The 67619-nt window shown below is 54.1% G+C and overlaps 1 protein-coding gene across 1 annotated transcript; it reads left to right on the forward strand.

Moving 5' to 3' along the window:
- Positions 1 to 759: 759 nt before the first annotated feature.
- NPEPL1 (aminopeptidase like 1) lies at positions 760 to 22422 on the forward strand. The gene is made up of 12 exons (XM_058686085.1): positions 760 to 948; positions 1473 to 1658; positions 2105 to 2275; positions 6498 to 6587; positions 7044 to 7125; positions 9496 to 9638; positions 15518 to 15595; positions 18828 to 18928; positions 19881 to 20004; positions 20326 to 20502; positions 21042 to 21152; positions 21668 to 22422. The coding sequence occupies exons 1-12, from the start codon at positions 799 to 801 to the stop codon at positions 21824 to 21826; spliced, it is 1572 nt and encodes a 523-aa protein (XP_058542068.1). The 5' UTR covers positions 760 to 798; the 3' UTR covers positions 21827 to 22422.
- Positions 22423 to 67619: the final 45197 nt, after the last annotated feature.

The following is a 67619-nucleotide window of genomic DNA, read 5'->3' on the forward strand; positions in this document are numbered from 1 at the left end:
CATCCCCCGCGAGTGCAAACCTGACAGGTTGGGGGGGGGGGGGGGCGTGGGAAGGGCACGCACCCGCCAGCCTAGGGTCACCCAGGACCACCGCTGGCAGCTGGGCCTGCTTAGGGCTCATCCAGACTGTGGTCCAGTGGGAGCTGCGTGGGTGGACTTGAGGTTGGGCCTGGGTCGTTTCAGGATATGCTAGAGGTCAGGGCCACCAGGGTGTGCTGGGGCTGGAGAGGCCAGGGCCTCTCCCTGGAAAAGCTATCCGGAGAGCTCTGTTTCCCTCACTTTGAAGGCAGGACCCACTGGGGGGCCTGTGGGGCTCAGGGCCTGCCTCGGCGGCGGCGGGGCCTGCTCGGTGGCGGTGGGGGCGGGGAGGGGGTGGCCCGCCGGGCTTCGGCGCCCGCCCGGGGATCGGGGCTGCTGGGTTTTCGGGCCCGCCCCGGGGATCCGGGCCTGCCCAGGGGCCTGCAGCCTGCCGGCATCTGGGGCCTACCCCGGGCCCGGGGCCCGGCTGCCGGTCGGGCGCCTGCCAGGCCGGGCCTGCAGGTCGGGGCCCGCCCCGGGGTCAGGGCGGCCCGCTCCGCCCCGCCGGCCCGGCGCCCCCTCGCGCCCCGGGCGGGCCCTGCACGTCTCGCGAGCGGCCCCGGAGCGGCGGGGGGAGGCGGGGCCGGGCAGGGCCGGGCAGGGCCGGGGCGGCGCCGAGGCCGGGGCCGGAGCGGAGCCCGAGCGGAGCGGGGCGGCGGCCGGGCCGGGCCGGGCCGGGTCTGGGGGGGGGCGGGGTGGGGGCCCGCGGGCCGGCGGAAGATGGCGAACGTGGGGCTGCAGTTCCAGGCGAGCGCCGGGGACGCGGACCCGCAGAGCCGGCCGCTGCTGCTGCTCGGCCAGCTGCACCACCTGCACCGCGTGCCCTGGAGCCACGTCCGCGGGAAGCTGCAGCCCCGGGTCACCGAGGAGGTGAGCGGGCCGCGCGGCCGTCCCGGAGGCCCCGCCCGGCGCCCGCAGGGGCGCGAGGCCAGCCCGGCGGCGCTGGGCGCTCCCCCCCTCGCACCCCCCCTCCCCCCGCCCCGGGAGCCGCCTCCAGGGCGCCGCCGCCTTCGAGGGGCGCGCGCGGCCCCGCGGGGGAGGAGCCGGCCGCCCGCTTCCGGAAGTCCTCGCGGCGGCACCTGGCCGGGCCCACCCCGGTGCGGGCTGGCAGCTCGAAGCCAGGCGGCCCCCACGCCGGCCTTTTAAATCCCCAGCGTGTAATCCCACAAGGGTGGAATCGTGCCAGCAGACACACACGCACACGCACACACGCATGCACGCACGCTTAGCTCCAGCGAGATGCCACACATCTTAATTACGGATCGTGGGTGCCCCGGGGAAGCTGCAAAAGGGCCCTTTTGGCGACGCAAGCGCCCGCATGCAGGGCCGGGCTCCCGGCATGCGGGCTGTTTGAAGTCTGGTGTCTGTCTCTTGTCTCTCCCCTTCTGATCCAGCTCTGGCAGGCCGCGCTAAGCACGCTCAACCCCAACCCCACGGACAGCTGTCCCCTCTACCTGAACTATGCCACCGTGGCCGCCCTGCCCTCCAGGGTGAGCCGGCACAACAGCCCTTCCGCTGCCCACTTCGTCACCCGACTTGTGCGGACCTGCCTGCCACCCGGGACCCATCGGTGCATCGTGGTGAGTGCCGGAGGCCATCCGCCTACCATCGGGGAGCGTGTGTCATGCCTGCTGGGCACCCAGGCTCACGGTACCTCCCAGGTGGACATGGGGCCACAACCCAGGACACTGTAACCCCTGCTCACAGAAGGGAAGCTGAGGTCAGAGAGACTAGGCCATTTACCCCAGATCATTTTCGGTGGCAAATCTGAGACTCCTGAACCCATTCCCCTCGGCGTCCTCCTCTCCTGTCTCGGAGACGGTCCACATCTGGTGGCCGACGTGTCCCTTTCTCACGCAGTGAGGAAGTGGCTCCGGGCAGGCCCCTGCGCGGTGGCTGTGTTGGGGCCCCTCTGTCCAGATTGTACCCACAGTGGCCTCTGGCCCAGCTTCGAGGCCCCAGCACTGCCTGAGTGCAGTCCCCATGGGTTTGCCCCTCCTCACGGCTCTGCCTCTCTGTGCCGCAGATGGTGTGCGAGCGGTCGGACGCCTTCGCCTCCGCGTGCGCCCTGGCCCGGGCCTTCCCCCTCTTCACCCACCGCTCGGGGGCCTCGAGACGCACGGAGAAGAAGACAGTCACGGTGGAGTTTTTCCTGGTGGGACAAGACAACGGGCCAGTGGAGGTGTCCACTTTGCAAGTGGGTGTCTGCAGGCTCGGGCTGTGTCCCCTGGGCCTGTGCGAGCTGGGGGCCGCTGGAAGGGGAGTTGGGGAGCTCTCTCTTTGTCTCCCCCGCCTCCGGGGGGGGGGGGGGTGATGTGGCGCTGGGCTACTGCAGCAGTTTCCCAGAAGGCCCCCGAGGCCTTTCCAGAGCCAGGCAGCCGCCCCCTCTCTGGGTGGGCTTCCTTTTCAGGATTCAGTCTGTTCGACCCGTATTTACCAAGCACCTAACCAGTGCCAGGCACTTTCACATTTCATACTAAGAATCCTGTCCGCGTGTATATCACGTTACCTTCCGTGGTACACTTTTACACACGTGATTGCGTTGGATCTTCAGAAGAATACTTTTTTCTTTATAAAGTTTATTTATTCTTGAGATGGGGGAGGGGCAGAGAGAGAGGGAGAGAGAGAATCCCAAGCAGGCCCCACGCCCAGTGTGGAGCCGGAACTCCCGGCTCGATCCCACAAACCCTGAGATCATGACCCGAGCGGAAATCAGAAGTCGGATGCTTAACCGACTGAGGCACCCAGGCGCCCGCAGGATAATCCTTTTTTGAGGTGAGGCAAGGCTGGGAGAGATTCTAAGTCAGAAGTCCTTGTGTGGGGGTTGGGTTCCTTTCCCATGGCGACTGTCCCGTGGCCTCACCCTCCTCGTCCCTGGCCAGACCGGGCTGTGCTTCCCACCCCCACCCTTCACTTCTGTCCCAGGCCAGCACCCCTCACCCTCCACCTGGATTCTTTGCTCCAGGAGGAGAGGCCATGCTTCCGTCTCCACTGTCTCGTAACAGCTCCTTTCCTTTCCTTCCATTCATCTCCAGACGTTGAAAACACACGGGCTCATTGTTTTGCCTTTCTGAACTCCCTTTTCCCCCTCAGCCCACCGAGTGGAGTTTCCACCCCACTTCCTGACATTGTTTTTTTAAGGGCCCTGTCTGCCGGACTGGGACCTTTGTCATCCCGTTTGTCATCCCTCCTGGAAGGGTCTGCCCCACCCAGGAGTCGTGCCTCCTTCCCACGTCCCCTGCGGCCTACAGCCATATCTTTATCCCTTTCCCGACCGTCCGGCATTCCCATCTCTGGGTTCCCGTAGGCCTGTGAGCTCATCCCTCAGACGGGCACCGATGACCACCTTCCCCTGTAGCTGCGGGGATCCCTTTGGAGTTCGGGCCTCTCTCCACCAGACCCCGGGGCTGCGAGCCTGAGCAGCACCCTGGACCCCCCCTCCCCCACTCCCCGACTCCTCCAAGCACTTCTCCCTCCCTCCCTGCCAGCCCGGTGGGCTGACTTCCTGCTGGGCCTATGCCCTGCCAGGCTCCTACCTCCTCCTCAGCTTCCCTGTCCAGGTCCTTCCTGCTCTGGACCTGCCTGGTCTCAGTCCAGATTCTGCCCTCGTCCCTTCCCCCCGGGGCGGGGGCCTGGCCATCTGGCTGAGATGGCCTCCCTCACAGTCAGGCCCTCTGCCTGCTGAGTGCGAGCACCATCCCACCTCGTGTGATACATCTTTGCTCAGCCTCTGTGCCCCACGTTGGGATGGAAGCTTCCAGAAGCTTCCGGTCTGTAGCCCCAGCACGGCCCGACCCGTGACGAGGGCCGCTGGGCTGGTGGGTCTCCTTGACCCCCGTCCAGGGCACCTTGCTCTGCCCACTGCCACGGGGAACCCCCCCCCCGCCCCCGCACCCCGCTGCTCTCCTGGACCATTGCAGCAACCTCCTCGCTGGTCTTGCTGCCTCCAGACGCTCGTCCTTCCTCTGGCCGCGTGAGCGCAGAGTTTTCCAGGGCTTGTCAGGTAGCAGGAACTGCTCTTAGCGCACGCACACCCGTGCTTAATCCTCTCGACAGCCTGTCTTGGGGCCTGTCCTTAATCCCATTGTAGAGCTGGGTAAACTGAGGCTTTGCAACATCAGGTGACTTAAGGGGGCCCCACCAGCAAGGGGCAGAGCCAGGTCTTAACCGCGGCCACCGTCTGTCAGTCCTCTGTCCCGTCTGTCTTGGATCATGAGCGTAGGAGCTTCCGATAACCCGTGCGGCCCTTTCTATACTCTGGGGCCCCCCTCAACTCCCCTCCAGGTCCTCTTCCCGTCCGGGCTCCTGTGGCCTCTCCTCCCCTGTAGCGTTTAACCGAGTGGGGTGTTGCGATTTTCTGCTGGACCGGAGTACCGTGGACACGTTCAAATTCCCAGGGTTTAGTGTGGAGCCTGCCGCACAGCAGGAGCTCCCAGAAACGTGGGTGGAATGAAATGAATGAATGAATGAACGCTTGATCCTGCTTTTGTGATGGGGAGGCTGAGGCACGAGGAGGCGCAGGCTCTTCACGAGGCTCTGGGGTGCCGGAGGGCACCCGGAGCCTCCCCGGCCTCCCCCGCAGGTGCCGTCGGCCCTCTCGCCCGGCCGCGCCGCACCAGGAGCTCTGAGCTCACGGAGGCCTGCTGGCCGAGCGCCTGGCCTCCTTCGAGACGAGTCCTGGGGCACTGACGCGCTTCCCAGACAGCAGCCCCGGGCTGCGTCACAGATGAGCAATGGTCTCCGCGACAGCCGCGGACAGGGACCCTCGGCCTCCCAGAGGAGAGCCCGCTGTCAGGCGGCGGGGACCACACGGTCACGTCTCCTATCTGAGCTGTCCGGTCCTGCGTCTCTGCCTTTGAGGCTTTGGCGTGTAATTACCTGGGGATGGCAGGAGCTCTCTGAGCCATTCGGCAGGGCCTAGGAGGTGGCTGGGCAGGTGCCGTCGCCCCCGAGCCTGGCCTCCCCGAGGCAGCTGTGGGGCTGGGGAGGGCAATGACACGCTCCAGCTGTCTGTACCCCCGCTGCACCTGTGCCGTCGCTCTTCTGATCGTGCCCCTTCCCTGCGCGCTGATGGAGGCAGCCGGCCAGCCCAGTGTCTGAAGCATGGGGTGGTGGTGGGGGGCGCGGGGTGGGGCAGGGGGCGCCGTGGGCGGCAGCCAGGTGGAGACGAACGAGAAGGCAAAGAACTTCCAGGGTCGGTGTTAAAGCGAGAGCAGGACAGACGCTCTTGGCAGAAGTTAGAGGCAGGGCCTGGAGGGGTGGCTGGTGGCGGGGGTGGGCAGCATCCGCATCGGAGCGCAGACACCCGTCTAGAGGGCGTCCCCCGTGCCGGGCTGAGTTTGGTGGACGGTGTCGGGTCCCTGCTCCCTCCTGGGCTCTGGGCCAACGTGTGAGCCGCACGAGGCAGGGTGGGGACCCCGTGCCCAGAGTGGTGTGGCATTGGATGGCCAGGAAGACAGGGCAGGGAGTCTGTGACACATTCACCTGGGGCTCAGGTGAGAAAAATGCCACCCTGATGGCTGGAGGGCCGGAAGGAGGGCCAGCGGGTCCAGGGGCGCAGGACAAAGAATACTTTTACTCTTTTGGGAAGGTCCAGAGAAGCTTCCGGGGGACACGACCTTCAAGAGGCGCCACAAAGGATGGCCAGGGCGTTGACCAGAGGAGAGGGGAGGGTGTATTACAGCTCAGGCCACAACAGGCCATGGGTGGCGTCTTTACAGATAGGTATTCCTCACAGTTGTGGGGGCCGGATGTCTGAGGTCAGGGTGGGGTGTGGTGGAGACTTCCTGATTGGTAGGTGGTCACCTTCTCGCCACGCCCTCCCTCTTCCTACTGAGGACTCTACTCCCACGGTGGGCCCCACCCTCCTGACCTCATGGCAACCTGATCCCCTCTCAAAGACTTCCTAATAGCATCACGTTGGGGGTTAGGGCCTTGAGGTACCAGTTTGGGGGCGACGCAGACGTTCGTTCAGTCAGGAGCAAAGGACAGCACTTCTCCCCAGCAGGGGACGTGGGATTGGCAGGTGCCAGGGGCGGGGATGCCCAGCGTGTGCTCAGGGCCAGGCCCAGGGGCCGTCTGCCCCCAGGATGAGGGGGTAAGCAGCAGAGGAGTCTTGGCAAGGAAGGTGGGTCCCACTGACGGCCGGCCGGGACGCCAGGCTGCAGGGCTATTGTGTCATCTGTGTTGGAGGCGAGGTACAGAGCCGCACTGAACTTTCTGAAGGCTGCTGGATGGGTCACAGGCACTGGAGAGCAACAGCGGGCAGCGTGACCTGCCCCTCGAGGCCCTGTCAGCAGCCCCGAAACCTCCCCTCGGTGCTGCCGGTGCCTTTGGTCCCTGGGGGAACAGAGAGGGAGGGACAGCCTTTGCTGCCTGGTCCCAGGTCCCCGGTGACAGCCTCTGGTTTTCTTCCCCAGTGTTTAACAAACGCCACGGAAGGCGTGCGGCTGGCTGCCCGTATTGTGGACACTCCGTGTAATGAGATGAACACAGACACGTTCCTCGAGGTTCGTGGCCCAGGGGAGTCAGTCATGCCAAGGTGGGGCCAGGGTGGGAGAAGCATTGGTGGACCCCGAGGAAGCCAAAGGAAACCCGAGGCCGGAGGGGACGGTGTCCATAGTCACTGCACCTCGCCCAAGGAAGCGTGGGGCGGCTGTGGACGGGGTCCTGCTGTCCATCCAGCTGCGAGGGGCCAGCAGGCCTCGGCGGAGGGCGGAGGGGGGACAGAGCCTCCTCCGTGAGGCCCCTCTGCAGGACTGCAGCCGTGAACCTGCAGGAAGTTGTAGTTTGGAGGCTGGGCCTTCTGTCCTGGATTTGATCACGCCCAAAGCCGAGGGAGCTGGGGCCCTGGCTCCCCTCCGCCACGCGGGCGTCGGCTCATCCCTGGCCCAGAGCCACGGCCTCGTCCTGATTGAAGCCATTTTCACGTGTCTTTGTGTTGCTTTTTCCATGATCGTGTCCAGGAGATTAAGAAAGTTGGAAAAGACCTGGGGATCACCCCAACGATCATCCGGGATGAGGAGCTGAAGACGAGAGGATTTGGAGGTGGGTAGAGCTGGGCCTCGAAGGCCGTGGCCTCAGGCCGGTCCTGGGTGCTGGGGGGCGAGGGTGGCGGTGGGTGGCACCCTGGGTCGCTTCAAGCTTCCCCTGGAAGAGGCCAGCCTGCGTCCAACCCCAAGGCCAGACCCTGGGAAGCGGACTGTCTCTGGGGGAGAAATGAGGCACTGATTCAGGTTCTGGTTTGGATTCTGGAAGCCACGGTGTCCGAGTCGTTCCGTGGCCTGCTCCCTGTCCACAAAGGCTACTGTCCTGGCTCCCTGGGCCAGCTCAGCAGGACCTTTCTGCTCCTCGAGTGCACAGGCCCACGTTCGCATCAGTGCCTCGTCTTTTTTTTTTTTTAATTTTTTTTTTTTTTTTAATTTACATCCAAGTTAGTTAGCATCTAGTGCGACGATGGTTTCAGGAGTAGATGCCTCAGTGCCCCTCCCCCATTGGGCCCATCCCCCCTCCCACAGCCCCTCCAGCAGCCCTCAGTTTGTTCTCCATATTTGTGAGTCTCTTCTGTTTCGTCCCCCTCCCTGTTTTTATATGATTTTTGTTTCCCTTCCCTTATGTTCCTCGGTTTTGTCTCTTAAAGTCCTCATACGAGTGAAGTCATAGGATTTTTGTCTTTCTCTGACTAATTTCACTTAGCATAATACCCTCCAGTTCCATCCACGAAGTTGCCAATGGCAGGATTTCATTCTTTTTGATTGCCGAGTAATACTCCATTGTATATATAGACCACATCTTCTTTCTCCATTCATCCATCGATGGACATTTGGGCTCTTTCCATACTTTGGCTACTGTTGATCGTGCTGCTATAAACATGGGGGTGCATGTATCCCTTGGAAACGGCACCCCTGTATCCCTTGGATAAATGCCTAGTGGTGCAAGTGCTGGGTCGTAGGGTAGTTCTATTTTTAATTTTTTGAGGAACCTCCATACTGTTTCCAGAGGGGCTGCACCAGCTCGCATTCCCAGCATTAGGGCCTCATCTTTACAGCTCTCTTTCTCTGAGTACTTCCCCGAGATGCTGTCATGGCAGGGCCATCATACCCTGCACACCTCGAGTGGAAGCCACCTTCTCAGAGGGCCTTTCCTAGCGGCCAGGCCCATCCTCCCCGCCCCCCAGGCACTAGGACAAGGTCCTCTCAGTCTCGCTGGGGGAGGGGCACTGTACTCTTGATATGTGGCTGCCAAACAAATGATTCCAGAAGGAAGGGCCACGCGGTCCTGTGGGCAGGGAATCGGGCACGGTTGAGCCGGGTGCTGGGGGCAGGGTCTCTCCTGGGCAGAGACCCAACATGTTGACTGGGTCGGCCATCATCTGAAGGCTCGACCGGGGCCGATGATGTGCTCTCTGTCACCGGGCCTCGGGTCTTTGCTGGCTGTCCCTTGTCACGAGGGCCTCTCCTCAAGCAGAGCTCACAGGCGGCAGCCGTTTCCCTCAAAGCACGGCTTCTGGGCGAGGAAGCGCGAACAGGCGAGGAAGAGCCAAGGTCTCTTTTTGTAACCCAGTCTCGGAAGTGGTATCTCGTCACTTCTGCTGAGTCCAGAACAAGTGGGACCTGAGGTTCTGTCCACACGTAGCGGGAGGGGCCCCACGTGCTCAAGAACACCCAGAGGTGAGGGGCCCAGGGGGCTCTCTTGGAGGTGCCCACCACAAGACACGTAAACCATCCACACAGGTGGAGGGAGAGGCTGCTCCTCTCGGGGAAGAATCTTCACAGAGGAGAGGACGTTTGCAGCGGGTCTTACAGAATGTGTAGGAGTTTGTCCGGCAGCCATTATCAGCTGTCGTCTTGGTTTTCATGATTGTTCAGTCCGATTCCTGGGGGACTTCGAGGCATGGTCTCTGCCCACGACAGGCTTTCTTGAGAAGATAGGAAATGGCATGGCTGCAGCGAGGCTGTGGTGGGAGTGAGCTTGGAAAGGGTGGAGGGCTCGGGGTGGGAGAATGAGCGTGGGCTGGAGTGGCCTTGAAGCGTTATCCAAAAATCATTTCATTCTGCAATCGTGTTCTTTTCTTTCTGGGAATGATACAGGTTTTTTTCCCCTCAGTGGATTTTTTTTTTTTTTTTTTTTTTTTTTTTTTTTTTTTTGCCTAACGATACTTCGCATAGAATTCATTTGCAGCCCCAGAGCTTTGGAACTAATTTGCATTCCCAATCCCACGCTGGCCAGGGGGCAGGAGAGGGGGCAGGTCGCTCGGGCTAGGACTGCACATGCTCCGGGAGAAATATCCACACGCCAGCGGCTGTTTCCTGGGAGAGAGCTGGTGTTTCTGGGGGAGGGGGAGGGGGGAGTGCTGCTGGGAGGTCTCTGCTCAGTTCGACCCGAGCCCAACTGACCCTGTCCTCATGCTTTCTGTAGGAATCTACGGTGTTGGCAAAGCTGCCCTGCACCCCCCCGCACTTGCCGTCCTCAGCCACACCCCAGAAGGAGCCACCCAGACCATTGCGTGGGTGGGCAAAGGGATCGTCTACGACACCGGGGGTCTCAGCATCAAAGGGAAGGTGAGGTGCCGGGGGCCAGCGCTTGGACAGGGCCCAGGAGGAGGAGGGTTGTAGGCAGGCCCATCACCTCTCAGGGGCGCCGGAGGAAGGCAGCAAGTGAGGTTTCTGGGACCTTGGCCTTGGGGCGTGCCTCTGGGGAGCCAAGTTCGGGAAGAATCGGCCGGGCTGATTCCTCTTCTGAGGGGGAGACGGTTTCGTGTCCACACTTCAAACAAAAAAATCTGAACGGGATCCAGAGAAAAGCCGCAGAAACAATGAAAAGGCTGGAAAACTAACCCAAGGAGGCAAGGTTTAAGGAATCGGTGGTTCCATCTGAAAAGAAGGGCGTGGGGTGGTGCCCACTGTCCCCACGACCATCCAGGGTTTCCACAGAACGCTTAGTGGGGGTCTGGGCGAGCCTGTGCGGAGGATAGGCCCCCTGGAGAAGGCCGGAGGGGTTTGGATCCCCAGGCAAGCCGCCTGCAGGTGTTCTGGTGAGGCCAGGTCTCAGAAGTCTGTCCTGTGGGCGGCCTTCAGGCGTGGCCGTGTCCGGAGGCCTGGGCACCCGTCGTGGCTCCGTCTCCCTCCTCCACACCCGGCGCGTTCAGGCCTGCTGTGCACCGCGAGGCGAGGTGGCACCAGGAAGAGGAGGAGGGACACGTCTTCATCTGCTCACGTCACACACGCGCATGGAGCAACTACTGGGCACCCGGCCTGGGCTGGGCCCTCCAGCGCCAAGACCCAGAAGGCCTGGGAAGGAGCAGGCATGTGAAATCGGTGCCCCGGGAGACCTGGAAAAGGAGAGCCAACCTTCCCAGAGAGGACGCTTTAGAAGAGACGGGACAGGCCAAGCTCACGCCGAGCAGACACGGAGAGCTGGCAGCCGGCGGGGCTCGCAGATGTGTCCTGTTGGCCCAAGCGCCGGTCTATAATCTTGAGTGAGTTACCAACGTGTACAAAACAGGAAGATTCTCACAGAAGGCTGGCTATTCGACCTTTGGTAAACTCAGCGGATCTGGCGGGACGGGTCCTCTGTCTCCCCCTGGCAGCACTGGCTGGAGCCGGGAGGTGCCGCCCCGCGGATGAGGCGCGCACAGTGGGGTTCACCGCTGCTCCGGCGCTTTCTGACCTGAACCCCAGTGCTGGGCGCTATTTCGGTTAGCGGCTGTGTGCTGCCCTTCGCACCGACCGCTAGTCCGTCTAGTGCATTTGGTACCCAGAGTGGATGGCCTTTTTTTTTCTTTAACATTTGTTTTTGAGAGACGGAGACAGAGCACGAGCGGGAGAGGGGCAGAGAGAGAGCGGGAGACACAGAATCCAAAGCGGGCTCCAGGCCCTGCCCGACACGGGGCTCGAACCCAGGAGCCGTGAGATCGTGACCTGAGCCTGAGTCGGACACTTAACCGACTAAGCCCCCCAGGCGCCCCTGTTTTTGGTTTTTTGGTTTTTTGGTAACGTCCCTCCTCCTGTAAACAGCATTATTTTCAAAACTAATCAGGAAATGATCCAATAATAAAGGTTAAAAAAAACAAACACCTTCCATATGTATTATCATGCCAGTAAAAAATTGAAGTAAGTATTATAGGGCCGCTTGACGGGCTCAGTGGGTGAAGCGTGTGACTGTTGATCTCGGAGCTGTGAGGTCGAGCCCCATGCTGGGTGTAGAGATTACTTGAAAATAAACAAAGTGTAGGGGCACCTGGGTGGCTCAGTCGGTTGAGCGACTGACTTCAGTTCGGGTCATGATCTCACAGTTTGTGAGTTCGAGCCCCGCGTCGGGCTCTGTGCTGACAGCTCAGAGCCCGGAGCCTGCTTCGGATTCTGTGTCTCCCCCTCTCCCTGCCCCTCCCCCACTCGTGCTCTGTCTCTCTGTGTCTCAGAAATAAATAAACATTAAAAAGGGGTTTTTTTGATAAATAAAGGGATAAATATTACGGTACACGTAAAGAAGACAGTAATACATCGACACTTTTAAATAACACTAACATGATGTTTTAGACAGAAAATAGCATATGTCTCCCTTGTGGTCTGTCGTGGTAACAGATGTTAGCATGACGGTGTCTGTTTTCAGGCCTTCGCTTCTGCAGATTTGTCTGGGATTTTATCCAAAGTGATCTTTTCCACATCTTTATGTCCGTTGCCTGGACAGAGGTACCAGATTTGTGAGACTGTCTTCACTCGTGCTTGGTCCAAATCGGTCCAAAACCACGATTAATTTTAATTTTGAAGAGTTTCTCTTGCATGAAGCGGTCAATACACAGATACCCCATTTCCCACGAAACCCCAGAAATTGTGATATTGTCCATGTTTTCAGCCCTTCGAGATGGATTCTAGCGGCCTTCAAAGATCTGTGGAGTGAAAACGTTTTAAACAAGTCCAGTGGTTCCCATAGACGGCGGGAGGCTGAAAGTCCCAGGCTCCCTGCACTCTTGGGTTCGCTTGGAGCCCACGGTTGCGGGCAGGACGCGTGGCACCGTGGGTGCCGACCCCACCTCCGTTCTCTGGTGGAAGGCACGTCGCGGAGTCTGTGCTGGTCAGGCCAGCTGTGCACCTGGCAGTTATTAGCATCCATGTAGAATGAGGTTTCTAAAAGGACATGTAATTACCATGGGTGGGTTCACACCTTTTATTTGATACGATTAAAACTCACTTCAAGCCACGGATTTTTCGGGAGAAATATTTTACCACTGATGACAACAGGCAAACCGACTTTTAGTCTGTAAATTATTATTTTCAGACTCCAAAGACCGTGTCTCTCAGCCGTGACACTGGCTCTTGCCCTGGAGGCAGCTCAGTGCCAGCGGGGAGAATTGCAAGCTCCTTTCTCCTGGGATCAGATGCTTATTTGGGATGCTGGTTTGGTGGAGGGCCAGAGTGAGAAGCAGGGGCTGCTGAAGAATGAGGCATACGTTGCTGGGGGCACTGTCTCCAAAGACTTCAAAGGTAAATCAGGATCAGTGTGAATTTAGGTCTCAGATGTGTTAGTCTCAGAACCCCTTCCCCTCTCAAACAGTATTGATCCTAAGGAGATTCTTTTAGAAGAGTGATGTCGGTTGATACTTACCCTGCTAGAAATTAAAACTGGGGAGAGATCGTTGTTTATTTTATTTTATTTTATTTTAACTTTTTTTTAATGTTTATTTTATTTTTGAGACAGAGAGAGACAGAGCATGAGTGGGGGCGGGTCAGAGAGAGAGGGAGACACAGAATCCGAAACAAGCTCCAGGCTCCGAGCTGTCAGCACAGAGCCCGACGCGGGGAGAAATATTTTAGTGCCCGTTACAAACACCCAAGGGCATTTTTCTTTGCTATTATTACACCAAAACTCGTCGAGGGAGAGCGTCTGTAAGCTTAGTGCTCGTGCGGGATCAGAAACCGTGGCAGTGTCTCTGTGCACTCTGTTATTACGGTCTGCCTCGAACTCTGCATGATCTTGTGGCATCATGCATGGGCATTCAGAAGACACTGTCCCCGGAGTTATGCAGAACCTCCGAATTTTGACACAACATATACTATTTTAAAAAGTCACACTTGGTTCCACCACCCATGTCGTTGTATTTCTAAAAAATTTTAGAGAAATGTTTATTCATTGATTTGAGAGAGAGAGAGATGGAGAGTGAGCCGGGGAGGGGTACAGAGAGACAGAGTGAGAGAATCCCGAGCGGGCTCCACACTGTCAGCACAGAACCCGATGCGGGGCTCAAACCCACAAACGGTGAGACCATGACCTGAGCCAAAACCAAGAGTCAGACGTTCAGCCAACTGAACCACCCAGGTGCCCCAACATACGATATTTTTAAAAGCCACACTTGGTCCCACCATCCATCTCATTTTTAAAAATCGCTATTAAGAAGCTGTCACAGAGACAGATACAAGTTTTTCAAAATCATTATTTTTGCTTGAAAGCTCAGATTATACCACCGGCAGCGACTACTGTAGGCTCTTCTGGAAGTGAGAGTTTCACTTTGTTCTTTTTTAAGAAAACATCTGCCATGGGGCGCCTGGGTGGCTCAGTCGGTGGAGCGTCCGACTTCAGCTCAGGTCGTGATCTCGCGGTTTGTGGGTTCGAGCCCCGCGTCGGGCTCTGTGCCGACAGCTCGGAGCCCGGAGCCCGCTTCGGATTCTGTGTCTCCCCCTCTCTCTGCCCCACCCCCGCTCGCACCCTGTCTCTCTCAATAATAAATAAAAATTAAAAAGAAGAAAAAAAAAGAAAACATCTGCCAGACACCTAAGTCTGAATAAACCGGCACATGTCAGTGGTTCCTTGAGTCAAGCTCGGTGTTCAGGAGCGCAGTTCTCTAGCTGAGCAGAGAACTCGGCGACCGTCCCCAGCCCCGGCCCTGACTGCCCGGCGAGCGTCTGGCGAGAACAGGACCGCTCCGCACGCACCTTCCATTCCATCACCTGGAACATGGAAAACAGCTACACTCGGCGGTGGAGACTTGGAAAAGTTAAGCGTGTATCTGCGTCGGCGAGGTGACAAGGGAGCTGGCCCCGCCATGTTTCTCTGCAGGACGGAGGCGAGTCCCGCGGCCGTCCGTGTCGTGGCCGCGGCCCGATGTTGCTTTGCCGCATCGTGTGACAGCCCCATGAGTGTCCCGGGCGGATGACATCTTCCTGCTACTCTGGGAAGCGTCTCTTTTCTAAAACCAGGAAGAACGCGGTGGGGGACGGTCTGCAAAGCTCACGCAGTCAACTGAGGTGCATTTGCCGCCTGGTGCTCCTTGTCTGTGGTCGGGAGGCCGCCCTGGTGACAGGGAGACACAATTTCAGAGACCATCTGGAGCTATCCTGTGCGGGCCGTTTTGCGAGTGGTTTGATTCCAGATCTGAGGCCCGGGTTTTTCCGTTTCAACAATCCTGTGCTTTCTCGCCGATTAGGTCAAAGAGACAGCTTATTTTCAATAGTGCTAGCCGGGTCATCTTCACTCAACTTAATTGTAAAAGCAGCTCAGTTTATGTCTAAAAATGCTTTCCATTAAAACCCGAGGCTTGTGTAATCCGATAAGGGTTCAAAAAAATCACCCGGTACGTTTCCGACCCAGATCCTGCATCTGATGGCCTGTTGCGAATTTAAAGTATGAACTTGTCAATTAGAGCTGGGAGGCCATCAAATGGAAAAACGTGTAACCGCTCTCAGCCGGTTTGTAGAGAAATCACAGTTTCTCACAGTTACTTCTGCAGCATGAGGGCACCTGTGCCTGGCACACACCCCCCCCCCCCCCCCCCCCCCCCGTTAGATGTCGACAGAGCGGGCGGTGGGGTTGGGGACTGGTGACAGTGACCTTGGGGAAGAGTTCGCGTTAACCTGAGCGCATTGTTGGAGACATTGATGTCAGGGATCAGAGGGAGCTGGGGCCAGGTGGTGACAGGTGCGGGGAAGCCTGCCCCACAGCCCAGGAGCCCTGCCCGGACACCTCAAGCAAGCCTCCGAGGCCCCAGACCTCAGCTTCTTCCTCAAAAATTGGGCAGAGACACGGACAGAGAGAGCTGTTGCAGACAGACCCCAGGGGAACTTGGCAGCCTGGGGGTGGGTGGCCGGGTCGTAGGAGCCAGGCCACGGCCCACGTGGCGGGTCTGGGCAGCTCCCCGGCTCCCCTCCCTCCCACCTCTGGTTCATCAGGTGACCCCCAAAGCTCCGCTCCGGCAAAAAGGTCCCATCCCCTTTGGCCATTATGTCCCATCGCTTGTGGGGAACAGCTGCGTGACCGGCGGGGGGCGGGGGGGGGGGCGGCGTTTCTTGGATTCTGTGTGAGCTCAGGGGACCTGGCACCAGGTCCTACAGGTCTGAGGGAGCCGCTCTGGGGTCCTAGTGTGCCAGGCAGGGGTGGGGCACTGCTGATGGCAGGCCAGCACCCACTCGTGCTCACTGCTGTCCTGGCCCCTTTGTGCCCCCTCCAGACCACCATGCCGGGGATGAAGAGGGACTGTGGGGGTGCTGCGGCTGTGCTGGGGGCCTTCAGAGCTGCCATCAAGCAGGTGAGTGTGGCCCCATCGTCTGCAGTCCTCGAGGAGGGGGACTCCCTGGGGGCGGGCTTGCTTTCCTCCCCCACCCCCCCACCCCTGAGACCCCACAGCTCGACACCTCTCTCCCTGCTCTGCGGGGGCTTCCTGCCTGCTGCTGGGGCCCCTCTGCCTGAGTGTCACCTGTCCTGAGTGCCACCTGTCCTGAGAGTGTCACTTCTGCCTGAGTGTCACCTCTCCATAGTGTCACCTCTGCCTAAGTGTCACCTCTCCTGAGAGTGTCATTTGTCCTGAGAGTGTCACCTCTGAGTGTCACCCGTCCTGAGTGCCACCTCTCCATAGAGTGTCACCTGTCCTGAGTGTCACCTCTGCCTGAGTGTCACCTCTCCTGAGAGTGTCATTTGTCCTGAGAGTGTCACTTCTGCCTGAGTGTCACCTGTCCTGAGTGCCACCTCCCCATAGAGTGTCACCTCTGCCTGAGGGGCATGTCTGCCTGGGCACATTGCCTTTTCCTGAGTGTGTCCACCCATGCCCACCACTCAGGGTCTGGCTTGTGTCAGGTGCCCCATGAGCGTGTGTTCGGTGAAGAAGCCCGACCTAAAACCACATGGCACGGACAGGGCCCTGTGCCGAGCTCATGAGCACCGGCCTTCCTGGGTGCCCCTCCTGCCACAACCCATCTGTGGGTCACATCATGAGAGTGCTGTCTGAGCCGGTGGGGACCCGGGGCCACTCTCTCCACAGAGAGACGGGCCATCTGGGTCCCTCACGGCCAGGAGGAGGACTGCCCTCTGGGATGGGGAGGGCCGCTCTGGGGCCGCCCCACCCGGCCTGCCTGCCCGCTCTCAGGGCCTGGGGTCAGGGTAGGGGTCTGTGGGGGGTACCCAGCTGGCATTGGTGAGCCATGACCAGGTAGAATGGGACTGGATCTGCCTCGGGAATAGCCTGGGTGACCGCTTTGAGCAGAGACATCCGGGGGAGCAGAGGGGCCCCCAGCGCCCCCCCCCACCCCATACAACTGAGGTCTCTGAGCCCAGCTCACCCGCCAAGTGGGAGATCTTCCCGTCCGGGACACGTGCAGCCTCACGGAGCCCAACCATTGGAACCAGATTCCTGAGCAAGGGACCAGCCGGCTGTGGCTGTTCCTCCTGCGTCTGCCCCGAGGACGTGGCAGGCACCCACCTGTTGAAGGCCGTTCAGGAGGCCACCCCCGAGAGCACAGGCCCCTCAGGTGTTCCCGGGCATCGAGGCCTCGTCCCCAGGCACATAGGCAGCCACTCTTTTGGGTGCATCACCTCATCCTGGCTGGTCTGCACCCATCAGAGGCCAGAGGCTCTAAAATGAGAGGAAGGACGGACTCCAGGGAGGCCTCAGGTGATGTCCTTCGGAGCCTAAAGTCCCCACGCCATAAAAAGTGTTTGTTCAACAGAGGCATGGGGTGCCCCGACCGCCATGGCGGCTCACCTCCTTCAGGCTCCTTCTATGGGGCCCGGCCTTCACCTCACCACATACCAGACTTTCTTTCTCCTTCAAATGAAAACAAAAACAAAAAGGTCTTGGCAGACAGTTTCCAATTCCGGCTGGTCAGGAGTCCAGCCCGTTGCCCGAGACGAGCAGACATCCCCTTGGCAGTGGGTGAGGGTGGGGCGGGGGGTTCTCTGGGGGAAACAGTGCTCCCCTCCCCGGGTTACTTATTCATTCAACACTTTGTTCCCACTTATGGATGTGCAGATTCTTAGTTCACCCTGTGGGTTATAAGCCAGCATCACCATTACGTATTTTGTGGCTCACATCGAGGCCCACAAAAACTGGGGTTGAGGGTGGAGCCTCTAGGCCGTGGCCCGCGGCCTGAGAACCTCAAACCTCGGCCGCCTGCGGGTTTTCAGTCCCCCCGGCCCCTGGGGATCCCAAGACCCATGTGTCTCACCCCGCTCCCCAGTGCCCGGTAATACGAGCCCAAGGCCCTCAGCACCTCTAAGCTGGCCTTCCCCGTGGCGACCCCACACCAGAAGCAGCAGCACACCAGACCTTCTGAACGCAAAACTGGGTGGGAGGGCACCCGACAGGGTCAAGTTGGGGGCCGTGGTCTCTCCGCACCGCCCTGCTGTCCTGCTGTGCAGACTCCTCTCCGGGCCCAGACCCGACATGGCTCCCTCCGGGAAGACTTCAGGGCCCCCCCTCCCTCCGCGGCGGGATCCATTTCTCTAGCTTCGGAGCCCCTGGGGCCACCCTGTTGTCTCGAGGCCGCATGTTGTCACACTTGACTTGATCCCAGCCCCTCACTCCCACGGGGACGAGGACAGCTGGAGACGGGGGCACAGCCAGGCCGCAGGCCCCGTGTGCTGGGCGGACGTCCGTGGTTAGGGGTCTTAGGGAGCTCTGAGTGGGCGGGGCGGGGGGGGGGGGGCGGGGACCGAGACTCTGGAAGCCGCGAACACTCATCCTCACACAGCCTGGCCGTGAGTGTGGTCCCAGCTGCTTCGGGGTCTTCGAGCCGACAGGCTGCCCCACGGTTTCGGCCCCAGGACGTGAGTGGGGTGCTCTCCCCAGGCACCGTGTTTTGGGTTCAGGCTCCACGCTGTCCCGGCCCGGTGCCATGGCCCCTGCCTGCCACAGGCCCGCGTTTACCTTTGATGGGGGTTCGGCACCTGTAGCGTGACACCTGCTCCGGAGAGCCCCAGCTGCCCCCCAGGCGAGGGGTTTTCTGGGGCAGGCTCAGGGCCCGTGTGGGGCAGAAACTGACTCAGCCTGTTCTGTGCACGTTTCTCCGCGTGCACACGTCATGTTTTGGCATCAGAAAACTAACCGCACACCGAAACTTGGGTGAGGCAAGCTCTCCCCAACCCCCCACGCGCGCATCTGTGTGTAGCTTGCTCTTGTACACCGATGCAGAGCTCAGAGGGTTTGTGCAGTGGGAGACATTGATCGCTGACCATGCGTTGTGGACGGGAGGCAGGGGCTGAGCCACCTGCCCGGCTCGTGCCCTGGGTGAGTGGGAGAGCCAGGAGGAAAGCCAGCAGCCCCGCTCCCGGGCTCATTCTCGAATTGCGTGGGCTCTGACAGGGGTGGCGAGACTCTCCCAGATGGGGTGCAGCCAGGACTGCCTGGGAGTGACGGGACAGTGCTCTCTGCTCCCCGGGGCTCCGTCTGTCTGCTGTCCACAGGGGTCAGAAAACTCTGGCCAGTTCTGTCTGTTCCACGCACTGCTAGCCGGTGTGACTGGAGCCTCTGCCCATGTTCCCTGCAGGGTTTCAAAGACAACCTCCACGCTGTGTTCTGCTTGGCCGAGAACTCAGTGGGTCCCAACGCTACGAGGCCAGACGATATCCACCTGCTGTACTCAGGAAAGTAAGGCTGGTTCCTTCACCCCCTGGCTGCCCTCTGGGCATGTGGGCCCTGCTGGACCTCGTGGGGGGCGGGGAGGGGCTCTCTTGCTGGACCTCGTGGTGGTGGTGGGGGCGGGGGGCTCTCCTTGCCAGGGCCAGGCTGGTCAGCCCTGACCCACGGCCGTCCTGGAGGCAGATTTCACCCTGCTTCTCCAGCCAGAGGCACATCCCGTGGGGAGGACGCCCTGTCACAGGAGCCCCTGGCCAGCAGGCTGCTTGCTCCCAGGGGTCCGGGGGCGGGTGGCAGGTCACATCACTAGATGAGGTGTTGGGCTCCCTCAGGGTGCCTGGCTCAGGATCCACCCTGCCTTAGGGGGATGCGCCCTTCCCAACCTTTAGGCTTAAAGTTCTTTGTGCGCCCGGAGCCCTGTCCCAACCCCACCCCCCACTCCACCTCCAGACCTCCTCCTTGAGGGCTCTCCCTGCACTTTCCCCTTGGGATCGGCCCTTGAACTGCTTCCCAGTTGCAAAGGACACACTGAGAAGTCAGTGGGCAGCAGCTGAAGGAGCAGGTGGTCTAGATTCGCAATAGGAGAGTCTGCTCACCGCCCCGTACACGGGCGCCTGTCTGTAGGGCGATCCCCGGAGGGGCTCCGCCTTTTGTGTTTACCTCGTGCCGGGCTGTGTGGGCCCAGGGCTGGCCCAGTGCACGTCAGGCTACCCGCACAACCCTGTTCTCCCATCTTACGGACGAAGAAACCAAGGCACAGGGGGCTGCGTGGGGTTCCCTGGCTCACAGCTGGAGAGCAGTGGGGTGGGACTGACCCTGGCGTTACATCGCTGTAGGGGTGGGAGCGGCCCTGCCTTCCGGGGAGGGAAGCGGGCTCTCATGGGGTCCCCCCAGTTCCAAAGGGACTCTGTCCCAGTGCCCCAGGGAGCACCGTCCCTGAGCAGGGGTCTCTGCGGCATCCCAGGACTGTGGAAATCAACAACACTGACGCTGAGGGCAGGCTGGTCCTGGCGGATGGGGTGTCCTACGCCTGCAAGGACCTGGGTGCGGACATCATCCTGGACATAGCCACGCTGACCGGAGCGCAGGTGGGCCACCTCGACTCCTGGTGCTGTCCCCTCCCCCCCCACCCCCACCCCCCCCCCGCCCCGTCCTCACAGCCCAGGGGGAGGTTGGGAGCTCGTCCCTGGCACCCAGTGGGAGGCAGGTGGCAAGGCCCATGGGCTGGGTCCCGGCGTCAGGACGGCTTAGGAACCGTCCTCCCTGGCGGCTCACGTGGCTCCCGGTTCTTTCTTTCTTTGCTCCTCGCTGCCCCTCTTGGCTTCTGTGTGCGCCCCGGGCCCCTGCTCTCCCGCGCGTGGCCGCTCCCCTGCGCTCCGCCCCTCCCTCTGCCCCGGCCACCCTCCCAGGGCATTGCCACGGGCAAGTACCACGCTGCGGTGCTCACCAACAGCGCGGAGTGGGAGGCGGCCTGCGTGAAGGCTGGGACGAGGTGCGGAGACCTGGTGCACCCACTGGTCTACTGCCCCGAGCTGCACTTCAGCGAGTTCACCTCGGCCGTAGCTGACATGAAGAACTCCGTGGCGGTAAGTGCGCGGTCCCCCCCCCCCCCCCGCCCGGCCAGGTGGGGTGGGGCAGACCGAGCCCCAGGTGACCCCAGGACCCAGCAGCAGTGTGGACAAGGGCCCCCCAGGTGGGCCCCAGATCCGTGCTCAGGGTGGCAGCATCTGGAACGCGGCATGCACCTCTCCCTGGTTGCCCTGCCTCGGGTCCGTGCCAGAAGTTCCCTCCCCGCTCTGGGGTCTGCCTCCTCCATCAGCTCTTTCACTGGCTCCGCAGCTCCCTGGGGTGAAGGCAGAACCCTTAATCCACACACGTGCAAAGCCCTTGGGGTCCCTCTCTGCAGTCCCCCACGCCGGGCACCCCTGCACCCCAAGCCCCCTCGTGCAGACACCAGGGGAGGCAGTGGCTGAGGAAGATGTGGTCCAGGGGGCATGGTGGGGCGGGGGGGGGGGGCATCCTCAGCGGGTCCGAGTGAACCCTGAACGCGCTTTGGTGGAGCCCCTCCCCCACACCCCCGCTGCTGGCAGCAGAAAGGTCACCGTTTATCCTTCTGTCCCCCTAGGACCGGGACAACAGCCCCAGCTCCTGTGCTGGCCTTTTCATCGCCTCACACATTGGCTTTGACTGGCCTGGGGTTTGGGTCCACCTGGACATCGCTGCACCCGTGCACGCCGTGAGTCCAGGCTCCCCCGGGGTGTCCTCTCCCCGCCTGCCCCCCACGCCCCCACCTGCACATACCGCACGCCGGCCTGGCCACTCCCACCCTCTCGTGCACCCAGAACCCCTCTCTGTCTCTGGGCCGAGCTCATCAGCAGCATTTCTGTGTGGAGGGTCACACTGCCTGTGGCCCGACCTCGGCCAGCCGTGCCCCTGGTCTCTGGTCTCCTCATCCCCGGAAATAGAGTGGCTGCTGCGCACGGCCCTTCTCCTCTGCTGGAGACCCCGGGCCTTCGGCTCACCCTCTATCCCACCCAAGAAGACCCCCGGGGGTCGGGGCCAGAGGGCAAAGAGCCATCCCACCGCCTGACTCGGCTCTGAGTGTGGCAGGGTGGCAGGAGGGGGGCCACGGGCCGAGCGGGGGGTGGACGCCCTCGCCCTGGCCCGGGAACCCCTTCCTGCACGGGTGGGCTTGCCGAGGGGGTCTGGCTCAGCCTGGCGGAGGGCTTCCAGCCTGCCCTTTGCCCACAGGGGGAGCGTGCCACGGGCTTCGGCGTGGCTCTCCTGCTGGCACTCTTCGGCCGGGCCTCTGAGGACCCTCTGCTGAACCTGGTGTCCCCACTTGGCTGTGAAGCGGATGCCCCGGAGGCCGACGCGGAGAGGGACTCCAAGAGGCGCAGGCTCGTGTGAGGCCGGCCGCTCCCCGGCCCCCTTGTGACACAAGGCTCTTTACCTCACTTTGCACTGATTAATTTTAAGCAATTGGAAGATTATACCTTAAGATAGGCTTCGGTTTGTTTTTATCTTTAGTTGTCACAGTGATAGAAACAGCTCCTTCGTTAAGACAGCTCAGGGTCTGGGGGATGGCCCGGGGGGGGGGGGTGGCGCTGGGGCTTGCGGCTGTTTGAGTTACCTGCCAAGCCTCCTGCCGGCTTCTGCACACGCTCCTCCCTGCAGGGGCCTCCGCACGCACGACCTTGAGGCTCCGGGATGCACAGATGACCCTACTGCCTTGGCCAGGTGGCCTTTGGGCCTCCTGTCCCTGCTCAGTGCCCGCAGGGGGTGCCCGTGGCCTTATCCTTGGCCCCCAGCCCCCTCACATGGCATCCACGTCATGGAGAGCCCAGGCCATGCTCCAGCCAGGGCAGCCGCTCCCTCCAGGCAGCCCACCCCTTTGAAAGGACGGAAGTAACTTGTTTCAGGGACCCAATTTTACGGAAGCAAGAGGAGCCTCTGGGCCCTTAGGAGTCCCTGGAGGGTGAAGTAAATATGGCCGCATCACATTACACCTGTGTCTCTGCCTCGTCTTTCTCTCACCCTGGTTGGGAAACCCACCCTGAGGCCTGCCCATGGCTCCGAGGCTCCCAGGCCTCCCACCTTCTCAAAAACTGGTATCCAGCATCAAGATGCAGTGCGGCAACCTCGCTCTGGCCGACGAGAGCCCCGGGGTGTGGGAAGAGGACGGGGGTGGGGCCAGAGTCCTGGGTCGGTGCCTGCACAGCCCAGGCTGGTTGGTTTTCTGAGGTTTCACGGTGTGGACTCCCAACGGGAGGCCCCTGGGGCTTTCTGGGACTCTCCCATGGTCCTGTGGTCTGCAGGGAGGGCTGTGCTCGCCCTACGTACATCACGAGGCGAGTACCATACTGAGTCGATCATAGGTGCTGAAGGACAGGCTGTCAGGAGACTCCCTCCCCCCACCAGCACCCTGTGTGGCAGGTGAGGCAGGACCTTTGTCCCCTTTTATGCTCTACCCCGGCGGGCTGCCTGAGCCCAGAGGAAGGCATCGGGGACTCTGGCACCACCTGGCATGGAGGAAGGGGCCACATTTCCTCGGGTGGGGACAGAGGGGGAGAATGTGGCTGTGGGACACAAGTCACCAGGCTGTGCCCCGGCCCCCTGACCACCTCATCCCTGCCCAAGGGTCCCTAGGCTCCCAAGTCCCTTCCCCAGCTCTGGATACCAAGGTGACTCTCTCTGGGCCTAATCCCAAGCTAATATTTATTAACAGCCTGCTGTGTGCACAGTCCCAGCCAGGCCCGGAAAAGGCCGGGAGCAGCTCTGAGGCCCCAGCCCTGTCTGGGAAAGCCCTCACCCGACACGTGAACTCACAAATAGCATTCACAAGGTGGTAGGTGGGCTCCGTGAGGGGAGGGGAGGCGTGGTGGGTGGCCAGAGGGGCCGGGAGCCTTCACGGTTCATTAGCCTGCTTAATGGCCTCGAAATAGGGCAGCTCTCTCCAGCTTCCCTGAGATGCCCTGGAGGAGGCAGGGGTCACCGAGGTGGCCTCGCTCCTTCTCCGGGCAGCTGGCACTGTCCACTCCCCCCACCAGGGGGCTGCAGGATGCAGGGTCAAGGAGCAGGGGACGAACTGAGTCTCCCTTGTGCAAGCACAAAGGCAGCCTCAGGGCCAGGGACCCAGCTGGGGACCAGCTGCATGCCCGGCGTCAGGGGGACCGTGGGGGTGAGCCGACGGCTTCGCCTTCCCAAGAGCCAAAGGGGCTTAGGACACGACGGCCGCTTCCCCTGGCCGCACCAGAGCCTCAGCAGCAGGGTCTGGGGGTGGCCAGTGGCCGGGGGCAGGCGGGCCCTGACGGAGCCACCCGATCGCGGTCTCCAGCAAACGGCACAAGAAGACGGAGCCTGGCAAAGGCCTGCTGTCCCAGCGTCCAGCTGACCCAGCGCACGCACCGGAAGATGGGGGTGCAGAGTCTGGGCGCCCCGGCCACACCAAGCGGCTCGAAGCACCTGCGTGCCCGAGAGGTGCTCTGTCACCGCCCACCCTGAGAGCCTGCCAAATGGGGGGGAGGCCTGCAGGTGTCAGCACCCCCGTCCCAAGAGAGGAGGCCGCAGCCCTGCTCCGTGGGGTGGGACAGAGGAGTAGGAGGCATCCTGCGGGTGGGTCTGGGAGGGGCTGCCTGGCCTGGAGCAGAGCACAGGTCACCTAGCAGGCAGGAATGAAGGAGGAGAGGCAGGAAATGTCTCTTTTGGTGGAGAGAATTCCCAGCTTCCTGCTGGGAACCAGCCAGCTTCTCCAGGGCTTGGCAAGCAGGTTTGGGGACAGCAAGACCCCACTCTGCTCTGTATCAGAGGACCTGGCCCCAGATTCGGTCGTGAGTGCCTTGTGTAACGATAAAGCACAGGGCACACAGGCCTCTTGCCCTCCACCTCCCAGGGCGGTTCTGGGGAGCAGGGCGAGCAGGGGCCTGAGAGTGCTGAAAAACCCAGGGCTCGGGCAGGCTCTCAGGGCTGGGGGAGGCTGATGGGGCCCCCCCCAGGAAGCCTCGGCGAGAGAGGATTTCTCAGCCCCGCTGCCTCTGCACTGGGCTCCCGGAAGCGGGGCTGCAGCCGGGAGGAACCGCAGGCTGACGTCGCGTCCTTGGGCACGCACAGACCGTGGGCCTGGGGCCGGGAGGGCCGGGAGGGCCCCCCCACCCCCTTGGCCCAGGTTGGAGGCGGCTGGTGCAGCGACCGCCCCTCCTGTCCGGCCTGGGTCACGAGAACCCGCCTGACCCCCAGACACCCACACGCGTTTGCATCCGTCACTTCCCATTCCCGTGCCACCAAAAATAGGGGGAGCGGACCTAATTCAGAGAAGCAGTTGAAACAGAATGATATCATTGCCATTCAGGGAATGCTGATCGTTCAGTCATTCCAGAAAATCCCACCCCACCTCACTGCCCCACTTTAATTACCCACCCTCTGGCCAGGGCTGGCAGTGCTCCCAGGAGACCTTTCGTGCTCCCCCCACAGGCAGCGCAGCCTCCGCTCGGGCACAGCATGGCAGGATGCCCCAGTGCAACCCGTCTTCTTGCTCTGTGTGGGGACTCCCTCCCCAGACCCCCTTCCTCTGGCACCTCCCGAGGACCCTGTGTTTGCAGTCGGCCTGGAAGGGTCAACCTTGTCCCCTGGGGCACACTGGCGTGCCCCCTAAAACTCTCGGGCAGCCCCTGACGAGCACATCTGTGGCCCCAGCAGCCCCCTCCCCCGGTACATGCTTATGGAGTTTGAATTTGCTACGTGATTCTCTGCCCAGAGCCCCTGTTCAGGCTGTGTTCCCTGGTGAACCGATGTTCCGCATTTTTGTTTATTTGTTTGTTCTTTAACAAAAGGTTGTTTTGGTTTGAAATTCAGCAAAAACACACGCTGTATTCGGCTTCCTCTCCATTCAGAATTCAGTAAATTAGTTGTTTTCCAGTCTGCTTCGAGTCCTTGCCTCAAATGAGCCTCCAACAAGATAATGCATTTAAAAGCCCTTGGAAAAGTACCAGGCCCCACGCACATGTGACACATTGTCATCATGGGAGCGGTTCGCTCAGCCCTGCGCCCCTCACCCCCCAGAGCTCAGCTCTGGAGAACGCTGGCCAGGCGGGGGTCCCTGCACCCACCCCGTGGATAGGGCTCCGGAGGGGACGCCCCCGGGGCCCGGGCCTGCTCTCCCTCCTGACGGCCCCTGGTTCTCTCTTCCCATCTGGGGGGCAGGGGGACAGGACGTGAGGGCAGGAGCATCCGGGAAGCCAGTGCTCCCTCAAGACGTGGAACAGGTCCTTACAGACTTCCCACTGGGGGGCTGTTTTTGCTTGAGTTCCCACTGGGGTCCTGAGGGCTTTGGGGATGAGTCCAGGGAGGGAGCATTCTTCAGTCAGGAAAACAAAATGAAAAGTAAAACCCCCAGGTTGGAAAGCTCTGAGGCCTGATTTACATTCACCATGAGCACAGTGAGAACACTCACTGTGGGGGAGCCTCCGCCGCCTCGCCCTGCCCCCACCGGGCCGGGGGTGTAGGAGGCCTCCGCTCAGTCACAACTACAGGCCTCTTCTTAATGCGACGCTCTCCCTTTCTTCCGGCGGGGTTTCAGTGGATTTCCGCGGATTTTCTTCCAATGGATTTCTGCGGTGTCCCCCAGCGTGCTTGGTGCAGGGTGGTGAGGGACAGCTTCCTCATCCAGGGGTATCTATGCAGTGCCACCTGTATACAACCCCTGAAAAGCTCACCCCTCTCGTGGGAACCCTGCTCTGGGCCACGGTGGTTCCTAGCGGCCTCAAAGGGGGAGCCAGCCCTGAGGGAGGCTGGACGCAGACCACGCCCCCAGCACCCAGGGGGTTGGGGCTGAGTGAGGCAGGGTGCTGGAAGGATCCCGCAGGCCTACCTCAAATGCTCACTTTCTTGTACCAACCAGGGGGGCGTTCCTAGCAACGCCTGGAAGGGTTTCGTAAGCAGTGTGCCCAGCACACAGCAGGTTATCCTACGTCCACCCAGGGTGTGGGGTGTGGAAGCTAGTACCTGCTGGGAGGGGCTGGGGACCCTCCACCCAGGCGGCCCCTGCCCTGCACCTGATCGCTGCCTGCGGCCACACCTGTGTCTCCTTAGCGGCAGGCGAGAGGGCAGCTGGGGGCAGGCTCCCAGCTGCCGGAAGGAAGGCCGGTGGGCCGAGCTCAGCACGGGGAGGGGGCGGGCGCCCGAGGACGCACGGTGCCCACACGGGGCGGTGGGAGCCCGCCTTGTCACCACCCCACGCTTGTCACCAGTTGCCCTGGAAAGTGTGCTGGCAAGGTTCTGAGTGCAGGCAGGCCACAGAGAGCTTTTGTTTGGGGGTTTTTTGTTTTGTTTTGGTTTGGTTTTTTTGTTTTGGAGCTTTTCAGGGACCTGTTAAACTCGGTTCACATGTAATGGGCCTCAGGTCAGAAGGACCTGGTGAACACAGTCCTGGCAGCCTCCTGGGCCCCCGAGGAAGGGCCATTTCCTCCTGTGGATGCAAGACAGCGCAGTCCCATTTCCTCCCCAGCTCTGGTAAGAAAACTCACTATAAATAAACAGCCCACAGGCGGCAGTTGAACAGAGGGGACTATCCAGCAAGGGAGAGGGCTTGGGGAGAGGGCCAGCTGGGAAAACCTTTCTCAGAGAAATGAGATCTGAACTGAGATTGTAAGGATGAATGAGTTTTAAATGATGCGGAACATGGAAGAATAAAATCAGGCAGAGGGAGCTGCGTGCGTGCAAAGGCCCTGGGGTGGGAGCGGCCGTGGCAAGCTAGAGGCACAGAATCGAAGCCAGGTGGCTGGAAAGGAGAAACGGGTGCAGGGAGAGGCCGGGGTGGGTGGTGAGGTGGGGATGATGAGCAGAGCTGGGGTGCACACCATCACACCATCTTGCAGGACAATGGCGGGAGTGGTTTTTATTCCAAGAGCCGTGGGAGCCATTGAGGAGTTTGGAGCTGACAAGGGACAGGTTGAATCCATACCTTTCAGAGACCCTCTGTCTGGAGCTCAGCAGGGGCCTGCCCCCCAACACACACCCAACGGGGGACCTTCCTCCACACTCCGTTGTAGCTGGGGTAAATTCAAGCTGCAGTGAAGGAAGGCCCGAGCCTCTAAGGAGGGCCCGTGAGAGCAAACGCGGGAGGGGCTGCAGTTCCTAGGTCTCTGACCCCAAAGCCAAATCCACCTCTCGGTGGGTGCCTCCACATCCCCACCTCCCACAGTGCAGGGGAAGCCGTGGCCCTCTGCTGCTCCCTGCACCTGCTCTGGTCAGGTGACCGAATCGCCCTGGGCGTCAGCTGCATCGTCATCGGGGAAAGGAGAGCGCGGTACCCACATCCACCCCGCAGGGGGCTGTAGAGGAAAAACAGTGTTGGCGGTCACGGAAAGGCCCATGGAGAGCGAGTGTAAACTCTTGACGAGACTAAAACACGACTGTTGGGGAGGCACCGATGAGCGGCCAGCAGTAATGTAAGGGGTCAGGCCTTGAAAGAAGGGGCGCACGTGGGAGAGACGCATGCTTCGGCGACTCCCTCCCCGAGGATGCCCCAGCCCTGCACTCAGGGTGGCTGGAAGTCCCGCAGGGAGAGGGCCGGAGGGGGCGGGGGGGGAGCTCCGGGCTGCCGGGCAGAGGAACATCCTGGTGATGGGGGCCAGGGGGTGTCCTGCAGGGAAAGAAGCAAGGTCTGTGCTTAACATCCCCTTAAAGCTTGGCGTGATCGTTTCCAGCCACGATAGCGTAGAGGCCCTGGATTTGCCCTTCCGCCCTAAACAGGAAAAGCAGACATACGCAGAAAGCAGTGGGTTTTCAGACGCCAGGAAGCGGGCAGCACAAGAGCGTTCTCTCCAGGAGAACGGACGAGAATGCGGGGAGCCCTCCAGCTGCCCCAGCAGACGGCCCACAGGGACTTGCGGGCGGTCCAGGGAGCAGGAGTCCACTCCGAGCCCAGTGGTCCTCCTGGGTTGGAGGGAGAGAGTCAGACATGCAGGAAGGACCGGGTGCCAGAGCACTGGATGCTGGAAGGCAGGTCGCCACCCAGAGAGAAAGCCATCGGGAGCTCTGCAGGGGCTCCCGACTCTCCACTGAGTCCTGCCCTACCCACAGCCGGGGCAGAGGGTGCCACGAGGGCTCCCGTAAGAGGGGCCTCCCCCCAGCAGTCCCACCCTGGCCTCCGAGCCGGCGGGATGTGCACTGGGCGCTTGTGGACAGCTCGCCAGGGCCCGGGAGGCCGAACGGACAGAGGAAGCACGGCCGCAGAAGGCAAGAAGGAGGTGGCACCCTGGACCTAGCTGGGTACACCGCCTGCTAACACAGAAGGGCGGGAGGGGAGGCGAGGGAGAAAAGCAACATCCTCCAGGGCATCTTTGACGGGATCCAGTCTCCCCACGTAACAAAAACAAACAAAATGTCCAGGATGACAATCAGGATTACTCAGCATAGCAAGAACCAGGAAAATCTGACCAAGTCTCCAGGGAAAAGGCAATCAAGAGATGACATCCCTAAGGTGACCCAGATGTTGGAATTATTGGACAAAGACTCAGCAGCAGCTGCTCTAATTAGCCTTCACGAGGTAAAGCGGAACAGTCTTGAAATGAAGGGGAAAACCGGACATTCTGGCACAGAAAGACAAGCTCTAACAAAGAATCGCCAAATGTGATGTGGCCTCCTGGGCCGAACCTTGGGACGAAGAAAAGGACGTTCGTGTAAAAACTGGCGGAAGCCAAATAAAGTCTGGGGTGTAGTTAGCAGGAATGTACCAAAGTTGGCGGCTTACTTTTGGCAAACAGGCCACAGTACCTGGCAACGTAAGACACCAGCATTAGGGAAAACTGGGGGGAGGGGTATTTGGACACACTCGGTGTTTTTGAAGCCTTTCTGTAGATGTAAATATTGTTGAAAGAAAAGTTAATTTAAAACGAATCCGGGGGCGCCTGGGTGGCTCAGTTGGTTGAGTGTCTGACTTCGGCCCAGGTCGTGATTTCAGGGTTCACAATCACGGGTTTGAAATTCAGGGTTCACAGGTTCGAGCCCCGCGTTGGGTTCGGTGCTGACAGCTCGGAGCCTGGAGTCCGCTTCAGATTCTGTGTCTCCCTCTCTCTCTGCCCCTCCCCACTGCTCGTGCTCTTTCTGTCTCAAAAATAAACATTAAAAAAAAAAAAATGAATCCAATCAAAATTTTAGAGCAGGGAAACAAAGTATCTGATATAAAAAATTTCACAGGGGATGGCCTAATAGAATAAGAATGACAGGAAGTTTGGAAACAAGATTCACAGATCTTGTCTCATCCGAAGAACTGAGAGAAAAAAACAAAACCTGAGCGTCTTGGGGACTAATTGACACTCTCACTGTTGAAATCCCTGAAAGGGAAGAGATTGGTGCAGAAAAAAAAAATTGAACTACTTTGTTGAGGTATGATTGACACAGAAAAAGCTATAGATATTTAATGCATTGAATTATAGATGTATAATCTATAAATTACAAAAGATTATATTTTAAGTTATAAACTATAGATAATTGGTGTGTTTGGAGCGGAGAATACACCTGTGACGTCACTGTCACTATCAATGACGTCCTCCCCCTGCCACCTGTAAGTTTCCCCCGCTTTCTCTGTCCTCTCTTGTGGTGAGAGCACCTGATAAGATCCACCCTTTTAGCAAGTTTTTAAAAGTATACAATGTGGTATTTTCTAAACTTTTTTTTTTTAAGTTTATTTACTTTGAGAGAGAGAGAGAGGGAGGAGCAGAGAGAAAGGGAGAGAGAGAATCCCAAGCAGGCTCCGTGCTGTCAGCGCAGAGCCCGACTCAGGGCTCGATCCCACAAACCGTGAGATCATGACCTGAGCTGAAATCAGGAGTCAGACCCTTAACCGACTGAGCCACCCCGGCGCCTCTATGGTATTCTTCATCGTAGGCCCTATATATTATTGGGCATCTCCACAATGTCTTTATTTTGAATGGCCCCCAAATTTGTAGCTTCTACTGAAATCCAAAAAAAAATTTTTTGAAAGAATAATGGCCAAACTTTCCCAAATAGATCAAAAAACCTAAATTTCCAGGTTCAAGAGGCTTACAGAATTCCAAACAGGATACACTCAAAGAACCCCCCTACCACCCGCCCCCCCCCCACACACACACACATCAGAATGAAGTCACTGAAAACCAAAGATACAGAAAAATATTGAAGGTGGCCAGAGAAGAGGCATACGTTACATGGAGGGAAATAATGACTGAAGATTTCTCATCAGAAACAGTGGGGAAACAAAACAATATCTTTAAAAATAGGTGACTAAAGACCTGGCAACTGAGAATTGAAATCCAGCGAAGGCATTTTTCAAGAATGGAGGCAAAATAAAGACACACCCAGAAGAAAAACAACTTCGGAATTCATTCGCGGGGAGACCAGCTCTAAGAGAAATGCGGGAGAACGTTCCCCAGACAAGAAGAAAATGATACAGTGTAAGACTCACAGCATCAGCAATGAAGGAAGGGCAGCATTAGCAAAGGTGAATATTTGGGCAAATTGACTATTTTTTCTTTTTCCTCCGAAGCACTTTAAACTACATATGACATTAAAAAGCCACCGTGATGTTGGGAGAGTCAATGTCTGTAGATACAACGCACAGGACAGCTATGACAGAGAAGGCGAGGGGAGATAGCCTGGAGAAGGTAGAGGTTAATCTGTGAGTACATCTTACATGCAGTGGTGAAACATCAACTCTAAACAGACTGTGAAAAGTGAGGTATGTATACCCAAAGCAACAACTAAAAAGTAACAGAAAGAGAGCTAGCCAAAAGCCTAGACAAAAAATAAATGAAACAAAGTTTCATTTATTTTGTTGAAAACAAGTTTTCGAATATTTCAAAAGGCAGAAAAGGCAACATGGGGGGAAAATGAGAAAGGTAGGAAAATCATAAAATGTTAAGATCTGACTTCAACTACAGCAATATTTGCATTAAATGTGAATGATCTAAACACAGGGATTAAAAACAGACATGACCAGATTGGATCCAAAAAAAAAAAAAAGAGAGAGACCCAGTTAGATGCGGTCTATAAGAAATACACCTTAAATATAATTGTATAGGGACCGGCAAACTGGCCCATAGGCCACATGCAACCTATGCCCTGTTTTAAAGAATGGTTTTCACAAGTTTTAAGGGTTACAAAGGAGAGGAGGAGGAGGAAGAAACAGAAACCATAGCTCCCTCTCTCTCTGCCCCTCCCCGTTCATGCTCTGTCTCTCTCTGTCTCAAAAATAAATAAACGTTTAAAAAAAAATTAAAAAAAAAAAAGAAACCATAGGTGACCACAAAACCAAAAATATGTATTTACTGGCTCTTTATGGTAAAGGTTTGCGGGCTCATATTGATGGATTAAACATAAAGGAATGGAAAACAATATACCAAATTAATCCTAATCAAAATAAAGCAGAAGTGGCTACATTCATGTCAGAAAGAGAGGACTTCAAAGAAAACTACCAGGTCAAAATAAGGCTACTACGTGATGATAGAAGACTCCGTTTCCAAAGACCCAACAATCCCAAATATGGACGTCCCCAATGGCAGAGCCCCAAACCACGTGGGACAAAATCGGACTGAACTGAAAGAAGAAATAGACAACTCCACAATTATATTTGTGGACTTAATCGCTTCATTCTCAGTAATCAATGGCATAAGACAGAACATCAGCAAAAATATGAAAGATCTGGGTAACATATCGGTTTGGTCCAGTTGATAGTTCTAGACCGCTGCAGCCAAGAGTAACAGAATACTTATTCCGTCCAAGTGCAAATGGGGCATTTATTAAAATAAGTCATATTCTGGGTCATGAAAAAACTAACCTTAACTTAGTTTTAGGAATCCAAATGAAAAGGAATTAAAATATTCTCTGACCATAACGGACGTAAACTGGAAATCAATCAAAGATACCTGGAAAATCCACAAACGTTGGGAAATTGAACAACATACATCTAAATAACCCATGGATCACATAGGAAGTATCAAGGAAATAATCTAGGATCCCACTGTAGAAACTGGAAAAAGAGCAAATTAAACCCAAGGAAAGAAGGAAAGAAATAATATATGGGAGCAGAAACCCATATAATTAAAAATAGAAAAATAGAGGAAGTAAGTGAACCCAAAAGTTATTTGAAAAGATCAGTACACTTGATGACTTTCTAGACAATCTGACCAAAATAAAGATATAAATTGTAAATATCAAAAAAAAAAAAAAAAAGAAAGATGGCCTATCCCTGCAGGTACTACAGATATTAAAAAGATAATAAGGCGATCTCTCTATGCCATAAATTCAATTTAGAAGATGTGGACGAGTTAATTGAAAGACACAAAACACCAAAACTCATTCAAGAAGAAAGAGATAACCTGGATATGCCTATATCTATTAAAGAAATTGAATTTTTAGTGTAAAATCTTCCAACAGCAAAAACTCCGGGCCCAGCTTATTTCCAAGGCAAGTCCTCCTCATCGTTTCATGAAGTAATAATATCAGTTCTGCTGAAGCTCTTCCAGAGACTAGAAGAGGGGAGAACACTTTCCAGCTCATTTTATGAGGCCGGCATTACCTTGATGTACCTTGATGTACCTTGATGTTACAACCAAAGATATTAGAAGGAAACCAAAGATCGACACACCTCATGAACGTGTACACAGAAAGCATCAACAAAATATTGGTGAACCAAAAAAATACTGGTGAATCAAATCCAGCAACATACAAAATGGCAACGTGCGTCATTACCAAATGGGGTTTACTTGGTACGACACGGTACTTGACAAAGTTGAACATCCACTTACGATAAAGATTCTCTAAACGAGGAACAAAAGGGTCCTTCCTTAACCTGGTGAAGGGCACCTACAAAACAAAACGGCAGCTAATATTGCACTCGATGGTGAAAGACAGAGTTTCTGTCTTAGCGGATGAAGAGGGTCCTGAAGGTGGATGGCAATACCACTGAAAGTATGCACTTAAAAACGATTGCATGGTAAATTTTTTATTTGTGTGTTTTACCACAAATTTTTTTTTAAATGGGGGGAAAAAGTGCATTGTATAATCCCTGGTATGAACATTAAAAACAAAGCGTAGGGGTGCCTGGGTGGCTCAGTCGGTTGAGCGTCCGACTTCGGCTCAGGTCACGATCTCACAGTTTGCGAGTTTGAGCCCCGCGTCAGGCTGTGTGCTGACAGCTCGGAGCCTGGAGCCTGGAGCCTGCTTTAGATCCTGTGTCTCCTTCTCTCTCTCTCTCTCTCTCTCAATAAATAAATAAATAAATAAATAAATAAATAAATAAATGTAAAAAAAACACAAAGTGTAAAAGTGCATATTTTAAACAATAGCAAGGAACTGAAATGGACTATGAGAAATTAAAAAAAAAAATTTGTCAACCCAAGAGAAGGCAAAAAGCAGAGAAGGAAAAAAAAAAAAGACACATTAAAAACACAGAGCAAAGGGTAGGCTTAAACCGACCTTAGCAATCATTCTATTAAAATGCAGATGGGCTAAACAACTCCAATTAAAGGGCAAATCTTGTCCAATTAGATTTAAAAATGCAAGCTCCAAGTATGTGTAATCTATAAGAAATAATTAAAACATAAAGACATAGTGGGTTAAAAGTAAAAGGATGCCAATTAAGTTGGTCTGGTTACACTAATATCACACAAAAAGTAGACCGTAAGAAGTATTACCAGAGATAAAACGCAATGTTTCATGATGGTAATGAAACCATTTTGCAGTCCATCAGGAAAGCATCACAATCACACATGTATACGTACTTAGTACCAAAATTTCAAAATACACGAAGTAAAACTTCGGTCGAGCCAAAGGGATAGAGAAATTCACAGTCATAAATGGATTTTTAACACGTCCTATCTGAAACCAATAGTAACGCTAGACCCAAAAAATCAGCCTATAGAAGATTCTAGCGACGTTGTCAAGCACCTCTCCTTAGGGACCTTTGTGGAACACCAGACCCAGTAACTGTAGCATATCCCTTCTTTCATGTAAACGTGGAAAGACCTACGTGGCAAGGTCTGTGCATCAGGATAGACCGTATGCTGGGCCACAGAATGTCTCAGTACATTTCAAACGATTGAAAACTTGCAGAGGTGTTTTATCTTTCTATGAACACAGCGGAATTAAATTAGAAATCAATAAAAGAGATATACAGAAAAGCTCCCAAATACTTGGAAATTACACAACACGTGTTTAAATAACACATGGATCAAAGAGGAAATCACAAAGGAAATCTTAAACACTAAACCGAATCATCGCGAAAGTTCAACGTGCCAAAACTCATCAGATGCCGTTGAAGCAGTGGTGGAGGTCGACCTGTTGTTTTCGTTTGTAGTGGAAAAGAGAGAAAGGTTTCGAACTCAGTGATACAATTTGCCTTTCAGCAAATTAGCAAATTACGAGAGTGAAGAAAATAATAACGATAAAAGCAGAAACCCGTAAGGTAAAAACAAGCCACAGATAAGGCGGGGGTGCCTGGGTGCCATACTCGATGCCTCACGCGTTGCGACATCTTTGCACTGCGGGTCTCGAGAGTCCAGACGGTTGCCGGCCCAGCGTGAGCTCCAGGCAATGGTCTCCCTGTTGGCTTCTCGAGGTGTTTTCCCGCTACCTCGATAGATTCCTTGGCCACATGTGGTGATCACCACTCAGGTAGCCTCAAGGGGAACCCTCTGCCAGTTGTCTAGTGTCTTCTCTGCGTTCGGCTTTCTCTCCTTTCCCTGACTCACAGGTCCTCACCGCTTGGCTTCCCCGAACCCCAAACTCCGCTCAGTTCATGGAGACCAGGACTCTGTTTGCATTCCCAGTCCCTGCGCTGTGGCCTTGAGACTCTCCAGCCACAAGGAAAAAAGAAAAAAAGAGGAAACGGAAAACAGATGGGAGATAGGAAAGCATGCGACAAGATCACTTAAACTCAACCGTATCCCTTCTCGCATTAGCCGCAAATAGTCTAGACGCACCAGTTAAAAGGAAGAGATTGCGGCCCTGGATGTAAAAAATAATACCCAACTCTGTGCTGTCCACCAGACACTCACTACAAGATTTATGAGGAGGAGTGAAAAGGTAGAGCGAGATATAATTCGAATGCTTCCAGAAAGAAGGCTGGAGCCTCTCGGCTGAATGCGACAAAGTGGGTTTACGGGTGAAGAATATTACAGGGCTAAAGAGGACCATTTCATAGTGCTAAAGGGGACTGTTTATCAAGAGAACCTGATCGTCCTGAATATGCACACACCAAGTAATAGGGCTTCAAAAGCTGACAGATTTCAAAGGAGAAATAGGCAAGTCCAGAGTTAATTGCGGTTTTCGGCAGCCTTCTCTTGATAATTGGTAAAATAGACAGAAAGTCAGGGAAGATATAGAACACTGTACCGTGAATGACCACAGTAGGAGACACGTTCTCTTCAAGGGCACCGAAAACATTCGTCACAATAGATCATACTGTGGACCGTAAAACAACGTGCAATAAATTCAGAAAGATTGAAATTATGCACATAATATTCTCTGAATGCAGCGGACTTAAATTAGAAATCCATATCAAAATATCTGGAAAATTGCAAGCATGTAAAACCAAAGTGTATACTTCTAAATAATCCATCAGTTAAAGAAGAAATCACAATAGAAAGGATGAAATATTTGAACTGACGAAGAATTGAAACACGGCTTCCAGTTTGTGGGTTCAGAAGGAAACTTCAGACAGTAAAATACATACGTTAGAAACGTAGGAAAAAACTTGAGTGACCTAAACTTCCACCTTAAAAAACAACAAGGAAAGGAGAGCGAACCCCAAATACAGGCGAAAGGTGAAAAACAATGCAGAAAACTCAGTAAAATCAAAAGCTTATTTTTTGAGAATGTCAGTAAAATTGGTAAATTTCTGTTCAGATTGATCAAGGAGAAAAAAGAAGATAGATATAAACTGCCAATAACAGAATTAGAGACCATCATTGAAGACCCAGTAGGATGAAAAGGGTATTAAGTGAATATTATGAACAAGGTCTGGTCGGTAAATTCAGTAACTGAGATCAAATGCACAAATTCCTTAAAAGACACAGGCTACCGAACTCACTCAAGATGAAATGTATAACCTGAACAGTCCTATAACTGTTAAAAGGAATTGAATTTGAACTTTAAAACCTTTTCGCAAAGACAACTCCAAGCCCAAATAGCTTTGCTAGTGAATTCTCCTGAACATTTAAGGAAGAAATAATACCAATTCCATGCAAACTCATCCAGAAAATAGAAGTGAAGAGTACCCTTCAAAACTCATTTACAAAAGCCAGCACTGCTCTGAGATCAGAACCAGACAAACACGTTATAATAGTAGAAAGCGACAGAACAGTACCCCTCATGCACACAGATGCAAACCACCTCCAGAAGATCCTTGCGAATTGAATCCATTCGTATATGCGTGTAATATCTCATAACGAGGTGAGATTTATCCCGGGAACTCAGACCGGCTTAATATTAGAAGATAAATCAACGTAATTCCTATCTACGGACCAGAGACGAAAACCAGATGATCATCTCAACAGGTACAAAATTCAATATCCATCCACAGTAAAAACTCTCAGCGAGCTAGGAGTAGAAGGGATATTAACCCAATGATGAGCAACTACAGAAATCTTTAGCTAACGTCATAATTTACAATAAAGGATGGGATACTTTCTTAAGATTAACGTAATGCTGGGAGTTGAAGCTACCGTAATAAGGCAAGGCAAGGAAATAAAAGGCACACAGAGACTGCCAAGTATGGATAAAGCTGTCTCTATCTGCACGTGACTTGATGGTCTACACGTATAACATTCGCATCAACTCCAAACCCCACCCCCCACCCCTGCCGCCCAAACCTCCTACCAGTAATAAATGTTCAGCAAGGTTGCAAAACAGAAGATCTACGCGCAAACATCAATTGCATTTGTATCTGCTGACAAAGATCGCGTGGAAACCAACATTTCAAACAGAACGCTGGGCTCCTGGTTTCCAGTCTGGCACAGAAGAAGCTAGAAGTTGCCGCTCTGTCCTGAAAGCAAGCACAAGCATGAACAGACTGAAAAAAATCGACAGGCTGTCTCAGGCCTGTCAGAGTGAGGTCACAGGGCAAACAGCAACCTGAAGAGACCAACAGGGAAAAACAGTGCATCACAACTCGCCGGGGCGGAAACCCACCCCCACGGACCTCTGGGGAGCCAGCGACCAGGTAGGGAAAACCAAACTCTTAAATTGACAAACTGTGGGAGGCTTGGCGTGGACAAGTCGGAGAGACTCCAAGGGGACCCAGTCACTGGGAGGCCCCATACGTTTGTCTATTTTACCTCTACAAGGTCGGCCAGACCCTCCCAGTGAGTATCAGAGAAAGATTCCCTCGTCCTCCTGGCAGGGGCAGGAACCATTTTGAAATAAGACCGAGCAGTGTGTTCTTGATAAGGTGTGACCTCTGAGAAACGGTTTAACCAGAGACTAACTTGCTAGGGTTTCATCTACACCTTACTGACCAGGAGGAGGGAAATGCCAAACTCCAGCCCATAATAGCCATCCTGCCCCACCTAAGGAGTTGGGGGGAAATGAGAAGCATGTCTAAAGTTCACGGAAGGATGATCCATGAAAAGAAAAGTGACAGGCTATATTTCATCAAAATTAAAAATTTCTGCACTGTGAAAGACACTGTCAAAAAAAAAAAAAAAAAAGAAAAGAAAAGATAAGCCAAAGGCTGGGAGAAAATATATGAAAGGCATGTCTGATAAAGGAACTGTGCTCCCAAATATATAAGACTCTTGTTTCTAAATTTTTTAAATGTTTATTCATTTTTGGGAGACAGAGTGAGTGGGGGAGGGTCAGAGAGAGAGACAGAGGGAGAGAGAGAGGGAGACACAGAATCGGAAGCAGGCTCCAGGCTCCGTGCTGTCAGCACAGAGCCTGCCGTGGGGCTCGAACTCACAGGCCGCGAGATCATGACCTGAGCCGAAGTCGGACGCTTGACCTACTGAGCCACCCAGGCGTCCCTGTAAGAGACTCTTAAAGCTCAACAACAAGAAAACAAACAGCTTGATTTCAAAATGGGCCAAAGACCGTAAGCAAAGACACCTAGTGCGTGATATAAATATGGCAACTCAGCATATGAAGACCTGCCCCACGTCACGTCATCCAGGAAATGCAAACTGAAACAGGGAAATACCAGTACTCACCTCTTAGACCAAAACCCAGAGTACCAAAAACGCCGAATACGGGCGCGGGTGTGGAGGAGCAGGAACCCTCATTCATTGCCGGTGGGAACGCAAAATGGCGCGGCTACTTGGGGAGACTTGTTGGCAGTTCCTTCGGAAACTAAATGTGGTCCTACTAGGCCGACCCAGCAGTCGTGCTCCTTGGTTTTTACCCGAAGGAGTTGAAAATCCATGTTCACACAAAACTTGCACACGGATATTTGTAGCAGCTTTGTTGATAGTTACCAAAACTTGGAAACAACCAAGATGTCCTTCAGCAGGTGAATGGATAAACGACCTGTAGTACGTCCAAACAACAGAACATTATTCAGGGCCAAGAGGATATGAGCTCTCAAGCTACGAAGAAGAAATTTAAACGCATATTACTAAATGAAAAGAGCCGATCTGAAAAGGCTACATCCAATTAGACGACGTTCTGGAGAAGGCAAAACTATGGAGACCGTAGAAAGAGCAGTGGTTGTGGGGCTAGGGGGGTAGGGAGGGGTGAGCAGGGGGAGCACAGAGGATTTTTAGGGCAGTGAAACCACCCTGGATGATACTATAATGGTGGATACATATCATTGTGCATTTGCCTGAACGCCGCACCAAGAGTGAACCCTTCTGTAAACTATAGATTCTGGGTGATAAGGCTCACTCGGTGTAGGTCATCAATTGTATCAAGTGACCCCCTCTTGGGGGGAGATACTGATAATGAAGGAGGATGTGCCCGCGGCCAGGGGGCATGTGGGAACTCTGTACGCCTTCTGCTCCGTTTGGCTGTGCCCCAAAATCTGCTCCCCCAAAAGAGTATTTTCAATGCAGCAGCATTTACAATTGCTCCAAGGAAAACAACGTACTTAGTGGCAACTTAAAGGACAAACAAACAAACAAGAAACCTGTGCAGAATCTAAATGCTGAAAATGATAAAATACTGAAGAACTGGAGATCTAACCAAATGGAGAAACGTGCCATTATTTATGGATTAGAAGATTCAATAGAAGAAAGATGTCGATTCACCCCAGACTGGTCTATGCGTTTAATGCAATTCCAATCCAAGTCCGAGTGTTGTTATGGACATGGGAAAGGATATTCTAAAACGTACAGGGGCACTGGCCCTAAGACAGCTAAAACACGAAGAGCCAAGTAGGAAGAATGGCTTTACCTGACGTTAAGGCTTATTCTGGAGCTGCAGGACTCCAGACAAGTGTGGGATTGGTGGAGGAGGACGAAGAACCCGGACACGGACCCACACGCACAGGCCTGACTGACTTCTGACAAAGGTGTGAGAGCTATTTCACAGAGGAAGGACGGCCTTTCCACTAGCGGTGCTGGAGGAGGAATTCGATCTCCGTGGCAAAATAACGAACCTTGAGCCAAATACTACACATCAAACATTTGGAAGAATACAAAAGGGAAAACCTTCAGAGTGTAGCACCAGGCAAAGAATTCTTCCGCTCGTTCTCCAAAGCATGATCCGTGGAAGGAAACACTGATAAAGTGAGTCCCATCACGTGTTGAAAACTCTCCTCTGCCGAAGACTCTGTTAAGAAGATAAAAGGGCGGGGCGCCTGGGTGGCTTGGTCGGTTAAGCAACCGACTTCGGCTCAGGTCATGATCTCACAGTTCGAGCCCCGCGTCGGGCTCTGTGCTGACAGCTCAGAGCCTGGAGCCTGTTTCAGATTCTGTGTCTCCCTCTCTCTCTGCCCCTCCCCTGTTCATGCTCTGTCTCTCTCTGTCTCAAAAAGAAATAAACGTTAAAAAAAATTAAAAAAAAAAAAAAGATAAAAGGGCTACGAACTGTAAACAAAATACCTGCAAACCACATATCCAACAAACGACTTACGTCTAGAAGGCATAAGGAATCCTTGGAACTCTGAAAAATCCTAATACGGGCAAAAGACATGAATAGACATCTCACTGAAGGGGGTGTTGTAGAGAGCAAATAAACACACGCAGAGTTGTTCATCATCCTTAGTTAGGGAAATGCAGATGAAAACCCTAACGAGCCATCACGGTATGTCTATCAGAATGGCTTAAAAAATAATGATAATATCAAATGCTGGCAAGGATGTAGAGAAACAGTTTATTTTTATTTATTTTGTTTTAATTTAATGTTGTATTTATTTTTGAGAGAGAGAGACAGAGTATGAGCAGGGAAGGGCGGGGAGAGAGGAAGACACAGAATCCGAAGCAGGCTCCAGGCTTCAAGCTGTCAGCACAGAGCTGACGCGGGGCTCGAACCCATGAACCGTGAGATCGTGACCTGAGCCAAAGTCAGACGCTCAACCAACTGAGCTACCCAGGCGCCCTGAGAAAGTTTATTGAACCGTGCACCCAGCGACGCTCATCCGTATTGGTTCTTTTTTGTCTGTTATTTAGACAGAATGGCTTAAAAAATGGTGATAATATCCAATGCCGGCAAGGATGTAAAGAAACCGCTTCACGTGTGCACTGATGGTGGGAGCGTGAAATGGCACAGCCAGTCTGGAAAACAATGTGGCAGCTTCTTATGAACCACAATTGCAACATGACCTAACAATTGCACACGTGGGCATTCATCCAGAGAAATGGAAACCTAACGCTTATACGGAAACCTGTACAAAAGGTTCACGGCGTCTTTATTCATAAGAGACAAAAAGGATGGGGCCCCTGGGTGGCTCAGTCGGTTGAGCATCCGACTTCGGCTCAGGTCACGATCTCACAGTTTGTGAGTTCGAGCCCCGCGTCAGGCTCGTTGCTGTCAGCGCAGAGCCTTCTTGGGATCGTCTGTCCACCCCCTCTCTCCACATACCCCCTCTGCTTGCACTCTCTCTCAAAAATAAAAAACATTAAGGGGCGCCTGGGTGGCGCAGTCGGTTAAGCGTCCGACTTCAGCCAGGTCACGATCTCGCGGTCCGTGAGTTCGAGCCCCGCGTCAGGCTCTGGGCTGATGGCTCGGAGCCTGGAGCCTGTTTCCAATTCTGTGTCTCCCTCTCTCTCTGCCCCTCCCCCGTTCATGCTCTGTCTCTCTCTGTCCCAAAAATAAATAAATAAAAACGTTGAAAAAAAAAAAATAAAAAAAAAAAAAAAAAATAAAAAACATTAAAAAAATATTTTAAAAATAATAGACAAAAAAACAATACAGATGAGCGTCACTGGGTGCATGGTTCAATAAACTATGGTATATCCATACCATGAAATGCTACTCAGCAGCGAAAAGGAACTAACTGTTGACATATACCACAACTTGAATCGTGAGAGAATTATGTTGGGTGGGCCTCATCACAATGTAAAAAAAAATTTTTTTAATTTTTTAAAATAAAAAAAATTGTTTTTCAATGTTTTCCCAAAGGCACCGTTAAGAAAAGATGAAGGCAAGCCATGACCTGGGAGAGAAATATTTGCAAAACAGATAATTGACAAAAAGGCTTTTGTCCACAATATATAAAGACTTCTTTCAATGCTTCAAAGAGAAGTCAAAAAAAATTTTTCTAATGGCCTTAAGATTTGAACACATGTTTCACCAAAGAAGATACACAGATCGCAAATAAACACATGAAAAGATGTTCAATATCATCTGTCAGTCGGTAGCTGCACATTGAAACTATAATATAAAATTTAAACTACAATAGAAAAACTATTATAGGATAAGGGTCCGTTAGAATGTCTACGTTTTTAAAAATTAGCCACGGAATGTTGGAGAAGGTAGAGAGCAACTGAAATTCTCATGCAGTGCTGATAAGAATATAAAATTATATGATTGCTTTGGAAAACAGTTGAATAATTTCTTAAAAAGTTTAGGAAAACCTTACTATACAGTCCCATTCTAGGGAGAGACATGAAATCATATAACCGTGCAAGCGTTTATACATAAATGGGGAGAGTAGTTTCATTGATTATGGGCAAAAACTGGAAACCACTTCAATGTTTATCACCAGGTGAACGAAGAAATACATTCTGGCATTTCTTTTTTTCTTTTTTAATTTTTTATTTATTTTTGAGAGAGACAGAGACGGAGCTTGAGCGGGGAAGGGGCAGAGAGAGAAGGAGGCACAGAATCGGAAGCAGGCTCCAGGCTCCGAGCTGTCAGCACAGAGCCCGACGCGGGGCTCGAACCCACAAGCTGTGAGATCATGACCTGAGCCGAGGTCAGACGCTCAGCTGACTGAGCCACCCAGGCGCCATTTTGGCATTTCTTTAGAACATTATACTATTTAGCCGTAAAGAAGAACGAACTTGTGATGCGTGCAATAGTATGAATAAATCTCAAAGTCATGCCGAGTGAATTTGTCTATATATACTTCTGGAAAATGCAAACGAATTGATAGCTACAAAGTGCAGATCAGTGTTTGTATGGAAACGAGGGTAGAGACGGGAAAAGAGCTACTGTGGTGAGGCATGAGCAAACTTTAATGGGTGATGGCAATATTCGTTATCTCGATTGTGGCGAAGGTTTTACAGAGGTATGCGTGTGTCAGCACTCGTCAAATTGTAAACTTTAAGCATGTGCAGTTTATTATATGTCGATCCTAGTTCAATAAATCTCTTAAAATCCCTAGCAGAACTGATCTAGAAATAAGGGGGGAAACTCACAAACTACCAGTATCTGAAATGAAACCTAAAACAAAAGAAACATAGGGGCGCCTGCGCGGCTCAGTCAGTCAGGCAGGCTGCCTTTGGCTCAGGACATGATCTCACGATTTGTGAGTTCGAGCCCCGTATTGGGCTCTCTGCTGACAGTGCAGGGCCCGCTTCAGATCCTCTGTTCCCCTTTCTCTCTGCCCGTCCCTCGCTGGCATACACACACACTCTCCCTCTCTCTCAAAAGTAAACGAAAGATTTTTTAAAATGAAAATCAATTTAAAAATATACCCCAAAAAGCCAAAACAAACGTAAAAGACATAAAGTGTAGGGTGGGTATTATGAGAAACTCTATGACGATACATTCAACGACTTATATGAAGTGGATAAATCCCTTGAAAAACATTACTTACCCAAACTGATACAACCTGAAATAGACATTCTCAATTGTGCGATGCCTATTAACGAATTTGGATTTACTATTGGTTTCTTTTCACAAGGAAATTCGAGGCCCATAGTGTTTTACTGGCGAGTACTATTCAATACACAAAGAAAAAATAATAATGCAACTTTTACACAAACTCTTAGAAAACCGAGAAGGAAGTATTTGTCAAATCATCTTACGAAGTCAGCATAATCCTGACACCAGAAGCTGACAGAGGCATTATTAGAAAACTATAGACCAATGTTCTTCATGAAACAGACTCAAAAATCCCTAACATAACATTAGCAAAATGAATTCAATGGTAGGAAAAATGATGCTGCATCGTAATTAAGGAGAGTTTTTTCAAGGAATGTAAAGGTCATGTAACATTTAAAATCAACCAATTCTAACTCACCATATTAATAAAATAAACGGGCAAAACCATATGGTCATTTCAAAGGTACAGAAAAGGTATCTGACAAAATTCAGTGCTTATTCATGACCAAAGCTGTCAGCAAACTTGGACAGAAGAGAACTTTTTCAATCTGATAAGGGATGTACGTATATGAAAATCCTAGTTCACAGTATGGCCACAGACCACCCCATAACACAACAGAAACGAGCCAATCAAAAAGGAATGACTAGGCATATAGAGCTACCTAGCCAATAAGGGTAGAACCTGAGAAGAAACAAGGGAGAAGAAAGTGGGGGGCAGGGGCGACACAAACCTTATAAAACAAAGACCCTAACCTATGTCACAGGCATTCACTTTTGAATGCCTCCTCTCTGTAAAGAGAGCTTTCATACTATTCTTCCTTTCTGACCTTGTACTCTAATAAACTTTTGCCTTGAAAGAAAGAAAGAAAGAAAGAAAGAAAGAAAGAAAGAAAGAAAGAAAGAGGAAAAGAAGGAAGAAAGGGAAAGAAAGAAAAGAAAAAAGAAAAGAGAGAAAGAAAAGGAAAAGGATAGAAAAGAGAAGGAAGGAAAGAAAAGAAAAGAAAAGGAAAAGAAGGAAAGAAGAGAGAAGAGAAGGAAGGAAAGAAAAGGAAAAGAAAAGAAAAGGAAAGGAAAAGAAGGAAAGAAAAGAGAAGGAAGGAAAGAAAAGAAGGAAAAGAAAAGAAAAAAGAAAAGGAAAGAAAAGAGAAGAGAAGGAAGGAAAGAAAAGAAGGAAAAGCAAAGAAAAGAAAAAAGAAAATAAATCCTAGTTGACATCTTATTTGTTTCCGAAACACCGAAGGCTTTTCCCCTAAAATTGGGAACAAGAAAAGAAAGTCCACCCTCACCACTATAATAAAGCAATAAAAATAAAAGTTGTATAGATTAGAAAGAAAACACGAGCCTCACCATGCAGATAGATGCTCTAACTCAAGGAAAATCTTAAAGAATATAGAAAAATAACCACTGCGACCAATAAGTACTGTTAATAAGGTCATTGGATAAAACATAGAAATCAATTCTATTTTTTATTCTAGCAGCAACTAGTTGGAAATGAAATTTTGAAACGGTTCCCTTGATAATAGCACCAAAAAACATGAAACACTTAAGAATAATTTTAAAGGTGTGCACGAACTGCATATTAAAAAGTAAGAAACAGGGGCACCTGGGGGGCTCAGTCAGTTGAACGTCTGACTTCGGCTCAGGTCATGATCTCGCGGTCCGTGAGTTCGAGCCCCATGTCAGGCTCACTGCCATCAATCAGCCTGTCAGCGCAGAGGCTACTTCAGAGCCTCTGCCCCCGTCTCTCTGCCCCTCCTCCACTTTCACTCTCCCAAAAATAAAATAAATATTTTAAAAAATAAAAAGAAATAAAAAGTAGGAAACGATGCTAAGAGAAATGAAGGGTCTAAATGGATAAGTCATGGGGGTGGCCTGGAGCCTCAGTGTTGCTAAGGTGCGATTTCTTCCAAACCAAACTATGGATGTTTATCCTTTCAACACAATTCCAATCCGAATATCAGTGAGACATTTGTGGAACTGACAAATTGTCTCTCCAATTTAAAGGGAGATGCGAAGGACCTAGAATAGCCAAAACGGTCATGAAAATAAACAACCAAGATGGAGGACACACCCTTTCTGCTTTCGAAACCCATCGAAAGCTACTGTAATCAAGCTGGTGTGGTATTGACAGAATCACAGAAATAGATCAATGGATCGTAATGAAGAATCCAGAGATAGATTTATATGTGTTCAGTCAATTGATTTTTCACAAAGGTGTCAAGGCAATGGCACCTTCAGTGAGAAAGAAATGTTTTTGCAGCAAATGGACTGGGAAAAGGAGGAAAACGTATGGGAAAAAATGAGCCTTGACCTCCACTTCACATCACACACAAAATTTAATTTGAGGTAGATCAGAGACCTAAATACACAAGCTAGAACTATGAGGTTTCTAGCAGAATACATATAGGAGTGCCTTCATAAACTTGAGGCAGGCAGATTTCTTAGGTGCCAGAAAACACTAGCCACAGAAAAGAAATATTGACAAATCGGACTTCTTCAAAATTAAAAATACCCCTGCTCATCAAAAGTCAACATTGAGTACATGAAAAGGCAGGTCACAGATAAGAAGAAAATATTTGCCGTACATGTATCTGATAAAGAACTTCTGTATCCAGAATATGGAAGGAATCCCGAAAATTCAATAAGAAACAAACACAGAGCAAGACTTGAGTCGACCCTTCGCGAGGAAGACGCACACATGGACGACAAGCCCATGTAAAGTTGCTTAGTGTCATCAGTCGCCACGGAAACACACAAGCACAGTGAGATACCACTCACATCCATCAGAACGGTCAACATTCAAGAGATGAGTCCTGTCTTTTGCTGGCAAGGTTGTAGGGCGACTAGAACTCTCGGCGATGAAAGACGACACAGCCACTTTGGAGACTGCATCGAAGCTTCATAAACAGCTAAACACCCAACCTTCCTCCCACGAAACCATTTTGTTCACTCAAGAGAAAAGAGAACACATGTCCATAAAAATGGGCACGACCAGAACGTCTACTAACACCAGAACGAACCAATTGTATAGATTTATACAATGAAGCACTGAGTAGGAAAGAAGAATAAACTGACACAGGCAACAATATGGGCGAATCTCAAAAGCTAACGAGCACCCATTCTCTGATTACACGTGGACGCGGTTCGTGAGCCGGGAGAATGCATCTACGCAAGGAGAACAATGGTTGCCGTGGGTATGGACCGGAAGGTCCACGAGGGCACTTTCTGGGACAATAGAAACGTTCTCTGTCTTGCTGGGAGTGGTGGTTGCATGGGTATGTCCGTTGCTCAAAACTCATTAAATTGTACACTTATCTGTGGATTTACTGCACGCAAATTTGGCCGCAATAAAAGAACGATCACGAATACATACTGCTGTCCAACCCTCAGCCAGCATCCCCCACCCTCGTCCACCCCCTTTAATGTTCCAAATTCACTCCTCAAAAACTCTGCCGCAAAACACAAAATCACAAAGCAGAAAGATAATAAAAAGCCTGTTAACATAATGCCAACGTATTTTGGGGACAAGTGACATATTGTCTGTCCCTCAGAAGGTCCACTTTTAAAACACGTTCTTTCTAGCCATGTAATTAAAAAGAAAACAAATGTCATTCTGTCTCACAAAATAAAACAAAGCAAACCATAGCGACTGATTTCTTTCTTTCTTCTTCTTCTTTTTTTTTTTTTTTAAGCAGGCAACCCTAATCTGTGTCGTTAGCAGTCAGGGCCGTGGCTTCTGCCGGGAGGGGAGGGTAGCCCCTGAGGGGGACGTGAGGGGCTTCCAGGCTACGGCCCATTTCTGTTTCTGGGTCTGGGTGCAGGTTATGATGGGTGTTCTGTTTGTGGAAAACGCATCAAGCGTTGCACTTTATGTATGTTTGTGTACAGGTACGTATAGACGCTTTCCTCGACGTTTCTCGATTACACTTTCAGAGAATTAAAAACAAAAACAAATTAATCCCCACAAGTCGATCGTGGCGAAAGGTTGGCAAACGATGGATCGACTCAAAATAGACGTTGTTTTTTGAAAGCAGGAAGAGAAGAGGAGAAAGAAAGGATGGACGGACGGACACAGCGTCTCACACCCACACGGCCCTCTTCCAAGGTCAGTCATTCCGATTATTGTTGACACGTGGGCTCAGAACTTCTCGTGCTCACTTGTGACGTCCGGCCCGCGGCTGGGGAGCCACGGCAGGGCCGAGGGTCCGGGTGGCGCCCGATTGTCTCTGACCGGTCCGGAAGGCGCTGGTGTGGATGGGATCACGTGGGACGCCTGCCCACGGCTGCTCAGTGGGCGGGGCCGATGGCAGGCTGGTGCGATTCGCGACGTTGGCAAGAATGATGTCCTCGGACCCGCAGTTTGCTGGAAACTGCGCGGCGGGCTGGGGGCAAAGCGAGAGGCAGGGAACCTGCGTCGGGACCCGGTGCTGCCTCTTTTACCGTCACCTGGGTTCATCTTTGCGCTCTTGTTGCGTTGACGTGACTCCCCTTTCCTGTGCCAGGTTCGTTCTGTCTTCACAGCCGTGGCCTCACGGAGTGTACATATCCGGTAGGGATCTGGAAGAGAGAGATGCGCACATGAGAACTGATGCCGTGGGGGCTTCTCCGGGAGACACTCACAGGATGGGGGCTGGCATCGCCGGGTCAGCGGGTCATAGTCCGCATCCGAGAAGGGGACCAGGCTCTGCCGCTGAGAGCCCACGGAGAAAGGAGCACGATCGGGGGCGTTTCGGGAAGCTGGGCGCGTTGTGCTGTCCTCCCTGGGTGGTGACGTGTGTCAGAACCAAGAACAGCAGAAATGAGTGGAGATGCCAGGAGGCCAGACTTGGCAAAGGGAAATCTCTTCTCTTTTGAGACTGGCAGGGAGAGAAGAGGGGGAAGGGTCCATCTGGGGAGTGGCACAGCGAGAACAAAAGCTCAGAGGCTGGCGTGAGCGCTAAACCCACCTCTAGGACCGTAGCTGGGGAGGCGAGGCTTTCGGGCTGGGAGGCAGATGCCCGACCGCCCAGCCCCCTTCACCACCAACCCCGGGGACCCCCTTCCTCTCCACTTCGCCACCCCACAACCACCGATGGTGATCTGGACAGACAGATAACCTCCCAGGGACGCCGGGCAGGAGGAGGAGTGAGAAGTGGGTGCTGAGGTTGGGGGAACCCAGAAGTAGATGAGCTCCATCGCTTCGGGCACCTTGTCCTCCAAGGGGACTCGGCCATGTCAGGCTAAGTGTTTCTACCAGGGTGAGAAAAATGGCTCAGGGGGTGGGCCGTGCCTTAGCAGTGGACACATGGCCAAGTGTGACTTCCTGACCCCAGCCCTTCCCCTTCTCACACCCCTCTGCCACTTCAGGAGATGTCGCCTTCTTAGCCTGGATTTTGGAGGCCCCACTAGCCTCCAATTCCTTCTGGTCTCCCCTATTAGTCTCCATACGCACGGGCCCCTCCTTTGCCCCCTGGAAACCCTTGGGGGATCCATTGCTCGTGCCCTCTCCTGCTCTCGTGCACTCTCTCTGCCTCTTACTTGGCCCTCAAGGCTTTATTCTAGTGTCTCCTGACTCCTGAAAACCCCCTGACCTTTCCCGTCCTGTCCCCAAGCAGAGTGGTCAGCCGTTGTGGGCCCCAGGACCCTGACCGGCCTCATGGTTCTGGGGCTCTGGATGCTCTCCAGCATGGACTGTTGGCACATTGTTCCCAGACACGTGCCCCCTTTCCTCGGTCCAGTGTTCAGTCCCTTGAGGGCTGGGCTGCCTCTGACACTTCCCTGAACCCCAAGACACACAGCAGGACATAGCCCCCGAGATCCGAAGCTGGAGGGGACTCTGCTGTCACTGTCACTGCCCCCTTGCCCTCTGGCCGCTGAGCACAGGCAGCCTGGAGGGTGCTGCAAGCAGTCGGGTCTCTTCCGCCAGCCCCGCTCTGGCCAGCCGACGCCCCCGGTTCTTGGGGTGAGGGCCCAGGCTCGGATGGGTTCTCAAGGGAGGCCAGAAGCCCTGGACCAAGAGGAGGTGGCAGTTGTGGGGTCCCTAAAGAAGCCCACGTGGCCAACTCAGCTAAGGTGCCTCACAGTTGAGCCCCAGCCCCGTCTGTGTCTGGCTTTCACCTTAATTAGTAAGAGCTTTTCAGAGAAACAATAAAAGGACGACATAGCAACTTGGACAGGGCAGGGAAGGCAAGAGCCATTTTGGTAATGGAGTCCGTGGAATTACTATTCGAAAGAGAGACGGGCTGGAGGGGGTTGGAGAGAGAGAGACCACTCTCTGCTATTAAGAAAGCCAATGGCAAAGCTGTACTGCTACCCGCTCGGTTATTAAAGATCACTGATGGCCACCCCGCCCCCAGGAACAGAGCGAGATTGCACCTCCACGAACCCAGAGTTCCGGACACTTGTTCCCAGAAAACCAAAGTGCTGAGCTCAGCGGTCTGGGGAGAAATGTGCGGGCCCAGGGCTTGCTGGCTCACCCCAAAGGCCCAGGAGCCAAAGAGGATGATGGCGAAGCTGAGTGCCTCCACCAGGAGCGTGAGGACACACACACGGCACACCAGGCTGGTTGACAGGTGGGAGAGTTGAGGACAACACGCAGATTCACTTTCCCAAAACCTGTATCTGCAAAGAAGACGGAAGGAAGCCGCTCGGGCATTCAGGGACTGACCTCTGAGCAAACGCTAGGCTTCTTTCTCTCAACACCTTCATTTCCACCTCCAAGGGGACTGGTTGCTCATGGTCAAACCTCATAACTAACCCAACCACAAAACCTCCAGGGTTTCACCCAAAGGCAGGTCAGATGCAGACTGGAGTGGTAGAATGGTACCAGGTTCTAATCTTTACTGCTTGAAACGAAGCAGGTTGTTCTATTTCTAAGCCATAGGCTCCTCACCTGCTACAGGGGATGATGAGCCCCGATCTGACTATGCCATGGGGTGGCTATAAGGCTAAAATGTTGGAGTGGGTGCCAAACAGCACTGGAAATGAGAAAATACAGTGTACATGTTATTATCTGTAATATACTGGGAATCCTATGGACGAGCAAGAAGGCGGCAGGCAGGGAAGTGAATGGGTGTATGGGTAGGTGGGTGGGTGGGTAGATGGATGGATGATGGATGGATGGATGGATGGATGGATGGATGGATGGATGGATAAGTGGGTGGGCGGGTGGATGGATGGGTAAGTGGATGGGTGGATGGGTGGGCAGGTGGGTGGATAGATGGATAAGTGGATGGATGGACGGACGGTTGGATGGATGGATGGATGAGTGGGCAGGTGGGTGGATAGATGGATAAGTGGATGGATGGATGGATGGATGGATGGATGGATGGATGGATGGATAAGTGGGTGGGCGGGTGGATGGATGGGTAAGCGGATGGGTGGATGGGTGGGCAGGTGGGTGGATAGATGGATAAGTGGATGGATGGACGGACGGATGGATGGATGGATGGATGAGTGGGCAGATGGGTGGATAGATGGATAAGTGGATGGATGGACGGATGGATGGATGGGTGATGGATGGATGGATGGATGGATGGATGGATGGATGGATAAGTGGGTGGGCGGGTGGATGGATGGGTAAGTGGATGGGTGGATGGGTGGGCAGGTAGGTGGATAGATGGATAAGTGGATGGATGGACGGACAGATGGATGGATGGATGGATGAGTGGGCAGGTGGGTGGATAGATGGATAAGTGGATGGATGGACGGATGGATGGATGGATGGATGGATGGATGGATGGATGGATGAGTGGGCGGGTGGGTGGGTGGATGGTTGGATGAATAGACATGTTGGTGGGTTGGTGGGTAGGTGGGAGGGCAGGTGGGTGGGCCCATGGATGGGAGATGGATAGATAGGTGGGTAGATGGGAAGAAGGAAGGAAGGGTGGTTGGATACAGAGATGCTAGATCAATGGAAGAGAGGAGGCATGAAAAGATGGAAGGAAGGTGGTTGGCTAGATCAAAGATGGTTAGACGATGAATGATCGGACAGACAAAAGGAGACAAGTGTGAATTGCCAAAGGCCTGGACAAAAGCAAGGATGAACAAGTGACCTCCTGCAGTCCTACAGAGGGACCAGCGAGACAGAAGGATGGGTGTTCTCAGTAAGAGCAGGTGCAAGCCCAGCATCTGACTCCCACGTGTGCTCTCCCCGTGGCCTGGCTCCAGCTCCCAAGACCCGAGGGCCCAGTCTTCCTCCCAGGGACACATGGCTGCATAGCAACTGTGGACCCCTGCTTTTCAGGCCAGTTCTACCTCAGTCAGGGGGTTGTGAGCAAGGGGGAGACGCCCAGCTCATCGGCTTCCTCTCGGACTCTCTCACTACTACTCCCAGTACTCCTGAATGAACTTCCTCATCACCTGTTAATGGCCAGCTTCCTGCCTTCTCCAGCGGCTTCTTCATCGTCCTTCCGCTGAGTTCCTTTTCCCCGAGTGGGAACTCCCTGATGGGGCTCCCCCTCTTCCTGGATCCTGGGTCTTGGGGAACCCCTGGCAAGACACAATGACAGAGGCCTTTCCCCTTGACCTCTTCTTTCAGCAGCTATTTTAGCTGGGACCACCCTGCCCCCCACCTCGGGGCCAAGAGAGAAGGACCCAGTGCCACGTGGTTTCCACCAGTGGCTGAGCTTGGGCCGGGGGCTTGCTCTGTTGTCTCCCCTGATCTCAAGGGGTCAGGTCTGGACCCCAGGCTAGAGAGAGGAAAGCCTGGGGGGTGGCAGGGCGGGGGGGGACCTTGGCGGGGAGGCACGTGCATGGGGCGAGGAGGAAGGCTGTGGTGGCCCTGAGAACAATGACCAACAGACCCGCTCCCAACCCAGGGATCTGGGGGCCCCAACGGCCCACGCTTTCCCAGACTCTGCAACTGGGTTGAGATGAATGAGTGTTTTCCCTTGGGCCAGACCTTGAAGGGCTGGGGCCCCGGGCAGGTGGAGGGCAGCCTCCATCTGCCTCCCGCTGTGCACTGTCCTCTCCAGAAGGCCTAGCGGGCTGGCAGTGACAGCTCCTGGGACCAGGGGTTCAGCTTGGCCTGTGTCTGGAGGTAGCCACCACCTGGAGCCCCTCCACCAGCTTCTCTTCTCTTCCTCCTGCTCTTTTCGGTTCTTCGCGATGGCCCTGGTCGGACGGCGGCCGGTCCCACAGCACCGAGCCCTGGTGGCAGGGGTGAGGCAAGCAGCGGAGAGCCACCCCCACCATCCCTGTGCGGCTCGCCGACAACACGCGCCTGCTCCCAGAGCCAGCGGGAGGCCGGGGCCACGTGAGGGACACACAGGGGAGTCTGCAGGAGGGAGGGCAAAGGACCAGGAGAAAGTGGACACTGCCTCCCAAGGGCAGGGCATCCCTTGCTGAAGCAGACCTTGCAAGGCAGGGGGGCCAGCACGCGGGCCTCAGCCTTGGGGCTCGGGGATGGGGGCCATAGAGCCCAGCCCCCTCTCTGCTCTAGCCACCCACACAGCCCACATCGGTCTGATGGTCGGCAAGGGCTCTAGCAGTCTTCTAAAAACATCCATCCGGGGGCTACTGCCAAACCAGAGGGGACGCGGCCACGGGAGGGTCCCCGGCAGGGGAACAGGGCACGAGGCATGCAGGTTCTCCCTGTACTCCTGGGACCCGACATTGGGATCCCAGCACCCTAAGAGCAGAGGTTGTGTTGTGGGCACGGCCACGTGCCCGGCACCTAAGATGGGCACCCGCACGGAGGAGCTGGCCAGGGGGGTGCCTGGGAAGAAGAGGAAGGCCAGAAAGCAAGCCAGGAAGGGGGAGGCCCGGCAGCAAGAGGACGCTTCTCCAGGCTGCCTGGGAAAAGGGGGATGCGCAGCCTTCTGTGAAACGGGGTGACCTCTCAGGCCGGCCTGGCTCAGGGTCCCATCCAGCCTTCCAGGGGAGGGAGCAGGGCATGAGGAAAGAGAGGCAGAGGGGCATGAAATAGGTCCCTGGCAGGAGGGTGCAAAGGGGCCTCCAGGGGAGGATAGGAAGGAGGGCAGATCAGGGAGCAAGGGACCCTGGAGGCCAGTAGAGCAGGCACCCCAGGGTGCAAGGACAGCTCCCAGGGCTGTGCACTAGGCAAGTGCTGTGTAAGGTGCATAAGGTGAGCCACTCAGACTCCTGTGGGTGGGGGCCAGGGAAGAGGAAAGCCTCAAACCAAATGATTTCAAACTCCCCTGAAAAGAGAAGACTCTGGAATGGGGAACCGCGCCCCAGAGCAACCAGAGGGTGAAGCGGGCATATAGAGCACAGGGACCAGTGTCCACGGCCATGGGTCTGGGGCAGGGGCGGACCGCATCGGATCGAGGTCGCAGCTTCCTCCTCTGTAGCGCGGTGACCATCCCTCTGGCCTCGGACCGTCCACCTCGCTCCACAATGACCAGCAGATGACAGCCTGCGAGGAAGGGAGCCCCCACGCCTTGGCCCCTGGTCTGAGGCCGCCGTGCCTTCCCAGGGCCGGGGCGGGGGCTGCGGAGAGCAGGCCTGGCACCCGCAGCGGGGCCGCCCCCCCCCCCCCCCAGCCCCAATCAGATCTGGCAGAGACAATAGCTTCTCCCTAGCGATGCCAGCATATTGTTTTGTGGTCCAGGGAAAGAATCCAAAGCGTGAAAAATGTCTGACCACAACAATGGCCTAACGAAGGCAAGAAGAAAGCGAGACATTCGTGGCAAACGGCCTGATGCAAACGCACGCGGGCAGACACACGCCGCCTGGAAGCGAGCGCCCGGGAAAGCACCTGGTAAATGAGCACGGGCTTCGTGAACGTAAGGGATTGTTCTGGATGGCGGCAGAGGCTAGAGATTAAAAGGAAATAAAGAACCAGAAACCACCGTGAATACAGAAGTCGGCCCCATGCGACACTGCTGAAGGCTGGTCAACCTTCTTTAATTTCTTTGAGCTATTACCCCCTTTCCAATTTCTCCTGACATTTGTTGCCTACTAAATCAGTGTGATGCATGGCGGGCAGATTAAGAAGGTTCTCCCAGCCTGTCCCCTCGCCCAAGTGAGTCTCGGGGTAGTGATTTTGAGATTGTCTTTTTCTGCTGAAAATGCTCAAAAGTGGTTTTATTTCCTTTGGCAAAAGGAAAAGGTCACCCTAAGTTCCCAACCTTTTAATGCTGCTGGATTATCAAGCATCTCGGGGAGGGAAAGCGGTTATTCAGCCCAAACCAGGGAAGGAAAAAGCCGCATATGGAACGTCAGGGGGGTTGTTTAATGCTCCGGTTTCAGAAACTTCTAGAAGTACATGTTCTTTCAGCCAGGCTCATGCTTGGGGGGGGGGGGGGGGGGCGCCCGCCGGGAGGGGGTGGAGAGCGCCTCCAGCCCCCTGGGGGCGGGCAGGGGTGGCCACCACAGAGCTGTGCGGGGTGGGTAGCACTGTGGGCGGAAAAGCCCCTGTTCCGGGTGGGGTTAGGCCCTCATCTGAAATCCTGCCTGGGGCCCAACGCCCTCTCGGTTTCCTTGTCTGTAGAATTAGAGGGTTGGTCTAGACGGTCTTGAAGGCACTTTCCAATGTGACCCTCTGTCATTCTTTAAGCAGAAACACGTAGTTTTGCTAGTGAGTCTGAACGGGGAAGGAGAATCAGCCCCCAAAGTGAAAGCATGAATGTAAAAAGCTACAGCCGTCTGTACCCGTGAAAGCCTGGGAAGGATCACAGCCGGAAAAGTCCGGACGTGGTGTCCGCGGTTCCCTCTGCATCGACGCCCTGTTCTGTGCTATGTTATCAGAAGCCCCTGCAGACAGTAGCCGAAGCTTCCCGAGCCTTGGGCAGGAACAGGCGGGTTTCACCCTGAGAACCACCTCAGGTTCAGCAGGAGTCGGGGGGGGACTCGTCCCGTGGGGGGGTCAGGAAGAGGCCACACGTATGTTAAAGAGTATTGTCCTCTCCTGGCCTAGAGCAGCTGTCGATAAGCGTAGAGGCAGGACATGTGGGCCCCAGTCGATGACCTTAGCCATGTCATTCGAAGCTCTCTGTCCCCGCTCTTAACAACCCGGGACCAAGCCTGACTTGCCTTCCAACCCCCCTGTCCAGAGACCCCAACAGAACGAAGGACAAGAAGGGAGATTAAACCATGCAGATTTGCCAGACAAAGCCCTTCCAGTGTGCGATGGCATGAACTAAAAGTCAAATATTATACGAGTACTTTTAGGTGAATTAGATTTTATTGGAATCAGCTATAAGCAGTAAATCAAAATAGATCTGTTTCATTGGTAATTAGGAGGATCTATTTCTATACCAAAAAATGTGGCATGGGCTTTTCAAAGAATATTCCTTCCAGTGGATTGATTAAATATTCTTTATGATGGCATTTATTCAGTTTTTTTATTAAATGTTTTTTTAATGTTTATTTTGAGAGAGAGGGAGAGACAGAGTGCGAGCAAGGGAAGGGGCAGAGAGAGAGGGAGACACAGAATCCGGAACAGGCTCCAGGCTCTGAGCCGTCAGCACAGAGCCCAACACAGGGCTCGAACCCCCGAATGGTGAGATCATGCCCTGAGCCGAAGTTGGCTGCTTAACCGACTGAGCCACCCAGGTGCCCCTATTAGTTTTAGGGGGGTTTTCTTGGTTTTTTTGTTTGTTTGTTTGTTTGTTTGTTTGTTTGTTTGTTTTAACACAAATCTGTCTTCTTCCCTCATCCAGTGCTAGGATACCAGAGGGTAGGGAGCCGGACTAGACAAGCCGAGGCCAGTAGCCCCTCCTGCAGGGGTGTGTTCAGTGATTCTGAAGGAGGAGACCCAGATCCAGGAAGCTCCCCTCCCTCCCCGTCCAGGCCTCTTGGGGGCAGGGAAGCAATAGTTCATTCAGACAGGCTTCTAAAAATGATGTGATGGGAGAAAGCACCTCGTGGCTGGTACTTAACTTTTGCTCTAATTAATTTCACGGACAGGCTGTCTTTCGAGTTTACAAATGTTGTGTCTGAGTCAGAAAGTGCATCAGAGGGAAAGAGCTCGTGGTGAATTATGTCCAAGATGCCAAAAAATGAAACTAAATTAAAATAATAGAAACGCACACTGCCAGAGCCTACTGTGTGCTTGCTGTGCACCTACTATGTGTAAGGTGCCATAGGAGCACATCAACCACTTCCTTCTGACTCCTGCAAGCAAAGAGCGGAAGCACCAGAGGGTTCCGTTCTCTGGCTTCTCCCCACCCCAACGGCACGAGACACACAGCAAAGGCGTGCGGAGTGTTTGGGACGCTGGTAGGTGGGGTGCTTAGTCTGTTGGCAGGAGCTGTGTCTTCAAGGGGACCTCCCCTTGGCACCTACCTGTGTAAGAGGTCACTGCCATCCAAAAGCGTCTGCAAGGGCTTTGGGGTTGAGAGCCTGGCCCGCGGGGCAGACGAGTGGGGAGAGACGGAGAGAGGACAGAAGCCGAGAGCCTGCAACTCAGAACCGTCACAAAATAGCACAGCATCTTGGGCTTGGACACGGCCACCTGGAGCAAGGAGTCCCCAGCTAAGGGGCCCATGGCCCTAGATGGGGCGGGCGTGGCCCCTCCTTGAGAAACCCCAACATGTAAACTTAACTCCATTTTCCCAGTTCTCTAAATGGATCGGCTGTCACAGGAAGGTCGTCCGTTATCAGGGGGCCTCATAGGCTTGCTGGCCCCCTGTCTGCGAGAGACATCCTCCTCATCTTCCTGCTTATGCCTCCCCCCACAGCCCAGCGAGCCCCCGCAGCTGGGCACAACCACCTCTGTGGCCTCTCTAGACCCGGAAGACATCAGTTTTTAAAACCTTTGATGACCAATCAACTGCCTGTGCGTCCAAGGGCGTTCTAAAAGTTTTAAAGGCTTCTAGACTCTCTCATCTGGAATTTGCAATCGCTTGGGACGGGCTGAGGTTTACTCCTACATTAGCAGCAGAGATTGCATGGCCTGCTTTAACAAGTCTCTTTGCTGATCCTGTGAGGCCGTTGTGTCCTAGACCCTGAAATGCCCAGCGAGAGGCCCACACACGAACACAGCAGGTCCCTGTCCTCGCAGGTTCTCTCGTAGAGAGCAGAGGTGTCCCAGGGAGGGGCGTCTGGGGCACAGGGTCTGGATGAAAGCCCCTTCTGAGACGGCAGGGAATTTCAAAGGAGGACAGAGAGCCAGGAGGCTCCCCAGAGGGGCAGCTCGGTTGTCTGGAAGGATGGGTGGAAAGCCCTCCAGGCAGAGAGGCCTGGAGAAGGGACATTCCAGGCACGAGTTAAGCCATGTGCAACTCGGGGCACCAGGCTGGCTCAGTTGTAGAACATGAGACTCTTGATCTCAAGGTTGTGAGTCTGAGCCCTGTGTTGGGTGTAGAGATTACCTAACATCTTTAAAAAACAAAAAAAAAAATCACGTGCAATTCAAAGAACCGGGAACTCTGGGAATAAGACACCGCTCGGATCACCAAGGGCTCATGAGCCAGCTGAAGGTTGGGTTCATCGTGAGGGAGAAAGGAAAGCCTTGGAAGGGTTAAGAGAGGGGCGACAAGGGCAGGTGAGGGATGAATTGGGGTCAGGGCACAGAGGGCATTGGCTTGAGGAGCTGGTGGCAGGGAGAATTCGCTGATGGCACAGGCAAGAAATAATGGCAGTCTGGTTCAGGGCAGCAACCCGGGATGGGGGAGATAGGGCTGGAACCAGGAAACATTTCCAAACCAGCGCCCCTCCCCCCCCCCCCCGCCCTGATGTGACGGGTGAGGAAGAGAAACACACTAGCCATCATCCCCAGGACTCTACGCCCGGAGCTGGCTGGCCGGCTGGCTGCTGAGGACTTCGCGTGAGACCTGGGATTGGACTTTCATCGGCAAAGACCACATTGGGAGCAGCGAGAGAACCGGTTCGTGGTGGGGGAAGAAGATCGTGAACTTGGTTTCTTCAAGATGAGGGATGACGCCTACGCAGGTAGGGACAGAAGCTCGGGACACGCACTGAACAAGAGATGCCGAGGACCCGGGAACGGTGTGGCGGGAGCCGGAGAGGAGTCTGAGTGAGCCAGCCTGTCACACGTCTGCGGGGGGGGGGGGGGGGGGGGGGGGGGACAGCTGGGACAGGACGCATGGCAACCCGGCCCAGGAGAGGGTGGCTGTGCCTGAGGACAAGAAGCCACTGCTCCGGGACACAGGACAGGGTCCCGGGGAAGGATTTGGGGGAGGGGAAATGGGTGTGCCTCCTGGGATGGGAGAGAACAAGCAGGCTGGTGAGACGGTGAGGGGACTGGGGGGTCGAGCGGGAGCTTGGGTTCGGACGGGCCGCCCGGGACCACCTGAGGCCGTGTTTCGACCGCACAGCCCTGAGTTTCCCAGGCAGCGGGAAGGAGCGGTTCTTCCCAGAGGCCTTGGGCACCAGGTGGTGGACGGGCTGGGGTCTGGGGGCAGCTCAGGAGTGAGTCCACAGCCCCTGGACGTCCACACCCACAGCGGCACCCGGGCAGCGGAGCGTGGTGGCAGTGTGACCTCAGGCAAGCCACATGATGCTGTCTGGCCTCAGTTTCCTCTGGTGTCAAATGGGGATAATGTTATCCCCTCCCTGCCAGGCCCCTGCCCTGCCCACACGCCTGTCTCCCCATCCAGCCTGGGCTCCCAGCGGCCAGGTGTCTGTCGTTGCGTCACCCCGTCCATCCCACGCTGCCTCGGGCACACACAGCCACAGGAGAACAGAGGGAGGGTTCTAAGACAGGCTCGCTCAGCACTGTGACCGTGTGGCCCTCCTGGGCACTCCATTACCATTAGGCGGGCACACGGCACCTGCTCCATTCAGCCTTCCCAGGTGACTTTTTTGAAGGGGCCCATTTACAAAGTTCCAGCTCCTGTTTGCACCAGTTAAAGTGCACAGAAAAAGGGACCCCATCAACATCAACTGGGGTGCTTCCAACTTCTCTAAAAGCCCGATTTCCCATTCGACAGAAATTACTCCTGGTCCTGCCGTGGACCACTGTTATTCGACTCAGAGTATAATTTCACGGCATTAGCAAAAATGATCCCTTTTACAGGTCTATAAACGCCCTTGGCCCACAAAACAGTCTTGACCTTCAGAGAGACAGAGATTTCACGGTGTGTGTGTGGGGGGAGGGGGACAGGGGGGCCTCTCACCTGAGACCCTCCCGGGGCAGGGAGGCTCCTTGGGGTGGAGGGCAATCTGCAGTGACCTTCGGGGCCCCCTCGCTGGGGGCCCGCCGGAAGCTGTGTGTGTTTCTGCGTTGATCTTCTATCGCAACGTACTTTTCCATTTGGTCAGGCAATCATGGGGTGTCTTCCTGGAGCAGGTGTTGAGACCCAGGTAACCCTTGGCTAGCTGGGCGCCCCTCCTGCTGCTCCTCCTGACCGGGGCTGTCTGTGGGGTCTCCTGAAGGTGGTGGGGGCGGGTAGCAGCATCTCAGAGTGCTTTCTGGGGCGGCCTTTTTCCCTTCGGAGAAATTTTGTAGCTTCACTACCTTAAGGGAAAACGTGGAGGGAAGCCAGTGAGGGTAAGGAGGGGAAAGATGGGGGGACGTCTCCTTTTCATTGCAGGGACAGATTCCCACCCCCCTCCTCCCCAGGGAGGTCCCCAAGGCTCGGCCAGGAGGTCTGGACGCAGGCTACTGTCTGCGTGCGCGGGGAGGGCGCACGGAGCGGGAGGCTCAGGCGGCGGAGGCCTTCGGCAGTCATTGCCAGGAGCTAATGCGAGGCATAAATCATCTGTCAGCTTACGGAGTGACTTTCAAAGTTGTTGGAATGGAATAATTAAAAGAAATTGATATCGTAAGAGAAAGCCACGTCCGCCGTCGCAAGGCCTTGCCTCGCTGACAGCTCGTTGCCACGCGCACAGCATTACCAGCAAGGCCGCGGGACGCGGTGCTCCCTCTGCTCGGCACTCAGGGCTCTGGCGACGCCCTCCCGAGGCACCTTCCCCAGCGCCCGGGAGAGCTGGGCCACACCGGCCGCGGCCTGTGGGCAGGCTTCCCGCGGGTGGGCAGCAAGAGGAGTGGAGAAAGCCTCCCGTGGCTCGTCAGCTCGCCACCACCAGGGACAGACCTAACCCCACCCAGGTGATCGGTGACGACCGATGAACCCCGGCCCCCAAACGCGCCACCACGTCTTTTCGTCAGCTAGCCTCTCGGAGACGTAGAAATGAAGTCCATCCAGGCCACCGGCTCGATAGCCAGGAGCTGCTGGACCAGAGCCCCCTGTGCTGTCCAAAGTGGGAGCTACAGGGTAAGCCAGTGGGCGCCAGGGCAGAACTGAGAGAGACCTTCTCTCTCTGAGCGCCCCCAGCCAGCCTCATCCCTCCTTCCACGCGAGGAGAGGGTGGCCTTGTTAAGGTCTGCTCTATAGCAGGCACTGGTGTGGTTCCGTTTTGACCCATTAATCTTACAGCAACCCTCTCCCTTAGCTTCTCTTATTAAGCCTCCTGGAGCAGATGGGGAAACTGAGGTCCAGAGAATTAAGTAACTAGATCAAGTTCACACCAGCCAGAGAGGGTAGAAGTGAACCTGATCTGAGGCCGCCCGAACTTGCCCCGAAGGACAGGTCATAGGAGACCACGAAGGGCGAATACTCCGGAAAAGCTAACCTGCAGATGGGCAGGGATGAACCAGAAGAAGAGCGTGTCCGTCAGGAGGCCCCGCCTTGGTGCTGGGGTCGTCCCAGCTCTGATCCTGGATCCGGCACTTTCCAGCTGAGGGGCCTGGAGCCGGGTACTTGACCGCTTGATCGCCATCCTTAGCTGGACGTCCGATTCGGGGTTGTCGAGATTGTGCCCGGCCTCCAGCCAGCCCTTGGTGAGCCCGGGTGCTGGGACGATGGCCGCCCTCTTGGCGTAAGGATGCCCCCGCCTCCCTCAAGCCCGGGGACCCAGGCATATTCCGCCTTCTCTCTCAGGGTCTTGCAAGTGGGAGAAGCCCTCTGGGGGAGCCAGGGCGCGCCCTGGCTCCCCCAGAAACGAGGCCCACTTCACGCTGGGATGAGCTGGGTGCCCCTTTCTTCCCTTACTTTGCAAATGCTATGCCGCGCTCCAAGCGTCTCTCGGAAAACTCAGCGGTTTCTTATTTAGGGTCGGGCTTGACTTGGTTCTTGCGTCTCTGAACTGTGACTAGCCGGTCGCCTCCCCAGGGGACTCTGCCAGCTGCCCTCACGGGCTGCTTTTTCTTCTGTGGCCTTGTTTTCCGTCTTGAACATGGCTCCTGGGTCCGCCTGGATTCTCTGCTCCGGGCCTCAACTCTGGCCTCGCTTGCTGAATCACACCAAAGAGAAACAAAATAGGTGGCCATTGAGAATTCCATCTGTCTTCGATTCACATTTTTATAAACGTATCTGTGCGTCCAGGGCAGGCGTGTCGATGGGCCGTGGAAATGAAGGTCCCCCTCAAACGCACATAACACCGCGGGCACTTTTGGGGAGTCGCTGGTACCCTACAGGCATTACCCTTGAATCCCGTGATCTTCGCTGCAGACGCTAAGAAGAGCAGGTCCGCCTAAAGAGCAAAGCCTCTCGAATTTGTATTGGCTCCTGTCTACCAGTTGTCAGGGTCCAGGGTTGAAGTCCAGTAAATGCCTCACTCGGGAAACCTTGGACACTCGGCAGACCATTTATTTATCTCTGGGCCTGACCCATGCGTTCCAAAGCTCAAGCCGTTGGGGAAAACAGCCTTGGAAAAATGCATATCCCACCCGCCCCCAATATCTAGGCTAACAAGTTGGCCCTTCAGCAAGTATCCCATTGTCCAAATCGTGCGGACACCTCCATAATGCTCCCCCTTCATCGGCGCGTATAAAAGATCCCCTATGCTTCCTATATGCGCCCATGACCTCATCTTTCCTGCACAGTCCACTTGCTTTCAATGGACCCAGTCACAAGCCGGAACCGTTTGACTCCAGCGTTTCCTAGCGGACCATCTGTTGGTCGGAATCAGCGCGCAAGCCCCGCTTTGCCGGTGGCGGTACCTCCACCGCGGCACCGCCCGCCGCCCTGGTCCCCCCCGCACCTCTCCCCTTCCCTCCTCTGCTGTCCTCACCCCGGGAGCTCCCGCGAGTGCCCTGTGGGAGCTGCCGGGAGACGGTCATAAACCCGGCTCTGTTCTCCGGCAGTTTCAGGCCCAGCCGGGCCCAGACCCGCCTTTTCTTCCTTAAAGGTCACAAAATCTAATTAGAACGATTGCTAACTGTATATTCTCGTTGTCGGTAAGCCTCAAATAATAAAAATCAGACCAAATGAGACTAATCAAGGGAGATGGAAAATCGATGTCATATTTGTTCCAAGTAATTTCCTTTTAGAAGAGAAAGGGCTCTTAGGAGTGGTTTGCGAATTTAAAAGATGTTTACGGTTGCATCTAGACATCGGAACATCAAAGTCAACCCCAAACGGAATTTCGCTGGATGATCTCTCTCTTTATTCCCGGAAAAGCCAGGGCGGTGTGGTATAAAGGCTAAAACGGGGCGACAGCCTTTCTTGGGTCTGCTTTAAGTAGTTCTGGCTTTGCCAAAAACAAAACAAAAAAAAAAAATTGAAAAAGGGATCCCTTAAGACAGGAGCAGAAGGTCGGTAATACACGAAATTCTTTTCCCTTTCTTCAATATTTTTCTGAGTAGTTGCTTTCAACTGAATGCACACTTAAGAAAAAGCCCTAAATAATAAGAGAACAGAGATAAGCAAGGCATAGCAAAGAAGAGAACTGAAATCGTTCTTCAAATAACATATCCTTTTGCCCAGGATCCCCCTCGAGATAGTGGTTAATGACACCAGATAAGCACCCCGTTCTCCATTTGGTTCTGCGTATGCGTTCATGACAATGGGAGGGATCTGTACCAAGACGACCCGGTTGATCTGCTTTGCCGTGATTCCTTCGCACTTCCCCAAGAGCCGGAAAGGAGCCCCCTTAGAGGCGAGGCATCCTTAGCATCACACCCCGATCACAAGTAAACAAGCACCAGGCACCCACGGTGGCCAGCCTCCAGAGCAACAGCTGTCCCTCTTATAATTAGAAATTCCCCAGTGGAATCCAAATAGACCCAGGCTAAAGTTAAGTTCTTGGCCTCTTGTTCTGCAAAGTCCGACCTACCGCGTGTGGATCCAATCATGCCTTGGGCACACACGTCTTCTGTTGGCACAGAATGGGGGGCACGCTCCCTCGCCCGTTGCCCCTCAAACCACGGGAGACATCCACTGGCACATAGATCCTTGAGTCCATTTCAGAGAAAAGTTACCTGTTTGGGGCTTTGGCCAATTGTCTTTTATTTCTGCCTCAGTCCATCTGGATGATTCTTCTTCTTCACTGTTGGTCTCAGAGAGGCCATAGCTACGCCATCTTGGATCGCCTGGAAACATATCCACAGAAAGCTTGGAACGCACGCCCTCCTGCCCCTTGGCCCACAGACCTCACGACAAGTCCGGCCCTGCCTGAGACATGTTTGCTATTTCGATGACACGGTGGGCGTGTTGTTTTTTGCATCATGAGATTTCCTCCCTTCTGGCAGGTTCTACCGCAGAAGGGAGCACTGTCGAAACAGGTTTACCTGTTCCCCTAACTGGATCTCAATTATGTATTCGCATGGACAGTTCATAGTTAGACCCCTGTGGATTTCTGTTCCCCTTTACTATCAATCCACCTCGTTAGCCACGGAATTTCCAAGCCCCAGTCTCTGCTACATATGCTCAGAGCCACTGAGCTCACATCGCTCATGGTAGGAGAGCACTCTGCCCCTGCTAGGCGGAGTGGGTCCTGCTTCTCCAGTGTCCCAAAGGGTACACGCTTAACTTCTCCTTTCTAATAGCTCTGGTGGGGCGGCAAGTGTGAGCCGTCTGTCTGCCTCCTGGCCACATCCTTGCGTAAAATGACAGGCATTTCCTAGAGAGTGGGTCCTTTTTAGGGAACCCTGGCACTGGCAACCACTTGGCCCAACTGGCCCCCGATCCTCGGTCGTTGGAAGGGCTCTGCTCCAGGCAGCTGTGACCATTCCCCATCTTACTGGGAGGATGCTTCACCCAAGGCTGCCGCCATAGTTCCTCTTTGTCATCTTCCACCGTGCTGAGATCATGAGGATGACCATGATCCTGAACTGGAGCAAAGTTTATTCTTCTACTGAAGAAATCAGAATCAACACCGTGGAACCTGTTAACCGCCCCTCCACCTACCGCCCACCTTACAAAGGTATTCACTCGGACAAATTAATTAGTGCAAATAAAATCTGGAAACCGCCTAAATCTTTCCTTTCTTTCAAAGAAAAGTCCCAGGGAGACTTTCCTGGGCCACACGTTGGAAGACCAGTTCTAATGGCTTCACGAATTTGAAAGTACTAAAATGGAATATTTTTTTTCTTAAAAGCACCATAATTCAGTCTTGTCACTAATTCAGACAGTGTGTCCCCCAATTAGGAAGGTTAAACCGTACATCACACTCTGCATATAAATTGCCAGATAAAACAGAATCATCTGGGTGGTTGGTAGCCAAGAGATGACATTATTTTCTTCAACTTGTTCAACCGAAAGAAAGAGAAAATCCAGTCCAATTTAAAAGTAACAACTTTTGAAAGATATTTTATTTATTTCGTGACCAATAAAAAATGAAACGCCTTTCTTCTCTAGCCACCTGGCCCTTTGGGGAAATCGTGTTTCTGCAAAACCTCAAAACCGAAAGGCAGAAAATGTTATTTAATCCACAGATTTCCAGAGAACCAGGGATCAACCAGAAAGAACACTTCTGCACCGGGGGGTGGTTATTTTGCCGATGGGGAGGGGTCCCTCCTGCGACTTGAGGTTGGATTCAGAATTTTCCATCAAGGCACGATCCCAAATCTGAGCCCTTGAGATGTGTCAGACAGAAGGGTACTTCCGTTACTGCTGTTCCAGGGGAGGAATCCGTGTTCTTGTTGGCTCCCAGAGGGGATGAGGGGGTCTGGGGGCCGGTGGTGGGTGGGTCGCTGTAATGTCCTCGTTTCAAGACCCCTGGGGGGGCAGGTCGCCTTTGACGCAAGCCCTTCTCTCGGCTTCCTCTGTGGCCAGGCAGCTCACGCTAACCGCCAAGGGCGTCAGGACTCCTGTGGGCTCACTGCAGAGCAGCAATTTTCTCTTGCCTTGCTTTGATTTTCTCCATCCTGGCAGTTGAAGACAAACCAAGAAGGCCATTTTCTTCTCCACCAGTCAAAACACCTTTGCCATTTTGTCAGTTTCTGTGCTTGCCTTTTCCCCCCCGATCCCAAGGTGCCCAAGGTGGGGCAAGACATGCCCAGACTTCCACCTCCACGTTCCCCTTCACTAAAAGGAGCCACGTCAACACACTACACCCAACAGCCAACACTTCATGCACCCGTGTGGACCGGGTGGTGTTCCAGGTGCTGTGCGGGGGGGGTCAGTGGCGGGAGAGACGAGACAGCCAGGCTGCTCTCCGCTCCAGAAGACGGGGCACACGTTACAGGTGGGGTTTGGTAACCTCAGATCGGGAGGAGGGCTCAGGGTTGGGGAGTCTTTGCGAACTCACTTTGGGAATCCACACTTAAGCCGGCAAGAAAGTACTTCCCAGCCCGCTCCCCCACTTCAGTCACGCGCACGCTGTGATTTTCCCCGTGTCATTTAATGTTTAAAGTTGACTAAAGTCATTTCGCTTTTACTTTTAAGTTTATTTATTTATTTTGACAGAGTGCCAGTGGTGGGGGGCAGGGTGGAGGGGTAGAGACAGAGGAAGAGAGAGAGAATCCCAAGCAGGCTCCACACTGTCAGCACAGAGCCCGACGTGGGGCTCGAGCTCACCAACCGGGAGATCATGACCTGAGCCCAAGTCAGACGCTTAGCCGACTGAGCCACCCAGGTGCCCCAAAATCAATTCACTTTTTAAACTTGGCCTCATCCTAAGCAATAATATCCTTGAAATCGCTCCCCAGATGGCCTAGATATTCCTCCCTAACACGCGTTAAGATTAGCCTAACCTTTAAGCAAAAATACACTCACACGTGTTCCACCTAAAACCTTCCTGGGCAGCGCTCGGGGCGTGTGCGTCACGGAGCACTGGAGGACAGAGCACCGTCCCGGCCAACTGGAGTAGCGGTAGCTTCTCTTAGCCTGGGACAGCTTGAACTCGGGCTCAGACCCAGGAAAGCAAGTGGCCTTTTGGGGGACAGTGAGTTTCACCAAAGCCGGGAGTCTGAGCTGCTAAGGGCTCAAAGCCTCCCCTCCTCATCTAAGAATGACATCAGGGGACAGATCATCTGGGGGAAATTCACGTTCCCATCCCACTCAAGACCCCTGCCTTTGTCTTCCCAGCTGGAAGAATCAGCCCTGCGATTTCTGCCCCTCTGCCCACTGACTGACCCACATTTACAGCTCGTTAGTGCCCCACACTCCGACCCTGGCACATTTCTGTTCTCGTACAGTCTCTTCCTCTTGGTGGAATTCAAAGACAAGAGAAGGAAAGCAAAACGGGGAAGTCTGTCTCAAAGAAAGAAATAAGCAGTAAGAAATGGCCGATTCCTTGGGAGGACTGCCCTCCCAGGGAGGAGAAAGAAAAGCCGACTTAACCGGTCCCCGGCGACCGGTTGGGACCTCGTTGTCCCCCAGCCTTGCCTAAAGACAGCTCCAACAACACCCCTCTGTGTGCAGTGAATAAATAAATAAATCAGAGGAATCATCTTAGCCTCGACGACATCTCTGTGGTAACTTCTTTGCTGGTAAAATGTCACCATCAGTTTGTGCACTAAAATTCAAGATGAATCGCGTCGCTCATTCGTGTAACAAGCTAGGCCTAGCTGGCTGCTCGAAAGGAATCCTTTTTTTCCTTTTCTTCCCCCAAAAGCATAAACCTGCAGAGCACAAAGACCGAGTCTGGCTCAACAGACTGGGGACGGAACACTCAACAAACCATGGAAACTCTGTAGGGGAATAGACTCTTGCAAGGTGCCGAAAACCTGGCCATGCTGGGCAGGATCTCAGGGTGAGAGGCTGTGGGGCTCGAAGGGACAGTTTGCTGGGTGTGCTGGGCGACATATCTGAATCCTGGAATGTCGGTCCGCGCCACCGAAACGGACGGTGGAACTGATTCTGCCCCTTCCCTCCGGCACAGTGCTAAAGCACAGCGCGAGGGCTCTCTCCAGGCTGTTGCTTCCATCAAGGACGGAGAAGGGACC

The sequence above is a fragment of the Neofelis nebulosa genome, chromosome 9, assembly GCF_028018385.1.
Source record: "Neofelis nebulosa isolate mNeoNeb1 chromosome 9, mNeoNeb1.pri, whole genome shotgun sequence".
In the NCBI taxonomy this organism is placed as follows: domain Eukaryota; kingdom Metazoa; phylum Chordata; class Mammalia; order Carnivora; family Felidae; genus Neofelis; species Neofelis nebulosa.

What these genes read in the sequence shown, in the direction of transcription:
- NPEPL1 (XM_058686085.1), top strand. Translation starts at nt 799, where the DNA reads ATGGCGAACGTGGGGCTGCAGTTCCAGGCGAGCGCCGGGGACGCGGAC. An exon ending in ACACAGACACGTTCCTCGAG is followed by an intron (nt 6,588 to 7,043) that starts GTTCGTGGCCCA and finishes GATCGTGTCCAG; the next exon opens with GAGATTAAGAAAGTTGGAAA. An exon ending in CACCTGCTGTACTCAGGAAA is followed by an intron (nt 18,929 to 19,880) that starts GTAAGGCTGGTT and finishes GCGGCATCCCAG; the next exon opens with GACTGTGGAAATCAACAACA.